Source organism: Silene latifolia, chromosome 6, assembly GCF_048544455.1.
Source record: "Silene latifolia isolate original U9 population chromosome 6, ASM4854445v1, whole genome shotgun sequence".
NCBI classification, from domain to species: Eukaryota; Viridiplantae; Streptophyta; class Magnoliopsida; order Caryophyllales; family Caryophyllaceae; genus Silene; species Silene latifolia.
The window spans coordinates 43,978,880-44,050,968 of record NC_133531.1 but is presented as its reverse complement, the minus strand read 5'-3'; the positions used below and the strand labels follow the sequence as shown (position 1 = coordinate 44,050,968).

Below are 72,089 nucleotides of genomic sequence, written 5' to 3'. Positions count from 1 at the left end.
CAAATTTTTCTAATAAATACAGTAACTAATATTAAAATTAATCAAAAGAATTGAATTATTCCATGAATTGTGTTTTTATGAAAATATTTTAACTACATCAAATTATTTTTAAAAAATTCTTTTTTCGTCACGAAGTTAATAAGAGGAGATACAGTTTTTATGTATAGATTATTTTAAATGGAAAATTAGTATAATAAATGAAAATCTAATTTGTTTCTATACATAAGTTGGAGCACTTTGGAGGAAAAACTTTAGAGAAGTTGTATTATCTTAGTATATAGAAGGGTATATATACTTTTTAAATTTGCACCTCATTAATATTTATCAGTTCACTCAATTTTATTTTGATATGAAACAAAAAAAAAATGAAATGGAAAACTAATAAAAAAAATTATTTAAGTTGTTAATTTTTTTTAGTAAATGTTTTTTGTCACGAAACTAATAATAAGCATGTGTCAAGTTATTCTCTACAGTAATAATTATTGCATTACATATTATATAGTTTAATATCATTTTTATTTTATTTTATTTTAATGAAAAAAGAGTTTATTTATAAGAATATATTCATTGAAAAGATAATAATGTAATGAAAGAAAATTTTATTTATTACCTTATTTAGCTAGATGTTTTTTGGAGGGAAAACTAAGAGAATTTTTATTCTCTTAGTAGTAGGGGGATTTGATTACATGACTTGCAAATGCGAATGTTTTCGTTATTGAATATGACGTAATATTTTGGGACATTATTTATTATTGGAGGAATTTGGTTAAAGCTTATATAAAATTCGCAAAGTTTTGTATATGATTGATCGCTTGTGGAATTAGTATTATTAAACAATCTAATTTGAAAATTAAAAAAAGTCTTTTTTTGCTTAGTGATCAATACACTTTCTAATGATTCTTCATTTTTTTTCGGTAATATTTTATAACTAAACGAACCATTTAATAGAAACTTGTCAAAAATACGCTTTTATATGGAGAAACTTAGCAAACCTTTATTCATAAATTAACGTAATTGCTAAATTCCGCACGTCATATTTTACTAAATCCTACACAAATTTACGACTTATTCCAATTCTGACCCTCTCATTTCACCTACACAATAACAAAATTAAACCTAATTAATCCCCTCACTCTTCTTTCTTTCTCCTCTCCCAACTGTCTACCTTCCTCTGCCGCCTCAAACGCCGTCCTTGGCCACCGACCGACGGCTAGCCGACATTAATTAAGTCAATTATGGGTTCACCAGTCGTCACTTTTCAACACCAATATCTCATTCGTCGAAACCATTAATACGCCGCCGCCGCCGCCTTTTGTAAAATTCTAACGACGATGTTGTGTGCTGAAATCAACTCCACCTCCTTCGGTAATGGGACGGATGATTGGTCGGACTATCGTTTTCGGTTACTTGTCGTTAGGAGCACCTAGACCAAAATAATATTTATAACTTCACAAACTACTCTACTATTAGTAAAGAGGTAAGTAAAGGTCGGATTCCAAGGGACGGGTACTGATGTAGGATTTTCGATTGCAAGTAGTGGTGTCTAAGGGTGTCACAATTTGGGTTGAGATAAGAAGATCACTAAACTAAATAACGATGTAAATAAACAAGCAAGATGATTAAAATGAGATGTAAACAATTGATTAAAAGCACTAGGGTGTCATGGGTTCATACGGGATTCATGGGAATTGATCATACAAACATATTCTCAAATTATAAGCAAGCAATTATTGTTGTGATAGGATCGAGTTGGTTTATATCTTACAATCCTAGGAAGGTTTGGGTCCCGGAGCCGAATCGATTAGATTGTACAACACCTATGATACCTGTCGAAGTGAGTACCAAAAATAATATTTATAAATTCCAAACTACTACTAGCAAGCGGTAGTAAGGGTCGATCCGCAGGGAGGTAGGGAGATAATAGTTGTTTCTAATTTTAGTCTAACGGTAACAATTGTGGGGGTTTTGATAAGAATTGAATCTAAATCTAATGACATAAATTAAATAAGCAAATAAAAGTTGCAAAAGATGTAAACTATGATAAAAGAAATGCTAAGACGGTCGGTTCACTATAGCTGCGATGGCACATAATCCTAGGTAACTTCGAAATACGGTCGCGAAGGATGGGGAAAACAAGTCCTCTCGGTCCATGTTAAATAGTAGCTACCTCTCGGCCTATGCTACTATTCCCTAAGTCTCATTAATACTAACTCTCGTTCTTGATTAATGATTCCTAATGCAAACTAAATCACGTTATCTCTCGATCTTAGCAATTTAGTCGTTTTAATTCGTTAATTATTGTCCATTCCTATCTCTCGATCTATGGGATGGTCAAGTTTAAGCATCTATCAAGTCTCCTCTCGGTCTCATTGAAAGATAAAGCACTTAACGAAACAAACAAAGCAAAACCAGACGCGAAGTCAGTCGATCGACCAGCTACCCCAGTCGATCGACCAACCGGCTCAGTCGATCGACTAGTTAAGCCAGTCGATCGACCAAGCCCTAATGCGGGGTTACCTATTCTACCGCCATCTACGCCATAGATCCCCTACATCTTAGCAAAGGGTGTTTAGCTACTCATAACGATGATAATAATAACAGCAAGATCAACAACTAAAGCAATTGATTTCATAATTAAATTAACTAAACAAATTACTAACATAAAACGAGAAATTGGCTTTGGGATTCTATCTAGCAAGAATTAATACTAAAGAAACGAAATAACAATACAGGAATTGAAAGATTAGAATTACCGAAGCAAAGGAACAAGAGGAATCCGAAAGCAAAGTACGAACTTTATTGAGAATTCTAAACTACGAAAATAGCTACTGTATTTTTGGAACTAGATGATCAAAACTGAATGCTTATTCTGAAAACTAAGGATACATTATATAGAAATAATCCTGCGTAACCTTTATTCCTAAAACTAATCACAATGGGCTTTGGAATTCTCGATCTTTTATTTTGCGTCAGACCCGTGGAGTGGTCGATCGACCATAGTACCCAGTCGATCGACCAAAGGTGCTGAACAGAATTGCATTCTGACGATTCCTGCAGCGCGCACCGATTTTAAAACAGATGCCATTTCTTCGTTACTTGGTCAAATCAGTCGTTCTACACGGCGTTGGAAAGCTAAGAGGATAAGCTTTCACCTCCAATTGGAATCACTCGATTATCTGGTCTAGAACTCGAGATATAGCCATCTGAAACAGGCTGCAATATCGAGAAGCACTTCTTCGCTTGTTAAACTCGTACGCACCCATGCTTTTGCTATCTTTAGGCTTTGAAACGCGCACCAAGCTCATTCCTCGAGTCAATACTTCATGTCAAATGCAATGCTAAGTACTTAGGGATGGATTCGGCTTATTTTCCACTGAAATCTTCATATTCCTACAAAAACACAAGAAAAGGAAGAAATACACGAAACAAGGGAAATAGTAACATAAACTACTCATTTGAGCTCTGAAATGCGTGTGAAATGAGGTGCAAAACATCATATATTAGACACGCATCAAACTTCCCCAAACCAAACCCTTGCTTGTCCCCAAGTAAGAACTAGACTCGATCCTAAAACCTAATGGAACGAGTTCAATCTCAGAGCGAATTGCAACAAGTAAAGCCCAAACCAATTTAATGCAATAACTAACAATCAATTAGCAATGTGAATCATGCAAACGAGTTATGAAGTCGTTAAAGATCGCTGAACCATCAACTGTAGAGACTTATCAAATTGGACTCTCACGGGCCGCTCAAAACACTCAAATAAGCACAAGGTGAATATATGTAAAGATAGAAAGAAGTAAATGTAAAGACTCTCACCTAACTACGACCTATAAGAACATGCCTGCAATCTAATATGAAAATAATCTCTACAACCGTACATATGCATTCCAACCAAACAGATGACCATGACACATGCCGAGGTAAATATGGATATGTGAGGTAATGGGTAAGAAGAGGCAAAACATTTATGGGAATGTGGAGGTATAGGTGATCAAGCTAGTACCTAAACAAAACCATATGACAACATCCAACTTCTTGCTCAAAATCAACAATCAAACCCGGTGCTAATTATCAAGCACAAATCTCGCAACTTCCATAAAAGTCAACTCCCCAAAGAATATAGATGATAACATGGGAGTGAAAATCACCAAATCATAATAATTGAAACATGTGATTTTTCCTTTCTTTTTCTCGGGCTGCAGTCGATCGACCAAAGGAAGCAGTCGATCGACCACCCTCTTCAGTACAGCACACTTTTGTTTTTCTTTTTCGAATCATTTTTTTTCTTTTTCTTTTCTTTTCTTTTTATTTTTCTTTCATTTTTCAATTCTTTTTCCTCCTTCATTCGTTTTCCAACATCATCTCAAGGAGAGCATATAACCAAACCGCAATAAACAAATTCCCAAAAACCAAGACTACTAGCTTGACAAAGGCAGGCTAAATATAGGATGTAGTTAAGGGACAAAAGGCTAAATTTGGCTATGAGAGGCTCATGGGTAAAATGAATAAAAGGGAAACCTCTACCACATGTGTCAACAAACCACAAACCGAATGCATACAGGTATTAAGCAGATTAAGTTCATATTTATGCATATTAATGTAACATGTCTCATAAGGAGTAACTACTCACATTCCTAAATAAACTGGTCATGAATGCCACCAGTTGTAAGCTCTAATCCTCAGAAAATGATGTAGTTTGCCAAAAATCAAAGTCAAGTCTCAAGTTCAGCAAAATAACTTAACGAAAACTCGTAGACTATGCATATATGATTCTACTAATAACATGTCAATTAAGCAAGGTTTAGGCAAAAACAGGTGCAAATGCAATATCATCATTGAAATACTACCGTTCCGACTCGACCTATATGCTAAAATAAACGTGCATTTTTTGAATTTTTATGAAATTTTTCAATTTTTTTGGAATTTTGTATATATAAATGTGAAATGAACAACAATGCAAGACAAAATGTAAACGTGAATGCAAGCAAATGAAATGCGACGCAAAACCCTTCCCCAAACCAAATCGCACAATGTCCCCATTGTGCAAAATCATGTAATGAAATAAAAAGAGAAACGGGAATTTGCGTTAAATTAAACAAACAAGACATGAAGTGGAAATCAGGTACTCACAAGACTTTAAGCGCAGCAAAAGGAAACCTCCCCAAACCAGCGTGAGCTAGGAGGTTTCAGTAGCCAGCAGTGCTACCAATTAGTACCTGAAAGACAAACAAATACCACGCATAAAACCGAGAAAACAATAGTGAAGCGGTATTATGTGCAAAGTAAAGAAAATGGAAGAAAAACAGAAATGAGTCGGAAAATAAAGTGGAGTAGAAAACTCCCTCAATTCCGCAAAACGACCAAACACAGCAGGGGAAAGGTCGTGAACAGGTACAGCAGCGACAACGGTCGATCGACCATAGCAGGCAGTCGATCGACCGGAATGAACAGGAACAGAAGCTCCTGGAAGTCGCACCTCAGTCGATCGACCAGGGTAGGCAGTCGATCGACTAGAAAACTCGCTGTAACTTTCTGATTTCTTCGAATTAGCTCGAGAACTTGAGCTAATATGGTCTATAAACCTGCAAACGCACAAAATACCGCGCCCAAAATTGCGCAAAACCCAAAGTAACAGTCTAAAGTTTATAGAAAATCCTAAACAAACCAAACTAAGCGAAGTTTCGCGCACACGAAAAACGATAAAAGGTCTAAAAGCAATAAAATAGATCAACGGAAACTGCGAAAAATCTCCGACCAAGGCTTCTGCCTACATGAAGTAGCTTCCGCAGTGCTCATCTTAGAAGCAGGACTCCACTTTACTCCGACTAGAATACTCAATGGGTCATCTCTAGCATCTTCCCAAGCATGGCCATCATCTTCTAGCTTCTCACACTCAAGATCGGACTCCGAAATTTTGACTGGCTCCTTCTTCTTGGGCTCCTCATCCGGCTCCTCGTCAGTTGCATAGCTCAGACATCCCAAACCGCCTCTCTGAACAATGGGCTCAACTGGAGTAACTGGAAGCTCATCCTTCCCCAAACTAGCTCCTACAATAGATGAAACAGACAAATCGTCCTCCAATTTGCTCCCAATCTGGGGCGGAGGTGTCATAACAGGAATAGGCACAGGTAATGAAGGAGGAGTGTTAGAAAGCACAAAATAAGATTTCTTTTCAGAAATCATATTACAGGTCATGGGCCACATGGGGTCTTTCTTCCTAGGGGACTGGGCAAACATAATAGAGTGCTTCCCTACCTTAAATCTCAAAGTTCTTTCCCCTACATCAATTATTGCACCAGCAGTGTGCAAAAACGGTCTTCCCAAAATAATTGGGGTGTTGACATCTTCAGGAATATCCAAAACAACAAAGTCAACAGGGAAAAAGAACTTTTCAATTTGAACAGCCACATTCTCTAAGACCCCTACCGGCCGAAGCTGAGAACGGTCACCATTTGCACTGATCATGTCAGTAATGGCAAATCTAGTCAATCCCAACTTCTTAGCCAGACTCAAAGGCATAACACTGACACTAGCCCCTAAATCACATAATGCCTTCTCAATTGAGAAGGTACCAATGCTACATGGGACAGAAAAACTACCTGGGTCAGACAGTTTATGAGTAGCAGTGTGAGTTAAGTACGAACTAGACTCTTCAGTTAAATGCACTGACTCCACAACATTCAAAGACCTCTTCTTAGCTAGCAACTGTTTCATGAACTTCGTATATGCAGGTATTTGATTAACTAGCTCTAAGAAAGGAATTTGCATGTTAAGACTACGCACGACATCTTTAAATTTATCGAATGTTACCTCATCTTTGAACGGCACTAGTCTTTCCGGATAAGGAGTCATAAGTAGCTTTGCCCTCTCCTCTAGGTCTCTCATACCGGCATCAATGGACTTAGGCTGAAAATCCACTACTTTGTTGTAACTTGACCCTTCCTCAGACCGTCTCAGATATGAACCATTAATCGACATCGGGTCATCCTTCGGAACCGGGACTGACCCATCAGCACTCGGGTCTTGCCTCAATAGTTTCGGAGTCGTCTCATCCCGAAACAAGTGGTCCCTCAAGTTGTCTGGCATCGGAGGACGAAAAGACTCACCTACGCGGCGTCGTCGCCGATCGACCATGAATGTCGATCGATCGACCGACATCTACAGTGAAAGAATGAAAGTTTGTGTCTTTGCGCGGACCGGTCGATCGATCGGGTATGTCGGTCGATCGATCGTGTTTTCTGGCGATCGTCTTTTTCTCCTCCTTTTTCTTCTTCCCCTTTTCAAAGAACTTTCTCGGGTCCATGGAGAGCGGACCGCTCCTCGGCGTCATTGCATGTACGGTCTCAATACGCTGATTCGGAGAGTGAAATTGACTCGGTATCTCATCTTTGCATTCTTGTCTAATGTAGCAATTTGAGATATCGCCGCGATTAAGGCCCGATTCGCCGCATTGCTTTTCTCGTACCTCCACCATAAGAAGTCGCACTAGACTCGTCAACTCGCAACTTCGTTTTTCAACTCTTCTTTGTGACGGAGTGGATGGTGGTGGGGCTTCATAAGGAGGCTCATATGGTTGATACGGTGAAGTAGGAGCGTAGTTATACGAATTGTCGAAGTGAAGTTGATGAAAAGCAAACATCTTCTCCGTAGGGTGCCCGCATGCTTCAGATGTGTGTCCCACTCCGCCACATCTCCCACAAAACAAAGACCACGTTTCCGAGAATGGAACATGAGTGGACTCTCTGAAAGTACGCAAATAAACAACACTAAAGAAGAAGATAAGAAGCGCCTCAAGGTACTCGGTCTTCCCTTGAGGCGAAAAAAGACTCAAATGAAAAACAACTAAAACTAGCGCGCCTCCCCAAGAACGGCGCCAAAATTTGATACCTGTCGAAGTGAGTACCAAAAATAATATTTATAAATTCCAAACTACTACTAGCAAGCGGTAGTAAGGGTCGATCCGCAGGGAGGTAGGGAGATAATAGTTGTTTCTAATTTTAGTCTAACGGTAACAATTGTGGGGGTTTTGATAAGAATTGAATCTAAATCTAATGACATAAATTAAATAAGCAAATAAAAGTTGCAAAAGATGTAAACTATGATAAAAGAAATGTTAAGACGGTCGGTTCACTATAGCTGCGATGGCACATAATCCTAGGTAACTTCGAAATACGGTCGCGAAGGATGGGGAAAACAAGTCCTCTCGGTCCATGTTAAATAGTAGCTACCTCTCGGCCTATGCTACTATTCCCTAAGTCTCATTAATACTAACTCTCGTTCTTGATTAATGATTCCTAATGCAAACTAAATCACGTTATCTCTCGATCTTAGCAATTTAGTCGTTTTAATTCGTTAATTATTGTCCATTCCTATCTCTCGATCTATGGGATGGTCAAGTTTAAGCATCTATCAAGTCTCCTCTCGGTCTCATTGAAAGATAAAGCACTTAACGAAACAAACAAAGCAAAACCAGACGCTGAAGTCGATCGATCGACCAGCTACCCCTGATCGATCGACCACCATTTCGATCGATCGACTAGTTAAGCGGTCGATCGACCAAGCCCTAATGCGGGGTTACCTATTCTACCGCCATCTACGCCATAGATCCCCTACATCTTAGCAAAGGGTGTTTAGCTACTCATAACGATGATAATAATAACAGCAAGATCAACAACTAAAGCAATTGATTTCATAATTAAATTAACTAAACAAATTACTAACATAAAACGAGAAATTGGCTTTGGGATTCTATCTAGCAAGAATTAATACTAAAGAAACGAAATAACAATACAGGAATTGAAAGATTAGAATTACCGAAGCAAAGGAACAAGAGGAATCCGAAAGCAAAGTACGAACTTTATTGAGAATTCTAAACTACGAAAATAGCTACTGTATTTTTGGAACTAGATGATCAAAACTGAATGCTTATTCTGAAAACTAAGGATACATTATATAGAAATAATCCTGCGTAACCTTTATTCCTAAAACTAATCACAATGGGCTTTGGAATTCTCGATCTTTTATTTTGCGTCAGACCCGTGGAGTGGTCGATCGACCATAGTACCCAGTCGATCGACCAAAGGTGCTGAACAGAATTGCATTCTGACGATTCCTGCAGCGCGCACCGATTTTAAAACAGATGCCATTTCTTCGTTACTTGGTCAAATCAGTCGTTCTACACGGCGTTGGAAAGCTAAGAGGATAAGCTTTCACCTCCAATTGGAATCACTCGATTATCTGGTCTAGAACTCGAGATATAGCCATCTGAAACAGGCTGCAATATCGAGAAGCACTTCTTCGCTTGTTAAACTCGTACGCACCCATGCTTTTGCTATCTTTAGGCTTTGAAACGCGCACCAAGCTCATTCCTCGAGTCAATACTTCATGTCAAATGCAATGCTAAGTACTTAGGGACGGATTCGGCTTATTTTCCACTGAAATCTTCATATTCCTACAAAAACACAAGAAAAGGAAGAAATACACGAAACAAGGGAAATAGTAACATAAACTACTCATTTGAGCTCTGAAATGCGTGTGAAATGAGGTGCAAAACATCATATATTAGACACGCATCAAACTTCCCCAAACCAAACCCTTGCTTGTCCCCAAGTAAGAACTAGACTCGATCCTAAAACCTAATGGAACGAGTTCAATCTCAGAGCGAATTGCAACAAGTAAAGCCCAAACCAATTTAATGCAATAACTGATACGGTCGTTCTGTACCAAAAATAAATACCTAAGTTACTACTAACAGAAGTCAGCGGTAAGTAGGGTCGATCTCCACAGGGAGGCTAAGTTGCTATCTATCTGTTTAATTCGGTCTGTCAGGGTGTCACAGTGTGGGGGTTTGAATTGATATTCTAAACTAAAGACTAAGGCGAGGGAAATAAATAAGAGAAATTAACAATAGGAGAAGGGTAGTATGCTAAGAGTCGGTCCACCGTGGCAGCTATCAGATCTTATACTATCGGGAATATTAAGGCGATTAGACTATTGATAAGAAGAGCTATGGTCGTCACCTTTCGGTCCTTAAACCGCCCTAGAGCGTAAAAACGACTTAACTTTCGCCCTCACTGCAATACCCTATTGTAATTAAGCAAGCCTTCCCTTCCAATCTTTCGATCTAGGTCGGGGTTAACTAAAATTATTGGTCTCCTGCATGCATTCATTCGACCTGATAAAAATTAAATTGCCTAATACAATTCTATCGCAAGACTAATCTATTTAATACAATTAAAGCATTGCTACCACGGCTTCCCTAATCCTAACATACTAAGGGATTTAGCTAGACATGGAGATGGGGGGAACAAGAATAAAATAAATAATAACGATAAACATTAAAAAGAAAGAGAAAAAGGGAAGAAGGAATTACTAGATTAAAGGATCCGGAAATGAAGAAGTAAAAAGTAACAGTAGCAAAAGTACAGTAACCGAGTCAGTCAGAAGAGAAGAGAGAAAAAGAGAGAAGATAACGTGCTAACTCCTTCAATTTATTTATAGCCTCAAAAGAAGTAAAACCTAATCTAAGCTTAACGTGAATGGAGGCCCAGTAGCTTGTAATTGCTCGATCGAGCAGTTAAGTCACTCGATCGAACAGTTCCTGCGTCTGTTTACTCGATCGACCAAAGATAAGGCTCGATCGAACAGTTGGCCACTCGATCGAACAGTTCTTCCGTCTGTTCACTCGATCGACCAAGAGAAACTGCTCGATCGAGTGGTTCCTGGTTCCAGCTCGTGTTGGTCTTGTAGTTTGGTCTTTGACTTGTCCTTTTAGCTCCCGAAACACCATCACGCATCCCAAGACAGCAATATTTCCCACTCCAAATTATCTCTTCCTCCAAATGCATGCAAAACGGACGGTAAATGACTTGATTTGACTACTTTATGGCTCATTCCTGCAAATAAGACAAGAACTTCCAAAGTATGCAATTCGGGGCATATTCGTAGCAAATAACTACTAAAATAGCATAAAGATGCGTGCAAGAATGGACTAGAAAGACTATATAAAATGCACGTATCAATAACTAACAATCAATTAGCAATGTGAATCATGCAAACGAGTTATGAAGTCGTTAAAGATCGCTGAACCATCAACTGTAGAGACTTATCAAATTGGACTCTCACGGGCCGCTCAAAACACTCAAATAAGCACAAGGTGAATATATGTAAAGATAGAAAGAAGTAAATGTAAAGACTCTCACCTAACTACGACCTATAAGAACATGCCTGCAATCTAATATGAAAATAATCTCTACAACCGTACATATGCATTCCAACCAAACAGATGACCATGACACATGCCGAGGTAAATATGGATATGTGAGGTAATGGGTAAGAAGAGGCAAAACATTTATGGGAATGTGGAGGTATAGGTGATCAAGCTAGTACCTAAACAAAACCATATGACAACATCCAACTTCTTGCTCAAAATCAACAATCAAACCCGGTGCTAATTATCAAGCACAAATCTCGCAACTTCCATAAAAGTCAACTCCCCAAAGAATATAGATGATAACATGGGAGTGAAAATCACCAAATCATAATAATTGAAACATGTGATTTTTCCTTTCTTTTTCTCGGGCTGCAGTCGATCGACCAAAGGAAGCGATCGATCGACCACCCTCTTGATCAAAGACACACTTTTTTTCTTTTTCGAATCATTTTTTTTCTTTTTCTTTTCTTTTCTTTTTATTTTTCTTTCATTTTTCAATTCTTTTTCCTCCTTCATTCGTTTTCCAACATCATCTCAAGGAGAGCATATAACCAAACCACAATAAACAAATTCCCAAAAACCAAGACTACTAGCTTGACAAAGGCAGGCTAAATATAGGATGTAGTTAAGGGACAAAAGGCTAAATTTGGCTATGAGAGGCTCATGGGTAAAATGAATAAAAGGGAAACCTCTACCACATGTGTCAACAAACCACAAACCGAATGCATACAGTATTAAGTGATTAAGTTCATATTTATGCATATTAATGTAACATGTCTCATAAGGAGTAACTACTCACATTCCTAAATAAACTGGTCATGAATGCCACCAGTTGTAAGCTCTAATCCTCAGAAAATGATGTAGTTTGCCAAAAATCAAAGTCAAGTCTCAAGTTCAGCAAAATAACTTAACGAAAACTCGTAGACTATGCATATATGATTCTACTAATAACATGTCAATTAAGCAAGGTTTAGGCAAAAACAGGTGCAAATGCAATATCATCATTGAAATACTACCGTTCCGACTCGACCTATATGCTAAAATAAACGTGCATTTTTTGAATTTTTATGAAATTTTTCAATTTTTTTGGAATTTTGTATATATAAATGTGAAATGAACAACAATGCAAGACAAAATGTAAACGTGAATGCAAGCAAATGAAATGCGACGCAAAACCCTTCCCCAAACCAAATCGCACAATGTCCCCATTGTGCAAAATCATGTAATGAAATAAAAGAGAAACGGAATTTGCGTTAAATTAAACAAACAAGACATGAAGTGGAAATCGGTACTCACAAGACTTTAAGCGCAAAGAAAAAGGAAACCTCCCCAAACCCGGCGTGAGCTAGGAGGTTTCAATGAGAGCAGATGCTACCAATTAGTACCTGAAAGACAAACAAATACCACGCATAAAACCGAGAAAACAATAGTGAAGCGGTATTATGTGCAAAGTAAAGAAAATGGAAGAAAAACAGAAATGAGTCGGAAAATAAAGTGGAGTAGAAAACTCCCTCAATTCCGCAAAACGACCAAACACAGCAGGGGAAAGGTCGTGAACAGGTACAGCAGCGACAACGGTCGATCGACCATAGCAGGCAGTCGATCGACCGGAATGAACAGGAACAGAAGCTCCTGGAAGTCGCACCTCAGTCGATCGACCAGGGTAGGCAGTCGATCGACTAGAAAACTCGCTGTAACTTTCTGATTTCTTCGAATTAGCTCGAGAACTTGAGCTAATATGGTCTATAAACCTGCAAACGCACAAAATACCGCGCCCAAAATTGCGCAAAACCCAAAGTAACAGTCTAAAGTTTATAGAAAATCCTAAACAAACCAAACTAAGCGAAGTTTCGCGCACACGAAAAACGATAAAAGGTCTAAAAGCAATAAAATAGATCAACGGAAATCGCGAAAAATCTCCGACCAAGGCTTCGCCTACATGAAGTAGCTTCCAGCAGTGCTCATCTTAGAAGCAGGACTCCACTTTACTCCGACTAGAATACTCAATGGGTCATCTCTAGCATCTTCCCAAGCATGGCCATCATCTTCTAGCTTCTCACACTCAAGATCGGACTCCGAAATTTTGACTGGCTCCTTCTTCTTGGGCTCCTCATCCGGCTCCTCGTCAGTTGCATAGCTCAGACATCCCAAACCGCCTCTCTGAACAATGGGCTCAACTGGAGTAACTGGAAGCTCATCCTTCCCCAAACTAGCTCCTACAATAGATGAAACAGACAAATCGTCCTCCAATTTGCTCCCAATCTGGGGCGGAGGTGTCATAACAGGAATAGGCACAGGTAATGAAGGAGGAGTGTTAGAAAGCACAAAATAAGATTTCTTTTCAGAAATCATATTACAGGTCATGGGCCACATGGGGTCTTTCTTCCTAGGGGACTGGGCAAACATAATAGAGTGCTTCCCTACCTTAAATCTCAAAGTTCTTTCCCCTACATCAATTATTGCACCAGCAGTGTGCAAAAACGGTCTTCCCAAAATAATTGGGGTGTTGACATCTTCAGGAATATCCAAAACAACAAAGTCAACAGGAAAAAAGAACTTTTCAATTTGAACAGGCACATTCTCTAAGACCCCTTGGTCGAATCGCAGAACGGTCAGCCATTTGCACAGTCATGTCAGTAATGGCAAATCTAGTCAATCCCAACTTCTTAGCCAGACTCAAAGGCATAACACTGACACTAGCCCCTAAATCACATAATGCCTTCTCAATTGAGAAGGTACCAATGCTACATGGGACGAGAAAAACTACCCGGGTGGGGACGGTTTATGAGTAGCGTGTGTGAGTTAAGTACGAACTAGACTCTTCAGTTAAATGCACTGACTCCACAACATTCAAAGACCTCTTCTTAGCTAGCAACTGTTTCATGAACTTCGTATATGCAGGTATTTGATTAACTAGCTCTAAGAAAGGAATTTGCACGTTAAGACTACGCACGACATCTTTAAATTTATCGAATGTTACCTCATCTTTGGACGGCACTAGTCTTTCTGGATAAGGAGCTGTCATAAGTAGCTTTGCCCTCTCCTCTAGGTCTCTCATACCGGCATCAATGGACTTAGGCTGAAAATCCACTACTTTGTTGTAACTTGACCCTTCCTCAGACCGTCTCAGATATGAACCATTAATCGACATCGGGTCATCCTTCGGAACCGGGACTGACCCATCAGCACTCGGGTCTTGCCTCAATAGTTTCGGAGTCGTCTCATCCCGAAACAAGTGGTCCCTCAAGTTGTCTGGCATCGGAGGACGAAAAGACTCACCTACAGCAGCGTCGTCAGTCGATCGACCATGAATGTCAGTCGATCGACTGACATCTACAGAAAGTCTGTGTCTTTGCGCGGACTGGTCGATCGACTGGGTATGTCAGTCGATCGACTGTGTTTACTGCTGATCGTCTTTTTCTCCTCCTTTTTCTTCTTCCCCTTTTCAGCAACTTTCTCGGGTCCATGGAGAGCAGACCCGCTCCTCAGCGTCATTGCATGTACGGTCTCAATACGCTGATTCAGAGAGTGAAATTGACTCGGTATCTCAGCTGCATTCTTGTCTAATGTAGCAATTTGAGATATCAGCTTCGCGATTAAGGCCTGATTCGCCGCATTGCTTTTCTGTACCTCCACCATAAGAAGCTGCACTAGACTCGTCAACTCTGCAACTTCGTTTTTCAACTCTTGCTGTGACGGAGTGGATGGTGGTGGGGCTTCATAAGGAGGCTCATATGGTTGATACGGTGAAGTAGGAGCGTAGTTATACGAATTGTCGAGCTGAAGTTGATGAAAAGCAAACATCTTCTCCGTAGGGTGCCCGCATGCTTCAGATGTGTGTCCCACTCCGCCGCATCTCCCACAAAACAAAGACTGCCTTTCGAGAATGGAACATGAGTGGACTCTCCTGAAGTATCGCAAATAAACAACACTAAAGAAGAAGATAAGAACGCCTCAAGGTACTCGGTCTTCCTTGAGGCGAAAAAGACTCAAATGAAAAACAACTAAAACTAGCGCTGCCTCCCCGGCAACGGCGCCAAAATTTGATACTGTCAAGTGAGTACCAAAAATAATATTTATAAATTCCAAACTACTACTAGCCAGCGGTAGTAAGGGTCGATCCATGAGGAGGTAGGGAGATAATAGTTGTTTCTAATTTTAGTCTAACGGTAACAATTGTGGGGGTTTTGATAAGAATTGAATCTAAATCTAATGACATAAATTAAATAAGCAAATAAAAGTTGCAAAAGATGTAAACTATGATAAAAGAAATGCTAAGACGGTCGGTTCACTATAGCTGCGATGGCACATAATCCTAGGTAACTTCGAAATACGGTCGCGAAGGATGGGGAAAACAAGTCCTCTCGGTCCATGTTAAATAGTAGCTACCTCTCGGCCTATGCTACTATTCCCTAAGTCTCATTAATACTAACTCTCGTTCTTGATTAATGATTCCTAATGCAAACTAAATCACGTTATCTCTCGATCTTAGCAATTTAGTCGTTTTAATTCGTTAATTATTGTCCATTCCTATCTCTCGATCTATGGGATGGTCAAGTTTAAGCATCTATCAAGTCTCCTCTCGGTCTCATTGAAAGATAAAGCACTTAACGAAACAAACAAAGCAAAACCAGACGCGAAAGTCGATCGATCGACCAGCCTACCCCGATTGATCGACCACGGCAGCTCGATCGATCGACTAGTTAAGCGATCGATCGACCAAGCCCTAATGCGGGGTTACCTATTCTACCGCCATCTACGCCATAGATCCCCTACATCTTAGCAAAGGGTGTTTAGCTACTCATAACGATGATAATAATAACAAAGAAGATCAACAACTAAAGCAATTGATTTCATAATTAAATTAACTAAACAAATTACTAACATAAAACGAGAAATTGGCTTTGGGATTCTATCTAGCAAGAATTAATACTAAAGAAACGAAATAACAATACAGGAATTGAAAGATTAGAATTACCGAAGCAAAGGAACAAGAGGAATCCGAAAGCAAAGTATGAACTTTATTGAGAATTCTAAACTACGAAAATAGCTCGTATTTTTGGAACTAGATGATCAAAACTGAATGCTTATTCTGAAAACTAAGGATACATTATATAGAAATAATCCTGCGTAACCTTTATTCCTAAACCTAATCACAATGGGCTTTGGAATTCTCGATCTTTTATTTTGCATCAGACCCGTGGAGTGGTCGATCGACCATAGTACCCAGTTGATCGACCAAAGGTTTGAAGCAGTGCGTTCGACGATTCTGCGCAGCGCACCGATCTTAAAACAGATGCCATTTCTTCGTTACTTGGTCAAATCAGTCGTTCTACACGGCGTTGGAAAGCTAAGAGGATAAGCTTTCACCTCCAATTGGAATCACTCGATTATCTGGTCTAGAACTCGAGATATAGCCATCTGAAACAGGCTGCAATATCGAGAAGCACTTCTTCGCTTGTTAAACTCGTACGCACCCATGCTTTTGCTATCTTTAGGCTTTGAAACGCGCACCAAGCTCATTCCTCGAGTCAATACTTCATGTCAAATGCAATGCTAAGTACTTAGGGATGGATTCGGCTTATTTTCCACTGAAATCTTCATATTCCTACAAAAACACAAGAAAAGGAAGAAATACACGAAACAAGGGAAATAGTAACATAAACTACTCATTTGAGCTCTGAAATGCGTGTGAAATGAGGTGCAAAACATCATATATTAGACACGCATCAACCTACAAGTCGACTTAATCCTCCCTACTCAACTATATTCATGGTCTCATTTACCAAAAAAAAAAAAAAACTATATTCATGGTCTAATGAGACTCGAGTTGGTTTATGTCTTACAAGTCTCATTGAAAAGGTAAGTGATGGGTAAAAAAATGCTAGGGTTCATAGGCTCGCATTTCATCAAACATAACATGTGCATAAATTGAGATCACAACAAGCAAGCAAATAAATTATATGAACATATTAGATTAAGCATGAATCATCCCCCATGTTGGTTTCCCCTAATTCCCCATTAACCCTAGTTAAGAAGACTAATCACTCATTATCAAGTTTAATATGCTAACAAGATTGTCAATCATACTAGCAAGACAAAAGATGATGAATAAATAAAGATGATTAACAATAATTAAAAAGGGATTAAGAGAATTATACCTAATGATGATTCCAAAATAACAAGCAAAGAATAATAGAAGTACTTGATGAATGATTGGAAGGTTATCAATCCTCCAAATAAACCCCAAATAATCTTCAATTACCCAAAATAAATGATGAACAATAGAGAAATTAAGGAAATGAGATTTGTATTAATGCTTAATTAAAAGTTAATTACAAGATTAAAATGAGACTAAGATTGCATAAGAAGAACATGATAATCTAATTAGTACAATGGGGTATTTATACTAAGGATTAGGTACATAAATTAGGGTTACTAAGGGCTTAAATGACGATTAAGACCCTTAAGAAAAGTTGAGGAAGTGCTCCTCTCAAAGGAGATGTTCATCTCCGCTTCGCTAGTCTTCAAGGAATATGCGCATCCCGAGTGGACTGAGGAGGAGACGGCTTGCACTGGGAAGGAATCCGAGCGGCCTGAGGCATGAGACGCTCGGATTGTAGAGGGCTAGGACGAGCGGATTGGCTACGGGACGCTCGGATTGTAGCCAGCCAGGACGCTCGTCCCGTGGCCAAGACGCCCGGATAGTAGCTCAGCAAGCTTCTTCTTCTTTTCTTCTTCCAACAATCCTCAAGGATCTTGTTGGGGATGCAAGGATCTTCTCATCATTGCCCATCTACTACATTATTTATATAGGCCTTCTAGTCTGGTCTTCACTTTGATGCTTGGTCATTAGATTTGATCAATTTAGCTCCATTTTGCCATGAAAATGCAAGGTTTGCACTCCTCTCCTACCAAGGAAACAAAACCTCAAAGAATATGCAAAACGAAAGACTAAAGATAGTAAATGACCCAATTATGTACTAAAAAGTATAGGAACAAGGCTAATTCGGGGACTAAATATGCTCAAATATTGGTCACATCAAATATCCCCAAACCGAACCTTTGCTCGTCCCGAGTAAAGAGGTGACAATACTAGGACCCTTATTTAAACTAACCTACTAATATAGCCGATATGAGATAATTAGCGGGTCTCACTCCGCCCTTTCAACTCACAACAAGACAACCACGAGGTAGGATGCCTTCTTGCAAGGCAAGGTGGGTCTTGCCAAAATGGTGACACGTCCAATCATTAAAGCACGTAAAATCAAGTAATGGATGCATCTACAAAAGTGAATAGCCACTTTCCTCATCTAAGTGGCGGAAATTATCTAAAGGGGAAACAATTCAAGGGTACACATTCCATTATAGATATGGTTTCTTCAAACTACTAAGCCTAGAAGGATACCAATAAATCACCTCCAAGTTGTGTCAAGCTAGGGTACCTTTGTCCTCAATCGTTAAATGCTTTCGTCAAGAGTAGACTCCCTATGGTGTTAGAAACACTGGAGGATCGCGGAATTCCCCTTCTTGCCTAGACAAGAAGAAGGGTCGTCCCTTCTCTACCATGCACAAAAGTGGATACGATGGAAAATGGATCAATAGAACTTGAGTTTCATGTGGGAGTTTGCTTTTATTGTTGTTTTTCCCCCCAATTTCTTGTGGCATTTGACATTTTGAGAACATTTCTTTTTGCCATTTCTTTGATGTTTGGCATTTTCAACACTTGACAATTTTCAACTTTTCTTTGCATTTCTTTTGAACATTTTCAAAGTCACCCCATTTGTAGTGAGGGTGCTTATTTTTGAAGCATAGGAGTCTATTTTTTCTCCTCTTTTCTTTTGATGCAATTGCAAACTTTTTCGACTTTTCATTTCATTTCTTGAACTCAAATTTGAACAATTTTTGTGTCCATTCCCTTTGATGACAAAATGTGGTAGAACATGGATGATGGTTGCATGGTTTCAAGGGTCACTTTGGAATAAATGTTTGCCAAGCATTTATCACACCACAAGGTACTCTTGACTAGGCCTTAATTCATGGGTCAAAGGATACTAGCATGACACATCCTAGGGTGTTTTACAAGTATTCTAACAAGCAAAGTCTCAAGAAGAAAAAGTATCTACAAGGGCCTTATATACACTTATCAAGCTTCCCAAATAGACGGTTTTACAAATTTTTTCCTAAATGCAACTATATGCCATGATGCAACTAACATATATACACCCTAATGCATATGCTTCTACCAACTAGTATGCCAAATAATCTAAATGCAATCATAAATTCACATTGTTTTTACCGCATCAATTAATATAAAACTACATAGTCATTAACATAAAGAGGAAAAAGGAGATTGGAAAGATCATACCATGCGGTCTTCAATATCCTCATGTCTCGGATGTGGCATAGTCGATCAATGTGAAAAAGGATGAACAAACACAATATATACAAGACTACACTACAAAGGAAATGAACATGTTTTTGGTTTTTTGAATTTTTCAATTTTTTTTTGTATTTTGTTTTAATGAAATTAAAGGACATATTTTTGTATTTTTCAAAAAATTTCAATTTTTATCATTTTTGTTTTAAAAAGGTCAAGTTAGAATTTCCCATCCCCACACTAGTATGGGCATTGTCTTCAATGACCAATACGATAGGAAATTATGCAATTTATATGAAAATGCATGATTTCTAAGCTAAATGCAAACTAAACTAAACTATACTACATGATGCATGTGTTTTTGTTATGGTGGAGAGCATAATTTAGATTAGCTCCCAATGCATATGCATAAACTTTCCCAAACTAAAATAGACACTATTTCTAATGTCAAAAATTGGGGGAGTTCATGCATAAAAAATGCAATGCATGAAACTAAAATTTGTCATTTTGGATTTTGAAAGTGGGAACAATAAAAATGAACACCTTAATGGAACCAAGGTGTTAGTCCTCCAATGTTGCTAGGACTCCACAAAATGATCAAGATAAAATAAAAACAAGAGAAGTAGACAAACCATAAAGGAGGTGTATGCATGTAGGATCCTCCAAGTGTTTGCTAATCCTCACCCATCGTGTCATCATCATCATTAACTTCTTCACTTGAGGCATCATCAACCTCCATGGATGTGGAGTCATTTCCACTCTCACTTTCACTTTCTTGTTCATCCTCACTTTCCTCTTCTTCTTGAACTTCTTCATCTTCACCTTCTTGCTTATCACTCTCATCAACAACCATATCCTCTTCACCCGGTCTACCACCTCTAGAAGTGATAGGAAAGAATACCTCCTTATCCGCCCAACTAGGCAAAGGATAAGATGGATCGAGAAGTCCTTGCCTAGCAAGATGTAGGAGGGGCGGATATTGTGCTTTGTAAGCATCAACTCTATCATTATAAGCTTGTTTATGCATTTCCCTCATCAATAGAGTCAAGTAATCGTTTCCCGCCTTGGCATTTTCGGGGTTGACCTCGTGGTAGACAAATGGATAAGGTGGGGTGATAATGGAGGAAGAGCGCTCGGCAACTTCTTCCCCTTGGTGTTGAATGATGTATTCGGATTCTTCGGAGAGTGGGAGAAGGTAATTCGGTCTATGAACATTCAAGCGGCAAATCTTGCTAGGCAATGTGAAGGATTTAGCTTCATTTGTGAACCACCCAAATTTGTTATCAAGAGTATCATTCTTGACCCGTTTGAAATTTAGAATCATGGTGGCTAGATGTAACACCCCTCATTTTCGGCTAATTAAAAATTTATAATTATAAACAATACTGAGCCAAAATAGAGAGGTATTATAATCAATATACAAAGTCCGTCTTACAAATTACAAATTCTTTATACAGAATCAAATAAAACTTTTAGAAATCTTTAGATAAAATCTTGTCTTGAAATAAAATCCTTTTGAATAGCCAGCGGAAGCAACCTGAAAATTAACCGTCACCATGACAGGTAGCCCAAATTGGACAAACACGAGCTGAATAACAAACACTACAAAATGGACAATACCTTATGGCAATTTAAATATTAGAACTAAAGTAAAAGAAAATGAGAATTCTATAGTTTAGTATTTCCAATGATAAAACAAATAAGCTAACTTCGTTTCTACAAAATGAATGGTCAGAAGAAATTCAAGTACTGGCACATAAGAGCCTTCTACTTCCTCGAGACTAAGAGGATTTTTCTGTATGCCCGGCTCGGAACTGCTGGTTTTGAGCCAAACTATAATTCTCGGCATTTTTATATGCTCTGCTTGCCACTGCGGGTTATGAGCCAAACTATAATCCTCGGCATTTTTATATGCCCGACTCGCCACTGCGGGTTATGAGCCAAACTATAATCCTCAAAGTCTTGAAATTTTGATATGCAAGTAGATAACCTCTATATGAAAAACTGCCTTTAGGAGAAGTTATGCATTTGAAGCCTTTGGACTTGAATTTTTCTTAGATTAACTATACTAACTTCATGTGAAAGTGAAATAATGACCCATATCCCTTCTTACAATAATATCTCTTGAACCACAAATCCCCTATAAACATTCCTTACCATTCTGGAAACTAGACTCGATTTGGAACAAATAAGTCCGAATGAAAATTCCCCGAAAATGACTTCTTCTTACCAAACATTTACATTCAAACAAACTCTGTTTCTTGTGTGCATTCCAAACCAAGTTTACCAAATAAATCATAACTCCTATTCTACAAATCGTATGAATATGATCTTTATATATTTGGAAAGCTAAGATCAAGATTTAAACTCTTATTCACAAAGTTTTCCCAAAATAATTCGTTTTCAATAGTTTATTGTATGATATTTACAACCCTTTTAGTTTTACAACCCTGCAAAAACAGTTTTGAGTCATCTGAGCAAAACAATCATAACTCTTAACCTACTTGGAGTTGGATTCTCTAATTGGTCTTTCTGGAAAGCTAAGACAAAGATCTAAATTATTGTCCGTTAGAAACTTTCCCCAATTCTCAGTGTTTCAGGCCGAAAAACTGGGTTTAATACAGATAAAGTTTCTGGGCAAATCAGTAAGCTCAGTTTTGATAAATTCATAGTCCAAACTTGTTTAAAACATGATTATCATCCTAAATCTTTACCTTAATTCACTTGAATATGTTAATTAAGTCCTTAAATATACAAAATCAGAAACTCATCATACCCAAACAACTTTCATCTACTCAAACATAAACAAAATTAACCCTTGAATGAATTTGTAATTAATTTGTTAAGACCGTCTTACACCTTTGACTAATCCTTCCTTCTTAGGTTAAATCCACCTTCTTTTAACATAATAAGCTATAATTACTAAGGATTAATCTAAATTATTAAGATTAGATTGAAAGTTTGATGGTTTACTTACCAAACATTAGAGAACAAGCTAATTAATTAGGGTGATTAGCTTGTTGTTGCTCTTCTGCTTCTTCATTTCTTCACCTCCCGGTACTCTTGCCTTCTACACTCTTCTTGCCCCTTTTTTTTCTTTTATTTTTTTCTTATCATTTCCGTATGTAGAATATTGTAGAATGGCTAACTAGCTAAGGTTATGTATTAGGTTGGTTTTAATTGTATTTAGTCAGTTTTCGTTACGATACGATACGATACTTATTAACTTGCCAACATTCTGTTATGTAACTTACTCTCGAGTAGTACTTCACTTTGAAGTAACGTTTTATTATACATGTTAGTATGCTTTCTTAAGTATAGTTATCACTAGTCCTTTCTTTTCGTTCCCTTTTCGATTTAAGTTATTATATTATTGGTTTTTTTTATTCGATTTCCAAATCGATGTATGATTTCCTTTACCATTCAAATTTGAATTTTGCATTACAAATATTCTATTTTTTTTTTCTAAAATCTTATTTTAGCGGAAATATTTTCCACGTATTTCTAAGCTGAGTCAAATTTTCGGGGTGTTACAGTCACTCCTCCTAAAAAGAAGTTTCGTCCTCGAAACTTGAAAATACGAAATAATGAAGTTCCAAGGAAAAAAAATCAGCTTTCACAACCAACAATTACAAATATAAGTGAAAATCCTTTAAATTACGTTTTTCCAAAGAGTGCAAAGCTTCATAAGTGGAACGGAAGGGTTCCTGTTGTAGATTAACGTTCACTAACAATTCAATATTATTATTAGCAAATGGGTGAATCCCTTACCATAATTCTATCTTTTATAAACTCTGCGTCAATAATGTTATGGTTATTCTTTCATTAGCCGCTAATCAATACTTTACACATTCATCATCACATCTTGACAAGAAAAAAAAAATTAACTAAAAGGAAGAGTACTACCGCTAACTAAACTCCCAAAAACAAATCAATTGAGTATATGATTTCATCTCAATTTACCTCACATCCATTACCTACGATCAAGGAAAAAAACTCAACTTAATCATCATAAGTGGGTTTATATAGACCAAAACCATGGAGGTAAACAAAAATACCAAGTATCCAATCTAACTGACTTAAGATTGCTACACTTTCATCCAACAAGACGATTTACCAACAAACCCCAACATATGATACTCATCATTTAAACAATAACCTTATCTTTTAATGATTCATATTATCTAAATTAAATCACTAATTATAAACCCTCAAATTTTGAGGTCGGCTTGCCAAACAAGCAACTCCACTTAAACCATGACACGGAACATAACCACCATAACTCTAGTTTACTTTAATTCTTTCATGCTATAAAACAAGGCTACAAGAACTGTAATCATATACTACTCCACGTCCTACCTATATCTCCTGCATAGAACAACTCAAGCCGACATAATCGACACAATTACTCACTATCCAACCCGCTCAAGCCACTCTAGACACCACCGCGACAAGCACCAACCTCCAGAGCACAACTTTTGTCCTCATTCCACATTACCTTATGTCCACAACATGAGGTACATCGCCCTGATCCGACGTCGTCTAAATGACCGGTAAAACTACCCATGTATTCCTTACAACCATACTAAGACATGGAGCATGAATCGGAACCCGGCCCCGCCTATAGAACTTGTAAAAACAACCGCAAAACTTTGCCACAACGGCGCTATTAAAGGAGAGTAACCGAACTGCAAACTAAAACAAGCATTGGATTGTACAGCTCAAACGACGACCTCAAAGCGGTCCATAAACGACCGATCTCAATCTCACTAGCATGCGTCAAAGCCATATGAGGACTTTCTAATAAAAAAAAATATCAATAACTAATAGCACGGCCTTATTCGAGATAATACCAATGTCCATTTTATTACTGACCAAAGGTGAGTGAGTATTCACTCACAAGTCAATAAATAAACTCACCCCATTATGCCCCAAATTGTAATAGCACAACATGTTTCCTGGCTACACAAAATTTCAACTCCAACACTATTCAACCTTAGTAACCTTGTTGCCGACCCAACTCGCAAACAAGATACGAGTACGATATTACTGTATACTCCGTACACGGTAATATCCACCATAACACATCACCTGGAATAAATTTAAGCACGTAAAATGCAACAATCAACAACAATTATCAGTCTTTTATACAAACCCGAGCAATAATAATAGTAATATTAGGGACGGTCGTATTACCTTTGATTTGAAATACTTGTATAGTTCCTCCTCCACAAAACGAATTGGAAGTGAACTAAAAGAAGATTGGTAATATAAAGCCATGGATGGGCAACTTGACAACCGGATATAGAATAAGAATCATGCTAGATAACACGTAAGAGAGGCAACAAAGCGATGAATTAAAGTAAAACTATAAGGAGGCAGCCAAGGGTTTGATCTATATTCGGACTAGGATAACCAAGTGATAACTATTAAGTGTGCTATATTAAAAAAATAAAAAAAAAAATAAACTGCTATAAAACTGATGGCCTGTGGTTAAGTTCCCAATTTCATTTTTTTTGTAATTAAAATAAGTTTAAAAAAAAATTGAGATATTATAATCTTATAAACACGTCCCTTAAAAAGAACTTCAACCCTGAAGTTCGAATTCGGAAAACATTAAATAATTCCCTTGTTAAAATGTGTGCTATTACAGTCGACCATTCTCAAAATAAATTTGAGGGCAATTGTCAAAAAAATAACAAGTCAAAAATTAAAGAAACATTTTTAAATAAAATCGGCGGTGCTAAGATATGACGATCTCAACACCTAATCAAGAAAGAAAACCGCTCTGATACCAATTGTAACACCCCTCATTTTCGGCTAATTAAAAATTTATAATTATAAACAATACTGAGCCAAAATAGAGAGGTATTATAATCAATATACAAAGTCCGTCTTACAAATTACAAATTCTTTATACAGAATGAAATAAAACTTTTAGAAATCTTTAGATAAAATCTTGTCTTGAAATAAAATCCTTTTGAATAGCCAGCGGAAGCAACCTGAAAATTAACCGTCACATGACAGGTAGCCCAATTGGACAAACACGAGCTGAATAACAAACACTACAAAATGGACAATACCTTATGACAATTTAAATATTAGAACTAAAGGAAAAGAAAATGAGAATTCTATAGTTTAGTATTTCCAATGATAAAACAAATAAGCTAACTTCGTTTCTACAAAATGATTGGTCAGAAGAAATTCAAGTACTAGCACATAAGAGCCTTCTACTTCCTCGAGACTAAGAGGATTTTTCTGTATGCCCGGCTAAGAGCCTTCTAATTCCTTGAGACTAAGAGGATTTTTCTGTATGCTCGGCTCGCCACTGCTGGTTTTGAGCCAAACTATAATTCTCGGCATTTTTATATGCCCGGCTCGCCACTGCGGGTTATGAGCCAAACTATAATCCTCGGCATTTTGATATGCCCGGCTCGCCACTGCGGGTTATGAGCCAAACTATAATCCTCAAAGTCTTGAAATTTTGATATGCAAGTAGATAACCTCTATATGAAAAACTGCCTTTAGGAGAAGTTATGCATTTGAAGCCTTTGGACTTAAATTTTTCTTAGATTAACTATACTAACTTCATGTGAAAGTGAAATAATGACCCATATCCCTTCTTACAATAATATCTCTTGAACCACAAATCCCCTATAAACATTCCTTACCATTCTGGAAACTAGACTCGATTTGGAACAAATAAGTCTGAATGAAAATTCCCCGAAAATGACTTCTTCTTACCAAACATTTACATTCAAACAAACTCTGTTTCTTGTGTGCATTCCAAACCAAGTTTACCAAATAAATCATAACTCCTATTCTACAAATCGTATGAATATGATCTTTATATATTTGGAAAGCTAAGATCAAGATTTAAACTCTTATTCACAAAGTTTTCCCAAAATAATTCGTTTTCAATAGTTTATTGTATGATATTTACAACCCTTTTAGTTTTACAACCCTGCAAAAACAGTTTTGAGTCATCTGAGCAAAACAATCATAACTCTTAAACTACTTGGAGTTGGATTCTCTAATTGGTCTTTCTGGAAAGCTAAGACAAAGATCTAAATTATTGTCCATTAGAAACTTTTCACAATTCTCAGTGTTTCAGGCCGAAAAACTGGGTTTAATACAGATAAAGTTTCTGGGCAAATCAGTAAGCTCAGTTTTGATAAATTCATAGTCCAAACTTGTTTAAAACATGATTATCATCCTAAATCTTTATCTTAATTCACTTGAATATGTTAATTAAGTCCTTAAATATAAAAAATCAGAAACTCATCATACCCAAACAACTTTCATCTACTCAAACATAAACAAAATTAACCCTTGAATGAATTTGTAATTACTTTGTTAAGACCGTCTTACACCTTTGACTAATCCTTCCTTCTTAGGTTAAATCCACCTTCTTTTAACATAATAAGCTATAATTACTAAGGATTAATCTAAATTATTAAGATTAGATTGAAAGTTTGATGGTCTATTTACCAAACATTAGAGAACAAGCTAATTAATTAGGGTGATTGGCTTGTTGTTGCTCTTCTGCTTCTTCCTTTCTTCACCTCTCGGTACTCTTGCCTTCTACACTCTTCTTGCCCCTTTTTTTTCTTTTATTTTTTTTTCTTATCATTTCCGTATGTAGAATATTGTAGAATGGATAACTAGCTAAGGTTATATATTAGGTTGGTTTTAATTGTATTTAGTCAGTTTCCGTTACGATACGATACGATACTTATTAACTTGCCAACATTCTGTTATGTAACTTACTCTCGAGTAGTACTTCACTTTGAAGTAACGTTTTATTATACATGTTAGTATGCGTTCTTAAGTATAGTTATCACTAGTCCTTTCTTTTAGTTCCATTTCCGATTTAAGTTATTATATTATTGGTTTTTTTTATTCGATTTCCAAATCGATGTATGATTTCCTTTACTATTCAAATTTGAATTTTGCATTACAAATATTCTATTTTTTTTCCTAAAATCTTGTTTTAGCGGAAATATTTTCCACGTATTTCTAAGCTGAGTCAAATTTTAGGGGTGTTACACTAGATCAATGATATGGCCTCGCTTTACCGGTGTATAAGTGTCATTCTTGTTGAAATCCCGGTTAAAGTGCTTAGCCAAATAAGTCACTAATCCTCCATTGACAATAAAGGCCGTGCCTTCTTTGCCACAATCAACATTAAGCCATCTATCAATTAAAAGTCGTAAAGCATTGTATGGCTTTGTGAACTCTCTCCCAATGTTCAAAGCCGACTCAAGAAGAACAAAATCAAGTTCGGTAAGATGATTTGTACCTTTCCTAGCTATCAAGGTATGCCCAACAACCTTATGCCATACTCTTATGCCCGGATGATGGACTAAGAGAGCACGACAATCATGATAAGATGTGAATTTCTTTCCGAAAATGGCCTTCCATAGAGGAGCAGGGTCATACTTGGTAGGCTTCTTTGTAAAACTCGGGTTATCACTAAGGCCAAATATCTTACCAATTTCGTCATAAGATAAGCATCTATCCACATTCTCAAGACGAAACTCAATAGTGGTTCGGGTCTCCACCTTTGTGACTTTCAAAGAGCTCAAAAACTCTAAGGTGAGGGAGGAGTAGGTTAATTCTTGCATTTCAAACAATTTACTCAATCACATAAACTCGAAAAAGGTCTTTGTTTGTTCAAGAACACCCAATTTTGACAATGTATCTTGACAAATGAACTTGGTAGGCATGATGGTTTTCTTAGCAAAGAGAATAAATTTCTTCCTATATGGGAGTCGGAAGTGAAAATTACCTCCGGATAATCGGCTAATTGTTCAATGACCGGAGTAGTAGAAGTAGTAGCTTCCATAGGAGGATTTTGTTCTTGAATCTCCAACCTTGCATTACCAATGCTTTGATGCTTGTTTGTCTTGAAGAGCTTGTTGTCTCTTAGAAAGGTTCTTCTTTTGGGGTGCCTTGCTTCCACCTTTTGTTCTTGCCATACTCCTTTGCTTAGTAACACCAAAGAAAGCTTGAAATCTTCAATTTCTAGTAATACCCAAATCGATTTAGGATAGATGAATGTTGCCTTGTATCCCAAAAATTGAATCAAAACTTGAAGATTTTGGTGTTTTAATCACTTGTTGTTGCTAAAGGAGTGATTTAATTAAGGAAGTTTGGATTTGATTTGGTTGATTTTGGTTGAGAAATTTTATTTTTGTTGATGGAGAGGATGAGAGTTTTGGGTAGTGTTTGTGTTTGAAATAATGAAAATGAATTGGGAAGGAGGGGTTTAAAGACCCGTTAGATTTTTAAAAGCAGAGGGAGACGAGCGGATTCAGCCTCGGACGCTCGGATTCTTCATTTCGGGGTTCAGGAAAAACGCCTGGGGACGAGCGTCTCAAAGGTAAGACGAGCGGATTCTTGAGCTGGGACGAGCGTCTTCTGCTTGAGACGCTCGGATTCCTTTCCAGGGAGAAATCCCAAAAATTGACAGTGTAAAAACGAGCGTCTTTTCCTCTGGGACGACCGTCCTGGCTGAGACGAGCGGATTCCTTGCTGGGACGCTCAGATTTTTAGTCAGACCCAAAAATTAATTCTGCAGCTTCACAAGACGAGCATCTTATGCACTGGACGCTCGGGATCATTTTAAGACGAGCGGATTCGCCTCGGGCCGCTCGGATTCTGCCTCTTCCACACGGATTCAGGTCCATCCGTGGGTGCTTCGTAACCCGTGTCATTTCATTCTTCAATTCTTGTGTTCTTCATTGTGGGGGCACTACAAAGGCGTGGATAGCCTAGACAATTGCTATCCCCACACTAAGGCAAAACACTACACATTAATAAACTCATAAGTCCCTCCCTCACTTCTCTCAAAATGATGAAAATCTTGATCAAGGCATAGAAATGTAAATTCAAAAATGACAAAAATGCAATATGATAATTAAAATGCAAGATAGGGAGTTAGAATATTTACAAATAGTGGTTTATAGAGGACTCCACCAAACTCTCATCCAATAATGAGATGTTAAGGGGGCATGTTCAAGGTGTTGTTGATGTTACTCAACACCTTGAAGAAGTAATCGAAAGCTTGTTCGTTGTCATGATAAAGATCTTCAATAGACCTTTGCATTTGTTGTTCTCCATGATGGTCTTGGGCCATAGCATTACCGATATAGGGATTGAATATCCCTTCAAACTCATCATCCCAAAGACCGTATACTTCGTCCACTTGATCACTAAAAATGTCTTGAGTTGATGAAGACAACTCTCCTTCTTTCTTTTCTTGGCCAATGAGGCCTTCTTCTTCACTTGTCATGGGTGAGCTTTTCAAGCTCTAATTGTTGCAATTTCCTTGCTCTTTTGATGGAGCATCATCCACTTTCTTCTTCCATTGAAATGTCAACTTCTTCCCATCATCTTTCCGGCTATAGTGATCAACCATAAAACATGGCTCATGTAATCGTGGAGCTCTCATAGTTTTGTCAAGATTGAAAGTGATGGTTTCATCTCCCACTTCAAGGGTGAGCTCTCCATGTTTCACATCGATCACCGCTCCCGCGGTGTGTAAGAAAGGTCTTCCTAAAATAATAGGAATGTTGGAGTCTTCTTCCATGTCAACAATAACGAAATCCACCGGGATGAAGAATTTGCCAATTCTTACGGGAACATCTTCCCATACCCCTAAAGGTGTCTTTGTTGATCTATCCGACATTTGAAGCATGATATTGGTGCATTTGAGTTCTGCCATTCCTAGCCTCTTGCTTATCGAATATGGCATGACACTAACACTTGCCCCAAGGTCACATAAAGCTTTGTTGATTGTAGTGTCACCAATAGTGCATGGAATGGAGAAACTTCCTGGATCCTTGAGCTTTGGAGGTGAACTTCCTTGTAGGATGGCACTACTCACTTTAGTGAAAGCAATAGTCTCAAGCTTCCGGATTGATTTCTTCTTCGTAAGGATATCTTTCATATACTTTGCATAGGCCGGAACATGATTGATCAATTCCGTAAATGGAATTGAGACTTCTAAATTCTTCACAATCTCCATGAATTTTCCAAGTTGGTCATCAAACTTAGGCTTAGCTTGACGACTCGGGAATGGAAGTCTAATCACAACAGGCTCCTTTTCTTTGGCCTTTTCTTCATTCTTCTTTGAAACTTCTTGAATGGTGGGTTCTTCTTCTTTAGAGTTTTCAACAACTCTTTCCTTGTCACTAGCATTCACAATATCTTTATCAACGGGCTTCTTCGGCCTTTCATACCTTGTACCACTCCTCAAATGGATGGCACTCACCGATTCTTGTCTTGGGGGATTACCTTGAGTTGGTAATTGCCCCTTTTGTCTTTGTGAACTTGAAGATACTAATTGAGACATTTGGGTCTCCAACATCTTTGTGTGAGCTAGTATGTTGTTAATGGTGATGTCTTTTGCTTGGCTATCCTTTTGCATTTGAGTGAAAAACTCTTATTGGTTCTTTTGCATTTGGAGGACCGCTTTTTGAACATCAAAACCTTGGTCATTTGATTGAGTGTATGGAGTTTGATTTTGATAACCTTGGTTTTGGTTGTAAAAGGGTCTTTGATTTTGGTTTCTCATTGGAGGTGGGGTGTATGTTGGTTGAGGGTTTTGAACATTTTGGCTTTTGTATGAGAGATTTGGATGGAATTTGGTGTTTTCATTGTAATAGTTGGAATATGGGGTACCATTCTTGTATGCTTGAAAAGCATTCACTTGCTCACTTGTTCCCCTATATTCACTTTGGTCATGTCCCAAAGTTCCACAATTCACACATATTCCACTTGGAATTGATGAAGATGCCACCATGGCATTAACATGTTGCTTAGGTGATTTGAAGGCTTATTCAAGTTTAGCCATAGCCTTCTCAAACTTCAAGTTTTTGGTATCAATATGAGCACTAAGTTGAGCACCCAATTGAGTAATAAAGTCCACTTCATGCTTTCCTCCTCTAGTAGCCTTCCGAGGTCTACTATATTATGAGTTATGGACCGCCATTTCCTCAATCTTGTTCCATGTTTGATTATCGTCAATTTCAGTGAACATACCATTTGATCCCATGTTGATAATGTTTCGGGAGTCTTCATAAAGACCATTCCAAAATTGTTGTACCAAGAACCACTTGTTAAGTCCATGATGAGGACATGAGTGACAAGTTCCTTTGAATCGCTCCCAAGCTTCATACAAAGATTCTTCGTCCCTTTGTTTGAACCCCGTGATTTGGGCTCTTAGCATGTTAGTCTTTTCCGGAGGGTAGAACTTTTTGTAGAAAGCAAGAGCCAATTTCTTCCAAGAGTCAATTCCAAGAGTAGCCTTATCAAGGCTCTTTAACCATTGTTTCGCGGTTCCAATCAAATAAAAAGGAAATAAGACCCATCGAATTTGGTCTTGAGTCACTCCGGTTTGTGAAATCGCATCACAATAGTCACAAAAAGTCTCCATATGAGAATGAGGGTCTTCACTAGGCATCCCCCCCAAATTGGCTTCTTTCGACTAATTGGATAAATGCGGATTTAGCAATGAAATTACCGGTCAAATGTTGTGGTGTGGGAGTACCATTTGGTAGGTTCTCCTCGGTTGGTACGGTATGCGATGAAAATTTAGGCATTGTGGGTTGATTTTGTGGTGGGTTTTGTGTTGGGTTATCCTCTCCTTCTCTTGAAAAAGGGTTGATGAACTCAATATTGTTTGGATGAATGTCTACAACCTCACCAATACCTCTCAAAGTATTTCTAGCAAGTCTTCTATTGTTTGTCAAAGTTTTTTCAATTTCGTGATCAATGGGTAACAAGTTACCTTGTGATCTTCTAGACATGCAAAATATCAAACAACTCGAAAATAATTAGAAAAAACCTTGAGGAGTTTTACTTCCACAAGGCAAAGAAAGACACAACTAATAACAATCAAATAAAATCAAATCAAGTTAACACCGTCCCCGGCAACGACGCCATTTTTGGTCGGACTATCGTTTTCGGTTACTTGTCGTTAGGAGCACCTAGACCAAAACAATATTTATAACTTCACAAACTACTCTACTATTAGTAAAGAGGTGAGTAAAGGTCGGATCCCAAGGGACGGGTATTGATGTAGGATTTTCGATTGCAAGTAGTGGTGTCTAAGGGTGTCACAATTTGGGTTGAGATAAGAAGATCACTAAACTAAATAACGATGTAAATAAACAAGCAAGATGATTAAAATGAGATGTAAGCAATTGATTAAAAGCACTAGGGTGTCATGGGTTCATAGGGGATTCATGGGAATTGATCATACAAACATATTCTCAAATTATAAGCAAGCAATTATTGTTGTGATAGGATCGAGTTGGTTTATATCTTACAATCCTAGGAAGGTTTGGGTCTCGGAGCCGAATCGATTAGATTGTACAACACCTACAAGTCGACTTAATCCTCCCTACTCAACTATATGCATGGTCTAATGAGACTCGATTTGGTTTATGTCTTAAAAGTCTCATTGAAAAGGTAAGTGATGGGTAAAAAAATGCAAGGATTCATAGGCTCGCATTTCATCAAACATAACATGTGCATAAGTTGAGATCACAACAAGCAAGCAAATAAATTATGTGAACATATTAGATTAAGCATGAATCATCCCTCATGTTGGTTTCCCCTAATTCCCCATTAACCCTAGTTAAGAAGACTAATCACTCATTATCAAGTTTAATATGCTAACAAGATTGTCAATCATACTAGCAAGACAAAAGATGATGAATAAATAAAGATGATTAACAATAATTAAAAAGGGATTAAGAGAATTATACCTAATGCTGATTCCAAAATAACAAGCAAAGAATAATAGAAGTACTTGATGAATGATTGGAAGGTTGTCAATCCTCCAAATAAACCCCAAATAATCTTCAATTACCCAAAATAAATGATGAACAATAGAGAAATTAAGAAAATGAGATTTGTATTAATGCTTAATTAAAAGTTGATTACAAGATTAAAATGAGATTAAGATTGCATAAGAAGAACATGATAATCTAATTAGTACAATGGAGTATTTATACTAAGGATTAGGTACATAAATTAGGGTTACTAAGGGCTTAAATGACGATTAAGACCCTTAAGGAAAGTTGAGGAAGTGCTCCTCTCAATGGAGATGCTCATCTCCGCTTCGCTAGTCTTCAAGGAATATGCGCATCCCGAGTGGACTGAGGAGGAGACGGCTTGCACTGGGAAGGAATCCGAGCGGCCTGAGGCATGAGACGCTCGGATTGTAGAGGGCTAGGACGAGCGGACTGGCTACAGGATGCTCGGATTGTAGCCAGCCAGGACGCTCGTCCCATGGCCAAGACGCCCGGATGGTAGCTCAGCAAGCTTCTTGTTCTTTTCTTCTTTTCTTCTTCCAACAATCCTCAAGGATCTTGTTGGGGATGCAAGGATCTTCTCATCATTGCCCATCTACTACATTATTTACATAGGCCTTCTGGTCTTGTCTTCACTTTGATGCTTGGTCATTAGATTTGATCAATTTAGCTCCATTTTGCCATGAAAATGCAAGGTTTGCATTCCTCTCCTACCAAGGAAACAAAACCTCAAAGAATATGCAAAACGAAAGACTAAAGATAGTAAATGACCCAATTATGTACTAAAAACATAGGAACAAGGCTAATTCGGGGACTAAATATGCTCAAATATTGGTCACATCAATGATGTCGTTCCGTTAACGGCGTCGATATTGAGTAGTGTCCCTATGATTTTGATTTTAAATTGAAGTGTAATGTGATTTTAGCAAATTCCTGGTTTAATTAATTATATTGAAATGAATTTCAATTAAGCAAATTATTACGTTTAAAACTAATAATTTGAGGTGATGTACTGCTATGTATACAATTGGCGTCGTTTGAGGCGGCGGAGGAAGGGGAGTCAATTGGGAGAGGAGAGAGAAAGATAAAGAGATGGATTGGGTTAATTTTTTCAATCGTGTATGTGAAATGGGAGGGGCAAATTTGAAATGACGGTCAATTTTGTGTAGGAATAAGTAAAATGGTGTGCGGCATTTAGCACATCCCTAAATTAATTATGCACTAGAAGAGTTCAAATTCTCTATCTTGTCTCTCATTGCCTCTCCATTTGGCACATAAGCATTAACCATATAAAATAATTGTATAAATATCATAAGATGATTATGTGTCAGAAGATAAGGGTGGTAGGTAGGACACGAAAATGGGACAGAAGATCTTATCTCGCACTAGCAATAAGTGTGTGATACGTTAGTAGTCAGTTATTAGTCAATACCTTACTTTATCCTTTCTCTTTTGAATGCTCTAAGTAGTTAATCCAATTTATTGGTTTCCTTTGATAAACAAACCCGACACCCACTAACAAACGTCATCTCCCACAATTCCACCAATACCAACTAAAACAACTCTTCGTTTCTACTATCACTTGCGTGCAAAACTCCTCTGATGCGTTAGTTTAGAAACTAAACTAACATTCATTACCAGATTACCTATATATATTTCTTACCATTTTTTTTAATTTCCAATGTATTTCCCACCTTCAAATCTCCGTAGCGTACTAATTCCGAACTAGATATGGCTATATTTTTCTTTATTTCATGCCACATTACCTCGTGGCATCGTACTTTGCTAGTTTATGCTGGGATATGGATTACCCTGCTATGCATGACGGTAGCAATAGCGGCGTTGTCCCCTGAGGTATCGTTCATATGGGCGATTACTCCGACATCATCATTCTCCAGGGCGTGCGGTCCAGAGAGTAGCAGCTCTTTTCTAAGAGTTCCGATGGATCTTCCTTTGGACGTCGTATGCTTGCCAGCTATGTTATTCCAGCGTTCTAATATTGATATGGTTGTTCCTCCCATATTTGCTTCCCTTGTGGTTGCTACCTCTGCTTGTGTTGTTCGATTTGTCGGCCTTTGAGTTTTAGATTTTCAACTCTGTAAATAGCTTCAACATTTGATGTACTAGTATTGCCTGCCATATAAAATGAGTGCCTACTAACTAGTGATATGATACGTAGGAGCGCCAAACATTTGATGACGAGGGATACAGGATTACCTCAACTATGAAAACTTAACTCCGCCGGTAGAGAGTAGACTCGGCAGGCGCGTAAGTCGACTCAGGTTTGGGTTAGGCCAATTAACCATGTAAGTTTGTGCGTGTCACATATAATTAAGTTTCAACCATTTTAGACAGGGCCGGCTAAGGGCAGGTTCAACCGGTACAAATGAACAGGGCCTCCAAATTTTTGGGGCCCCATACAAATATAAAAGAAGAGATAAGTATATAATAGGGTACATAATTACACATTAGTCTGTGTTGGCTGAATTGGCTTTTTGCTACTCACTTAACAACCACTTGGACTCCTGGAGGGGTGTGTTCGATTCGCAGGAGCAACAAGATTGAAAATAGCAGGCTAGAGCAACGTTAGTTACATACGGAGTATTTTCTTTTCATGAGAATATGAGATACAACTAAGTATCTTTTGTTAAAATTTGGAAATAATTTATACCCCGTATATGTAGTTGTGTTTTGTTAAAATTGTAAATACATATTTAACTTTATATTATTAAAGTTTGTCAATAAAATACGAGAAATGCATAGTTGGACCTGGGGTTTAGAAAAATAAAGCATTGGTCAATTGTTTAAAAAGTAAAATTTGATACAAATGTAATAAGGCAAATGTTACAAATTGACCTTTATTTTTCCGTAAAATTAAAACATTAGGTATCTTAATAAATGAAAAATGACATACGGAGTATAAAATAGCAACGGAGTCTTAATAAATAGGGCCCGCATGACACATTTCGAACAGGGCCCCCGAAATCTCGGAGACGGCCCTGATTTTAGATCTATCAAATGAGGTCATTTTGGAACAGTTCATTGATTAAGAGATGCTCTCTTTAAATTGTATGATTGCCTTTTGTATTGCGTGTTGCTTTGCTTGAGGACAAGCAAAGATATGGTTTTGAGGAGTTTGATGAGTCCTAATTATATACATATTTATGCCCCCCCTTAATTACTTTTGATACGGTTTTCGTGCCAGTTTGTATCATTTACATGTCTTTTATGTTAGAATGTCGATACTTCCGCCTTTTGATATTTAATGCAGAAATGATGTATTTGAGGATCAAAGGAATGAAATGGGCATCGCGGAGTGGATATGAAGGGATACATGAAGCATGGTACGAGAATCCATAAAAATGAAGGAAGAGAAGTTAAGAAGAAAACACGAAGAAAAGAGCTTCTTATTACAAGTGCCTACTTTGAAGAGCCATATCTCGAGTTATACAACTTATTTTCAAGTGATTCCAACTGGAGGTAAAAGCTTATCTTCTTAGCTTTCCAACGCCGTGAAAATCGCTTGTTTCTGACTAGTAACGAAGAAATGACGGCCGTTTGAAGTTCAGTGCGCGAAGCAGGAAATTGGTGCCTCGATCGAGTACAGTGAGGCTCGATCGAGGAACTTCATGCTCGATCGAGTACACCTTGGGCTCGATCGAGGAACCAACCTAATCAATAAACTTTGCAATGTCAAGAGTTGGGGTATCTGGGAATTGGTTCCTCGATCGAGTGCACCTAGGCTCGATCGAGGAACCACTTGTTTTCATAATATTCCGCAAATTTCCTTAAGTTGGTTACGACTACTATAAATACCAAAACTCGTACTCTAGGTTATTTTATGCTTTATTTTCAGTAGGTTTAATATAGCTACCTTATAAAACTCTCTCAAATACTTAGTTTAGTTTATTTATTGTTCGGATCTATTGCCTTTAATTACGGTATTGTTATAATCTTTCTTCAATTACTTGTTCATCTTTTATGTTCTTAATTATGCTTTCTTATATCGTTATTGTTGTTATTGTTATTAGTATGAGTAGCTAAGCCTTTAATCTAGGGTGAAAGGGGATCTAGGTTGTTAGAAAAGGGATTATTATGAATTGATTGTTAAATTGCTCTTAATTGTTGTTTGATTATCGTATTACTTCTAATTAGTTAATTACTGATCAGAATTGATTAATTAGTCTTGCATAAAATAGGATTATCATCGACCGGGTTAAGACTAGTATAGGCCACGATAATTGAATAGAGATAATTTAATGATAGCGACCGCATGTTAAATTAGATCTAAAAGAAATATTGAATCGACTGGTCATATGACTTTCAACAATATAAATTGCTCAATCAATGAATTAAATTCTACCCTTTGATGACGACCTAGTGAACCCGATCCCTAGACTCTTTAATATTATTGTTATTCGTCTTTATTTATTTGCAATTAGTTGATTAGCATACAAACAATCAAAGCCCCACAATTGGTTACTTTAAGACATATTTAAATATAAACAAACTAGATAATCACCGCCTCCCTGTGGATTCGACCCTGACTTACCGCTAGCTATTTTGTTAGTACTAAGCTAGGATTTATTTTGATTAAGGCAAACGATTGAAAACAACCTTATCAAATTTGGCGTCGTTGCCGGGGAGGCAACAATTGTTCTGTTTGTTTCTGTTTATTTTTGTCTTTTGTTTCAGGGAACTTCAGTTCCTTAAGACAGTTTTATCTTTTCTTGTTGTTTTCGTGTATGTCCAGGTCTAACAGGTTAGAGATCCTACCGTTTGATCCCGAGCCAGAAAAGACTTTTCGCTACAAACGAAAATTTCAAAGAGAAGTAAGTTAAGTGGAAGACTTGAGTACACTTGACTACGAGCGGTATACTTTTGCAGAAGATCCGTCCTTTGAAGAGGACACTCTTATTTCTGCAACTGTGACTTCTACAATGCCAAAGATGCCTACATTAGCAAGTCACTCCGAACCCACGGTCGCTTCAATTCCTAAAGGCTTCAAGCTCCCTACCGCTGATAAGGGAGCTTTTGAGATCAAGCCTTCTTACATAAGCTTGATAGAGAGGAATTTATTTGGAGGAAAACCAGGAGAGGACCCCGCAAAGCATATGGAGAAATTCATTACATATTGCTGTTCTATTCCTTTGAAAGCTGGGGTGTCTCAAGATCAGGTCAAGCAAACTTTATTCCCTTTCTCTTTGAGAGATGATGCAGCTGAGTGGTTAAGGGACTTAGACATGGAGACCGACGCTATTACCAACTGGACTTCTCTAGCTCTTACATTCTACAAGAGGTATTTTCCACCACAGAAAACTAATGTATTGAGAAGTCAGATTACAACTTTTAAACAGGGTCCTACTGAGGATTTTAATGAAGCTTGGATCCATTTCAAAAGACTAGTTTGCTCCGTCCCTCATCATGGTTTTGAGATTTGGTTCCTTTGCAACCAGTTTTACAACGGGTTGTATGATGATCATAGAGCTCTACTTGATTCAGCTGCTAATGGGAGATTACAAGATAACACTAATGACAGTAATGCTTGGAAGTTGATTGATCAAATAGCTACTCACACAGCTGAGTATGGTAACCCCAGAAGAAGTAAGAGAGGAAGTGGCTCAGAGAGTGCGGTTGCGGCACAGTTGGAGACTATATTGGCTCAAATAGCTGAATTGAAGACTACTCAGTCTTTGGATAAGCAAGAGACGGTTCATATGGTTCAACAAGAAGTGTCATGCGAGAGATGTGGGATAGATGGCCACACTGCGGCCAAGTATATGAGTACCATTGAGCAAGTTCATGCCTTCCAATCTTTCAAGCAAGGTACTCCATATTCTAACTTCTTCCCTGAAAGAAGTCAGAATGCTTATGCTCAAGTCTCGCTGCAAAGTACTTATGTAATTCCTCCAAATCGTGGTAACCAACCACAAGGTGGTTATCAAAGGCCAAATCAAGGAGGTTTTCAACAATTTCAACCTCCTCCTCAAGTTCCAAGTAATGAGGTATCGGAGTTAAAAGCTCTCTTGCAACAAACCTTGATAATGCAACAAAATCAAACGGCTCAAATCTCCAAACTTATGGCTCATAATAAGATGTTGGATACTCAAGTTGCTCAAATGACGGCTCAAAATCCATCAAAACAGTCCGGTCTTCCTCCTCAAGGTAAACAAGCTCATGAGCAAGTTAATGCAATTTCTTTGAGGAGCGGTACTTCTTATAACGGTCCGGACATGCCCACTAATGAAGATGAGGTTCCCTACATGCATCCTAAGGGATTGAGAAATTTGGAACTAAGTGATGATGAAAAAGAAGTTGATAAAGTTGAAACACGAGCTGAGAATAAAAGCGAGAAAAATCAAAATAGCGAATCTGCCAAGGTTCCTCGATCGAGTAGCATTAGGCTCGATCGAGGAACTTCAGTACTCGATCGAGTGTCATCCGGGCTCGATCGAGGAACCTCCCTGGTCGATGACGGTGTTTCAAAAGTTGATTCTAAAGCAAAGGAAGCCGAGCCGATTATTATTGCACTACCTTTTCCGCTTCGTCAACAAAAGTCTAAGCTGGACAAGCAGTTTGGAAGGTTCATGGAGGTAGTAAAGAATCTTCAAGTGACAGTGCCATTTACTGAATTGGTAACTCAAGTGCCGGCTTATGTTAAGTTCTTAAAGGAAATTTTGTCAAAGAAGCGGTCTTTTGATGAAGTGGAGACTGTCGCGTTCACTCATGAATGTTACGCCGCGTTATAAGCCAATTCTCCACCTAAGCTTAAGGATTCAGGGAGTTTTTCTATTCCTTGTACTATAGGCCGTTTAAATATTGACAATGCTTTATGTGATTTAGGAGCGAGCGTTAGTGTCATGCCGTATAAAATTTGCAATCAATTAAACATGACTAATCTTAAATGTACTAACATGACTATTCAACTGGTTGATAGGTCTATTAAGCATCCTATGGGTATTTTAGAGGATGTGCCAGTGAAGATAGGGAAATTTTTTATTCCAGTCGACTTTGTAGTGATAAATATAGATGAGGATTCGCGTGTTCCTATTATTCTAGGACGACCATTCTTGCATACTGCAGGAGCGGTTATAGATGTTAGACATGGGAGTCTTACGTTCAATATTGGAGAAAATACTATCACTTTTGGTCTTGACAAAGCATCACGTCCTCCTGATTTAAAAGCTTCTTGTCATATGATTAATGCTCTTGATCCTACTTTTGATGATTGTCTTGCTTGGTGTTTTTATAGGAATCCACCTGACGCGCCTGCTGCTGCGTGATATCCATGGAGCAAGGAAGTGGATGAGATAGAGAAGCTTAGTTATGGAGATGATCCTCCTCCTGAGATGATTTACAGCTGTGATGAGAATGTTGATATAGAAGCTGAGTTGGATGCTTTGGAAGCTGAAATTTTCAGAGAGGGGCCAGTTAGTGTTTTTTATGAAGCTTCTATGACAGACGAAGTGCCTTATCTCCTTCCTAAAGAGGATGACCTGAAGAACGATGAACATTGCTCTTATTTTACATTAGACTTTGAGTTTGATGAGCCAAGACATTTTTCATTGTTTTTATTCTTTGCTGAGACTATTTATTGGTGCTACTTATGCTTGTGTGTAGCACATCGCTACTTTTTGATTTATTGTTACGAGCTTTAACTTGTATTGATTTTGATTTGTGTGCGCATTTATTTTAAATGCAGGAAATCTGCTCAACAGAATGGATCCTCGATCGAGTGTCATGGGGCTCGATCGAGTACTCATCTTTTGGTTTGAAAACATAACCTGAAGATGATAGGATTTGCGCGGATGATTATTTTCCCCTGTTTTGCAGCTGGTTTGGGGGAATCATAAGCTCTTTACCCGGTATTCTCTTCCCTTGTATCTGCTTTTATTGTATTATCTAGTTATTTCTCATTCCTTTTGTTAGTAGTGTCCTCTAGGTTGTTGGATTTGTATGTGATTGCTATGCTGTAGGCGTCACAATGAGGACACTGTGGCATTTAGGTTTGGGGGAAGAGTCTTTATATCTGTTGTGTGATTTACTTATTGTTGTGTGCTTTTATATCAAAAATCCATAAAAATTAAAAAATTTCAAAATACAAAAACATGTTTTTACCTTTGTTTTAGGTCGAGTCTTGGTGAATTAGATAACTATGATGTTAAATTGTATTGTTTTTGCATTTGAATCCCAAATAGTTGTCCATGTACATTGTTTTGACTCGTTAGCCATGAAAACAAAGCTCATAATTCAAGTATTAACCTTATTGACATGCCTTATATTGATTAGATTTGACACAATTATGTTGGTAAACTACTTAAATTCTGAGGTCTATAAAGCTTCCTAGGCCAGGAACATCAATAAACTGGTCTCATTGTCAATTAGGCTTGAGTGTGGTTTCTCCTTGTGAAATATGTAATATCAAATTGCATAAGTGTGACATTGATTTCTTGATACTTTTATTGCTTTCATTTGACTAAGTACATGTGGATATTCGGTTCTTATCGTTCAAATAAGCCTTACAATTAACCTTTTGTTAGCCCGTTTGAACCCTTGTACTTAAATTACATCATATGAGCTACAATCCAAGAATTTGCCTACCTTTTCGGGACAGTCGCAGTTACTTATTTATCATGTTTATTTTACTACTATAGTTGGGATGGGACTATTATTGTCAGTTGTGGGTGTAGTAGAATTATTTAGCAATTGTGTTGTATCCTTGTGTTGGAAAAAGAAAAATATGAAGCAAAAGAAAAAAAATCGAAGAAAAAAATAGAAAAACAGAAAAGAAAAGAAAAGAAATTGATTGCTTCATTTGGTTTTTGTCAAAGATCAAAAGGATGGTTGTTAGAGTCTAATGCATAATTGGAGAGTAGTTTGTTAACTCTCATACGTTGTAAAGTTGAGATCATTTCTCTAAGTTGGGTTCATCTGTTATTTTAAAATTTGGTTTTGGTTAGCGCTGCGACTACCGTCTTAGCTCCACATATCCATAACGTGCTTTGGCACAAACCATTTCTATCCCTTTAACCCATTTGCCACCCTTATTGTCCTTGATACATGTACTTTTGTCTGCATATGATGATTGAAGATTAGTTGGGGAAATCCCTATCACATTAGATGACATGCATGTTTCATAAGTTGAGTGAGTGTTTCTACTTATTTCTATCTTCACATATAACTCACCCTATATACTTATGAGTGCATGAGTGAAATCCGCGAGAATCCAACTAATTTGTCTTGCAAGATCGAAAGGTATTTGGCATTTGTCTATAGTATGGTGACTTGAGACTTGAGCTATGTTTTCTATTTCTCATACCTTTGAATTTGTTTTATTGGTACACTTTGGTCATTACTTTGTTACAGATATGGATAGCTTGGGATTTGTATGTGCATTAAACATTAGCTCTGAGTTGTTTATTCGTCATTTGTATGATTGCCTTTTGTATTGTGTGTTGCTTTGCTTGAGGACAAGCAAAGAGATGGTTTGGGGGAGTTTGATGAGTCATAATTATATACATATTTATGCCTCCCCTTAATTACTTTTGATACGGTTTTCGTGCCAGTTTATATCATTTACATGCCTTTTATGTTAGAATGTCGATACTTCCGCCTTTTGATGTTTAATGCAGGAATGATGTATTTGAGGAGCAAAGGAATGCAATGGGCATCGCGGAGTGGACATGAAGGGATACACGAAGTATGGTACGAGAATCCATAAGAATGAAGGAAGAGAAGTTAAGAAGAAAACACGAAGAAAAGAGCTTCTTATTACAAGTGCCTACTTTGAAGAGCCATATCTCGAGTTATACAACTTATTTTCAAGTGATTCTAATTGGAGGTGAAAGCTTATCTTCTTAGCTTTCCAACGCCGTGAAAATTGCTTGTTTCTGACAAGTAACGAAGAAATGACGGCCGTTTGAAGTTCAGTGCGCGAAGCAGGAAATTGGTGCCTCGATCGAGTACAGTGAGGCTCGATCGAGGAACTTCATGCTCGATCGAGTACACCTTGGGCTCGATCGAGGAACCAACCTAATCAATAAACTTTGCAATGTCGAGAGTTGGGGTATCTGGGAATTGGTTCCTCGATCGAGTGCACCTAGGCTCGATCGAGGAACCACTTGTTTTCATAATATTCTGCAACTTTCCTTAAGTTGGTTATGACTACTATAAATACCAAAACTCGTACTCTAGGTTATTTTATGCTTTATTTTCACTAGGTTTAATATAGCTACCTTAGAAAACTCTCTCAAATACTTAGTTTAGTTTATTTATTGTTCGGATCTATTGCCTTTAATTACGGTATTGTTATAATCTTTCTTCAATTACTTGTTCATCTTTTATGTTCTTAATTATGCTTTCTTATATCGTTATTGTTGTTATTGTTATTAGTATGAGTAGCTAAGCCTTTAATCTAGGGTGAAAGGGGATCTAGGTTGTTAGAAAAGGGATTATTATGAATTGATTGTTAAATTGCTCTTAATTGTTGTTTGATTATCGTATTACTTCTAATTAGTTAATTACTGATCAGAATTGATTAATTAGTCTTGCATAAACTAGGATTATCACCGACCGGGTTAAGACTAGTATAGGCCACGATAATTGAATAGAGATAATTTAATGATAGCGATCGCATGTTAAATTAGATCTAAAAGAAATATTGAATCGACTGATCATATAACTTTCAACAATATAAATTGCTCAATCAATGAATTAAATTCTACCCTTTGATGACGACCTAGTGAACCCGATCCCTAGACTCTTTAATATTATTGTTATTCGTCCTTATTTATTTACAATTAGTTGATTAGCATAGAAACAATCAAAGCCCCACAATTGGTTACTTTAAGACAGATTTAAATATAAACAAACTAGATAATCACCGCCTCCCTGTGGATTCAACCCTGACTTACCGCTAGCTATTTTGTTAGTACTAAGCTAGGATTTATTTTGATTAAGGCAAACGACTGAAAACAACCTTATCAAAAGAGAAATCAAAAAGAAGAAAGTGAGGTAGCACAACATAAAAATTTCACAAGTTTAGCCAAAAATGAGCATATATTGCATCTTTAGCCATAAAACTAAAAGTCGTGAACCCAAACACTTGAAACTGAAGTAACACAAATAACATTGATCCATCTTAACTTCATAAAATTTGGAAGAATATTCAAACCATAATGGATATTGTGGGTGGACTAAATTACCGAGTCAAATTAATTATAGTTGAAAGACTTGTTGATATGCAGCAAATAAATTAAACAATTCTATAATATTCCAAAGACAAAATATTCTGAGTCTTGCGAATCCTTAGCCATTAAAAACTTTGCACTATATGTAAACTATATATGAACAACATACTTTCTAGTGAAAAAAAGTAGTGATAATTACCAAACGAAGTGGCTTTCGTCCTGCTTTGTCAGTTAGAGTTGCTCCAGAGAGTTGATTACTACCGCAGGATCAATTTCTCTAAAGAAGAGGTCAATTTAAGATGTTAACCTGAATAAGAGCATATATTACAATCCCAATGCTAAGTAATACCATTTGAAATGGGGAAAATGAAGAGGTCACAAAGTTAGTATCTTCGTGAAAAGGAAGGAATACATACCATTTCACGCACCTCTGAAATTAATCATCTATAATCGAACAATAGTATACAAAGAAGCATCATGTCCACCAAACAATATGATCATTAAATAAGGAGTCCATATATTGAGCGAGATTACCTGACAAGAAAGACGGTAAAAGACTACAATGTACAAACTTCCACCATGTTTGACCTTCTAAATCAGCTGAGCATATTAGCATACTACCTCCAAGACTCCAAGACGACAATGTAAAAATTTCCAAGTATAAGAATAATGCGAGACGGTAAAAAAAGTACAAATATCAAACGAAATCTAAAATTCAACAAGGCACCAGAGATTTTAAAATCAAAATAGGCGAAGCAATTATGGTTAAAAAGAATACTTCTAGATCTGAATCCCTTCATGGATACTCTGAAAGATGAGATCCTTATGAAATCAAACAAAACCCTAAAATTTAATAGGGTAATTGATAGTGTAAAATGAATAATTGATAAAGGGGAGAGTGATGTCGATGGTGAGATAAAGAAGGGTTTGTCAAACAACAGTAAAATGGGAAATAAAATAAATGTGCAATTATTAAGATTTTGTGTTGACAAATAAATCGAGTAGGCTAGTATTTCATACCTAACAATCGAAGTAATAAGGCGAAAATCAAACCAAAAAATCAATTTCTTGCTCTCGTATTTTTAAAACCCTAGGTTTCTAAAAGTCGATTTTGAGTGATTTTGGTAGTTTTGAAGGTTGGAAAATGGGTTATAAGTATGTAAATTGAGTTAGGGAGAATTTTTGAGTGTTTTGGGGGTGATTTGGTGGGTTTTGAGTGAGTATTGTGTGAGAGGTTTTGTTTATGAGTGTGAGAGAGATGAAGATGCGAAGGTTGAAGATGAATAAAGAATAGAAAGGGAAAGAGACATAAGGGATCCAGTTTGTCCCACAATGAAAATATTTTGGTGGGAAGGTAATAACAAGGGTTATATGTAAAAAAACCGTTGTTAAAAGTAATAACAACGGTTATATGTAAAAAAACCGTTGTTAAAAGTAATAACAAGGGTTATATGTAAAAAACCATTGTTAAAAGTAATAACAACGGTTATATGTAAAAAACCGTTGTTAAAAGTAATAACAACGGTTATATGCAAAAAAAACCGTTGTTAAAAGTAATAACAAGGGTTTTAAATAAATAACTGTTGTTATAACTTTTCAACTATTAACAACGGTTCTAAAATGAGACCCGTTGTGATTACTAATAATAACGGTTTTAAAGAAATAACCGTTGTTATTACTTTTCATAGAATTGCGCCAAAATATACTAACCTGATTAACAACGGTATTACATATAATGCGTTAATATGCGTTGTTAATGGGGCATTGTTATTGCCTATATTTGTAGTAGTGTATACTCTTCATAATGGAATAATAGATGGTTTTGTCTCTTTCTTCTTCTCTGTGCATCCTCTCTATAATTATCTCTTGTCTTTGGATAAATTCACATGGTGCCCATGAGGTTTTGCTTAATTCACGTGGTACCTCTGCGTTTAAGTTTGTGCACATGGTACCCCTCAACTTTCAGTTTAGTGCACGAACTACCCTTACTTTTCTTTCCGTTATAACGGTGTCATCTCCCTCAACTACTTAACTCAACCTAGCTCATTTCCTCCCTTTTTTCCCCTCAACCTAACTTCTTTTCCCCCCATTTCACTCATAAACAAATTACAAAAAAGGACAACTCTCTCACTTCCCTATAACATTACACGATTATCCTCCACACACCTCAACAATCAATCACATCAACCCGAAAAACCCCAAATCAGCTCTTATTTTTCATCAATCTTCTTCATTTTGATCACATCTTCATCATCTTCGTCGTTGCTATTGTATTCCAGGTAACCATCTTCATCTTTATTCCTTTTGTTGTTTTTTTTGGTTAAAATTAGTTTGTTTGTATCTTTTTCTTTTTGGTTTGTGATTAACTCATACCTAAATGAGCTTTTTTGTAAACGGTTTTATTTGCATGTAGATAATTGTTGTTTTGTGAATTTTAATTAGGCATTTTGATGTGGTTTTATGAATATTCCAATTCAATAGATAAGGTATTTGTTTGTTTTTCTGATTTTGTTATCCCTTTCCATTTTGGACTGATTTTGTCAATTATTAATTTTTTTTGAAATAATTAGGGTTAGGGTTTTACTTGACTGTATTTAAGTAATGCTTGGTTTAAAATGGTAGGATGGAAGCTGCGTTTTGGTTGCAATGTCACTACCAAGGGAAAAAAATTGATTATGCTATTTATGATGTGAATTTTATACAATTACTAGATGTAATTGCTGATCTTGGGGTTGTTGCTGAGAAACAACAAGTTTTATTGCCCCATGTCTATGCTATGTATTATTAAGGAAGGAATGATGCTAAGATAAACATTAAGGATGATGGGGATTTACTGAAGATGTTTTGGGATTATGAAAGCTATGAGACAATTGACGTGTGGATTGAGGACACAAATAAGCCAATTAAAGAGTTTGGGTTAGTGGCTGAAATAAAAAAAGGCAAGAATGATGGAAGAACAGAGGAAGGAAATGTAGAAGGAGAAGGAAAAGGAAAGGATAGAGAAAAATAGAGTGGAGAGTGAAGGTTTGTTAGTTGAACCTTTGGCAATTGAAGTACCTACTATGGATGTGGAGACAAATGAGACTGTTTATACTAGAGTCTATGAGTCTCAAGAGTTGGCTGATCTAGCAAAACAAAAAACCAACCCTGAACCTCAAAGAAACACCAACCTTGAACCTCAAAAAAAGACCAATCCTGAACCTCAAAAAAAGACTAACCCTGAACCTCGGAAAAAGACTAACCCTGAACCTCAAAAAAAGACTAACCCTGAACCTCAAACAAACAGCAAACTTAACTTCTCATGAAACTACTCATAAAAGTCCAACCACCACCATACCTGAAACTGTCCCTGAAACTCAAACAAACACTACACCAAGTCAATTTACCCAAAATTGTCCAACTGCTAATAGATTTAGCAGAGAAAATCAAAGTGCCCCTGAAAGTACCCCAAACTTGTCTCAATTGTTTAAAAAAAGGCGGAAAATTCCTAGATCAACTGCTAAGAGAAAAGGTATTTATACTCCAAAATCTAAGTCAAGTGCTCCTGAAAGTGATGCTGAGGCAACTGAGATAAGGACATGAAGGGGTAAGAAAAGGGGCGAGTCAATAAATTTGGGCTTGGATGAGGATGAAGGTGAAGAGAGAGAGGAATTTGATGAAGACTACTCTGCCTCTGATGAAGAGAGTGAAGTGAAGATGGTACTGAGGATGAGCAATCATCTAAGTGTAGCAGGGATCCATTTGATAAAACAGTGGAAGGGGATAAAATGCATCCATTTGATAAGACAGTTAATGAAGCAAAGGAAGGGGATGAGGCAGTTACTTTGGATAAGGCATACAAGAATGGTAAGATGTATGTACCTGAAAGGTGGGGTGAGATTAAGTTGAGGCCCTGGTTACTGTTCCAAACCAAGGGTGACTTTGTGTCAGTGCTCTCTGATTACTGCATTCAAGAAGGATTCAATGTTATAGTCAGCAAATCTGATAAGGTGAGGTACACAGCTGAATATAGTGGAGAACATTGTACTTGGAAGATACCTGTGTCCATAATCCCTGATAAATTAACTTGGGTAATCAAGACAATTACTGGTGAACATATCCAATGCCATTTTCTAAAGTGCAATCCTATGGCAACAACTGAATGAATGGCTTCTAAATTAGAAGATGAATTGACTGCAAATCCTGGTATGCCAGTTCAGGGCATAACAGACTTGTTAATGGGTAATTAGTTTCCTATGATCCAGCCACCACTACAATAAAGATCAGCAGGAAGGCCAGCTAGACAAAGAAAGAGGAAGCCTGATAAGAAAAAGAGAAAGAGAGGCAGCAAGTCCACCATCATCAGATGTTCTATTTGCAAGACAATAGGCCACAATGCAAGATCATGCCAAGGTGGTCCAACAACAAAGAAGAGAAGGACTAATGGTGCTTCAACTTCAACAAATCAACCTCCAATATGATTTAGAAGTTAATGTGGTAACATTTTATTTTAGTTGCTGAAAACTTTGGATTTAACTTGACTTTTTATAGGAGTTGTAATTGACATTATAACTGTGTTTGTAATGTCAATTCCAACTTCTAACTATTCATTTTTGGGGTTAGATAAATGGTGAATAGAAGAACTGGTACCTTTGTTTAGAAGAACTGGTAACTCTGTTTAGATCAGTCATCTTGTGCAGTATTTATTCAGTAAGTTGGCTGTTAGTTGTTGAACTAGATGAGTCATGTAAGTTTTTGGGTTAAACTCTTGGATGCTTGGATTCCAATGATGTTATATAATGCATGGAATTTGTTTTAAGTTTCTAAAATCTTCTTTTTTGATATCAGAAACACTTACTTCATTATAATATGGACTAAAAACATATACATTATTATCCCTATTTTCAAACTAAATTGAAACTTTTTAGATAAATCTAAAATTTCTCTTTTTAAGTCACAAATGCTAGTTGTTTGTTCCTTCAATTTCTTCTTAAACTCATGTATAGCATTAACATCATGAAATTGTGCAGCATTTTCACCAACCAACTCATTCATGTCTTCATTTTTTGGTTTGAACCATTGAAAGCATTCACATTCATCACATTTGTAGTACAATCTTGATGGGTTTGCTGCCAAAAGTCCAGATGACCTTATGTTGAATCTCTTCTTACATTTAGGGCAATTTTTGTTATCAATTTACACCCCTTTTGAATTAGTTCTTGAATTGATGATGATTTCAATATTATAGTAGGAATGTGTTTGTAGTAGTGTTTTAAGTCACTGCTCTAAATTTTAACATCATCTCTCTTTATATGCAATAACTACAGTCCAACGCCTACTTTTCTAGCCGTTACAGGTCATTTCTGGTAACAGGGGTATTTGGTGCACAATTCTCAAACCTCAGGGGTATTTGGTGCACAAATCTCAAACTTCAGGGGTATTTGGTGAAAGTCATATTAGTTAGTTGTAGTTAGTTACAAATTTTAGTTAGTTGGATATTCAAAAGTTGTTGGGTTTCAACAAACTTTCCCCCCAAAATAGGTCAACAAGTCAATAAACCTGCTGCCGTTTACTATTTGACAACGTTAATGAAAAAGGGTAGATGGTGCACTAAAATGAAAGTTGAGGGGTACCATGTGCACAAACTTAAACGCAGGGGTACCACGTGAATTAAGCCAAACCTCAGGGGCACCACGTGAATTCCCCTTGTCTTTATTTCATAATAATTTTAAACTAATTAGTGAAAATAACTATCTCTTGTCTTTATTTCATAACAATTTTAAACTAATTAGTGAAAAAGGGTATTTTAGGAACTGCAAATTGCATAATTAATTTTAATCGTAACAATAATGAATAGTAAATAAAAAAATCAGTAGAATTTTCCATCGTTTTTGCCACGTTTTGAGGAGGAAGAATAACGAACAGTATGCAAGCTGCCGAAGCTGGTATTATAGTAAAGATGGAATGCATTTTGTTGTTCTTCCACGATAAACAAATAATGGTGTCATGTACATCGGATAGCATATTTGTGAAGTGGTATTTGATTCATAGCAAAAGGTAGTGGTCTAGTGGATAGTGAATAGTGGATACAACGTTACTACTCATATGTACTAGAGTTCGATACACAGTAAAATTGTTAATAGTAGTGTCTTCCTCATTGATGAATCATATTGAATTTGTTTTTTCGTAGGCTTGTAGATGAAGAACGAAGTAGATGAAGATACATATTCATGGATGAAGATGGTTTAGGGTAAATTAGATTAATATAATATTGAATAAATTGTCAAGTGTAAAATGCTATAGATAAATTTAGTTTGAATAGATCCAAAATTACATACCTATCCTTATAACTTTGGCGCAAAACGAAAATTAACATTTTATTTTATTTTATTTTTTCCTATAGTTATGGTGACGCCGAAATCCGGCACCACCGGTGGCGCCCTATCGCTATTTGACAAGCAATTGTGTTTTTCGGATCTACCTATTGATTTATTTATTTTTTAATTTTTTTAATGTAATAATATAAAGTGTAATTGATATTTATTTATTTTCAAAATCTTGGATTGATTCAAGATATTTCTTGTTAAGTTAATACCGAAGTCGGGTGATTTTAGAACAGTTAGCTACGAGTCAGCAAAGCTCGGATCAGGTCTAAACAATTAGGAAAACCCTCATTGAGGTTCTACAATTTGAAAAATTTCGGGTCTTCGGTAAACCTTTCAATCGGGTCGAGTTGATTTTGTAGGATTGTATTATTGGTAGTTTGGTTGTATCTGATTATTGTAAATGTTCAAGAATGTTGAGGTAGGTATGGAAAGCCGCCTCATTAAGATATGAAGCCGATGTGGGAAGTCGACTCCGGGTCTAGTTGATCGGAAATCCGCCTCTTAGTACTTATCTTGAGAGACAATCTCAAATGGGTGTGCAAACTCGGAACATGGGATAATAATTGGATATTGAGTTTAGATTCTGTCAGTTTGGTTATTGTCAGTGAGTAATTTATATAGGTTAAGTCGGTGGGATCATGTGACATGTTTATCATTTATAAATGTTAGTTTGATTTTGCCTTTACTCGATCTTGTGGTTGGCAAATGCTGCTTTTGTCCTTGTCGTATTTCAACATCATTTACATTTACAATCATTGAAAAACTAATATTAAGTGTCTCTATATATAAGATGAAAGGATATTATACCCTCTAATTAAACTCATTTAATTTTAGATCTAAAACTCTTTTAATTAGATGTTGATCTTATGCATGCATAACATAAAGAAAATTAGAAGTAAGAATAAAATTCCTTATAATATGGAAAACGGATTTTAAGGGCACAAGTAAGGACACCTTTCTTACTTGTTCTTGAGCTTAAATATTGGATGATTCCTTTTGTCCCAAATGTATGAGAACCTCCTATCAATTGCACCAAGACAACCCCCTTAAAACTACTAATTAATTGACTAGATTATATTAGTAGTTAACCTTAAAATATGATCTAATATTATTTCTTATTACTACTATAGTAATCTAAAATTAGATCTTTGAACAATATTTTCTCAAACTTAATTTTTAGCGAAAAAGGGGAGAAGAGTAAGAAGTGTCAAATGTAAGAATGAATGATAAGATCAATAAGAACAATCCTTAGAGCACCCACATTGAAGAGGATGGGCCATCCTCTTAGATGAGAGAGAGTGCTAAGAGGATGTCCTCTTCAATGTGGGTACATACTCTTAGCATCCTCTTTGAAGAGGAAGAGGATGACATCCTCTATAAATAGAGGATGTTCTTGTCTTGGCCCTTGTGCCAAATAAGAGATAAAATTATACTTAAATGGTGAAAGAGGAGAGGAAGGTAGCATCCTCTTTGATGTGGACACAAAGAGAGAAAGAGGAAGGAGATAGTGGAAAGTGATGTAAATGAAGGAGAGTATGATGTGTCAAAAATATAGAATGAAAGAGAAAAAATAAGAGGATGAAACCATACTCTTCAATGTACATGCTCTTATTCTCCTTATAGGAGGAGAAAACCGTTGGGGAGGGAGGCCATAGAGTCAATGCATGCCCTTTACTTTTTCTTTTGTTCTTCTCAAAACAAAGCTAGGGTGTAGGCTAGTCTTTAAAGTTTAATCATTGTGCTGTCTCTAATTAAAAACAATTAACCATATAACCTTACACACCCATAAAAACCGGTGCCCCATATGTAATATGAAGTCCATTTTATTTTTGTTAATTTGTAATTTTGTCATATAATGTGTGACATGTTATTAATAATATTAATGCATATTTAACAATTAAATATCATTACATATATTAATTTAATTATATACAACAATTGACTAGTAATTCACAATTACAAGTAAATAAAATGGTTCATGTTAATATAATCTACAATACATTGCAATTATAATTAACCGTTCATTCTTAATTTAATTGTTTCATAAAAAAAATTTTAGTAATATAACATCTTAATTACTGAAACGAATCTCATTTAATCGAATTACAATAAAATTCATATTCTTACTCACATACGTGAATTGTTCAAATTTTAAGGAATTAATTAATTTGTATCAATATACAATTAATTAATTTTATCTATTAAGGGGATCGTCACTCAAGTGTGACCTTTAGGGATCAACTGATCATCACCGTATAAACGACAGCAATGTCAAACTCTAGTCAGCCAATCATTACCGATTAATGTTGACCAGTTGACTTATAAAATGAATCATCCCTTTATGTATTCTTATTATGAGTTTCAATAATGTGATCGCACTATTGTTGAGGACACATACTCCAACAAAAGAAGCATATGATTATATAAAAGCCCCAACAAAGTCCAAAATACCTTTTAAAATTACTCTCTCCTTCCCACATGAATGAAATGGGTTGGAATTGTTGGGGTTTGACGGTTCAATGAATGAAGGGGGTTGGAATTGTTGTTGTTGATGGGGAGGTAGGTATAACGTGGAATTCCGCAAAAAAATAATAATATTAAATTAATATTGAAGTTAGTAAACTACAAAATATTAATGGAGGGATCTTTGATCTAGGGTCGTGTTGTAGAGGTTTTTAATGTCAATGGAACGCAAGAACTCGGAATACCGAGTTGAGCATGAAATTTTAAAGAAAAAGAATATGAAATGCTTATTGAGGGAGAGTGAGAAACTCTAAAGTATTATTGCTATTGTGGTTATAAGTGGAGCATGTGATGCCCTCAACTGTCCCATAACCCACGACGAACGACATTATCGGTATCCGTGTGCGCTTGTCAGTTGTCACCCATCAAATCAACACAAATTCTCATTTCTGACGACACTATTTCGTTAGAAGTCTGTGATCCGTTCCAAGAAATAAGTAGAAGAGGAAGTGAGAGAAAGGTTGTGAGAAGTACCTAGCCCAACTAAAACAAAGTGCGGAATTAGCAAAATTATTCTTTTATGTAATAATAGCATCAAGATTTGGAATGAGACTAGACATAAGGATCTTAACAATCCTGATAAAGACGTGTCAGTTAGAAATACTGCTAGAAAGGAAGAAATTTGGTGGGAGAAACCTAAAAATGGGTTTCTAAAGCTAAATTTTGACGAATCAAAAATATATGGTAATAAAGCTGCTCTAGGATATTCTATAAGAGATCATAATGGAAAAGTCGTTTTGCTAGGAGCAAAAAAGTGCGGATCTAATAGTATTCTTGTTGCTGAAGCTCTCACTTTAAAAGAAGGCATTTTAGCAGCTAAATACTTAGGAATCTCGAAGTTAATTGTAGAAGGTGATAATTTATGTGTTATCAACTCAATACGTAGTACTTAGCAAATTTCTTGGGAATTTTCTAGTATTATCAAGGATGTAAAATTAGATCTTCAGTTCTTTGATGAAGTGATAATTAAACATTGCTTTCGTGAAGTTAACAAAGTTGCCGACTTTATGGCTTCTATTGGACGCTCATGTCCAAACCTCTCGAGGTGGTTTGAAAGCCGGTGGCTTCAACTTACCTCTATCATTCGAAAGGATGAGATAAGTTGGTCATTTTCTAGAGGATCAATCTAGTTTTATTACTAATCAAAAAAAAAGAAAAAAAAAAGTGCGGAATGGGATCACCAAAATTTGCTCAAGTGACCTTGTATTGGCGACTTAGATTTTTTTTTTTTTTGATTAGGTAAGAAAATTAGGTTGATCCTCTAGGGTAGGACCAACCTATCTCATCCTTTCGAATGAGGGAGGTAAGTTGAAGCCACCGGCTATCAAACCACCTCGAAAGAGTTGGACATGAATGTCCAACTGAAGCCATGAAGTCAGCAACCTTGTTGGCTTCACGAAAGCAATGTTTAATTATCACTTCATCGAAAAAATGAAGGTCTAATTTCACATCCTTGATAATACTAGAAATTTCCCACGGAATTTGCCAAGTACCTCGAATCGAGTTAATAACACATAAGTTATCACCCTCCGCAATTAACTTTGAGATTCCTAAGTATTTAGCTGCTAAAATACCTTCTTTTAAAGCAAGTGCTTCCGCAACAAGGATACTATTGGATCCGCACATTTTTGCTCCCAACAAAACGACTTTACCATTATGATCTCTTAAAGAATATCCTAAAGCGGCTTTATTACCTTCTATTCTCGATCCGTCAAAATTTAGCTTTAGGAAACCGTTTGTAGGTTTTTCCCACCAAATCTCTTCCTTACTAGAATTGTTTCTAGCTGACTCTTCTACCTCGGGATTGTTGAGATCCTTAAATCTAGTCACATTCCATGTCTTAGTGTTATTATTACATAAAGTAATAAGTTTGCTGATACTTAAATTAACATTATTAAAGATAATATCATTTCTATGGAACCATGCATTCCACCAAATAAAGATAATCTTTATAAAGTCATCTTTTGAAATTAAATCCTTGAGATAATTAAGTTTCGTTAGAAAACTTTGACTTATAATAGTATCATAATTTAACAAAAACTCGTTGAAACTAATAATGTTCAGGTCTTGGATGACAGACCTAATCAAGGGACATTCGTAAAAGAAATGATCTTTGTTTTCAATAGGGTTGTTGCACAGAACACAATGAGGTGGGACATCAATATGACTCTTGAGAAGTCTACTTTTCATTGGAAGGTCATCAACACAAGCTTTCCAAAGAAAAAATTTCAATTTAGGAGGAATATTCAATTTCCAAATCCACTAAAATTCACATTTGCCAAGAGCTTGATCGAACAAACCTTGCACTAACCAAGTTGCTGTTTTGGTAGAGAAATTTCCATCTACGGACAACCCCCAAATTAGGGTATCTGGAATATCATTATGTGGCACTGGAATGTTAGTAATCTGATTAACAATATCGTTATTCACTAAACTGGATAATTTACAAACATCCCATTGCTTGTCTGAGGTTATGAAATCTTTAACCAAAAGATTAAGATCACGGTTACTATCATCATCAACCATACTGCTTGTAAGTGGGTGTGAAAAAACCCAATTATCAGACCAAAACTTAATGTTGCTACCATTACCTACCTGCCATCTGATACGTTAGCGGAAGCATTAAATATTTTATGGTTTCCACAAAGTGGAAATATATAAATAAAGCACTTTTTTTGTGGGTTTTATATTTATAATTAAATAGAAAAAAAATTAAAGATATGATTGCACAAATTCGACCTTGAATTTATACAAAATGGGGTGCTTAATATTAGACGACCTTGCCTAATAATTAAACGATTGATTTCACCAACCGCAGCTAGAAAACCAAAATAGAATTGAATTACTTCTCAACTCTTGTATTAAAATTCAACGAGAACTTCAATGTGTAATTTGTATTAAAAATTTGATGATTATAATCAATTACAACATCACTTATTTATAGTGATTTAAGAAATGAATGTACGTAAACATGAAAACGTACAACACTTATTACATTTAACATATGTAATTTATTTATCTCAAATAAACTTGCGAGATTACTAAAACTTCATGAGTTACCACAATTAACTCAATTGAATAAGCCTTCTGTTTTCATCCAACTTGTAATGCGTTGCATTGAGATAACTCTGCATTTTAAGTTTTGTAAACTCCCATACTTAAATTACTAAAGAAACTCCCTACTTTATTTAATATGTCAACAATATGTTGAGAAGATAAGGAGTTTTTCAATCACTTTCATTAAGCGATTGGTCCATTAAAATAATCTTCATTAATCAAGGCAATATGACTTAGACTTGAATTCACCCCAAATGAATAAGTCCAATTTGTAGTACTTAAAAGAACTTCTTTGTCATTTACGTCAAATAATAATTGATCACTTACTCCCATATCATCCTCTCCCTCTTGAAAAGGAATTGACCTCAATTCTGCAAGACCGTCATCATCTAAGTAAGGAGATAAATCACCAACATTGAATGTAGCATGAACACCGTAATCACCTGGTAACTCTAACTTGTAAGCATTATCATTCACACGCTTAATAATTTTATATGGACCTTCTGCTCGAGGCATTTTCTTGTTTTTCCTTTTACTTGGAAATCTTTCTTTTCTAAGATGTAACCAAACCAAATCACCATTATCGAACACTTTGGGCTTTCGGTGCTTGTTAGATTTTCTCTTGTATGTTTCATTAACAACCTCAATTCTCTTGCGGACTTGTTCATGTAACTCCATCATAGAATTTAGTTTTGCCTCAGCATCCTTGTGCATTATTTCATCTTTTGGCAAAGGAATTAAATCAAGTGGTAAATATGGATTAATACCATAAACAACTTCAAATGGAGAATGCTTAGTAGCAAATGTAGGTGACCTGTTATAAGCAAATTAAACTCAGCATGAGCTAACTTTAAATCCCAATCCCTTTGTGTTTTACTCACCAAACCTCGAAGCAAAGTACCCAAAATTCGGTTAGTAACTTCAGTTTGCCCATCCGTTTGCGGGTGGTGTGAAGTACTAAATAATAACTTGGCACCCAACTTTCTCCATAGAGTATTCCAGAAATAGCTCAAAAACTTAGAGTCTCGATCAGAAACAATGGTTTTAGGTATCCCATGTAAACGAACTATCTCGCGAAAATACAAATCAGCAACATGTGAGGCATCATCAGTTTTATGGCAAGCAATGAAATGAGCCATTTTAGAAAATCGATCGACAACCACCATAATTGCATCCTTCCCTCTTGGTGTCCTAGGGAGAGCAACAATGAAATCCATCGAAATATCTTCCCATGGATGCTTGGGAATAGGCAATGGCAAATACTCTCCAGGTGTGAATTTGCTCTTAGCCATTTGACATGTAACACACTTAGCAATTAAACTTTGAACATCTCCCTGCATCTTCGGCCAATAAAAATGTTCATGTAAAATATCAAGTGTTTTAGAAACACCAAAGTGACTTGCAACACCTCCTCCATGAGCTTCTCGTACTAATAACTCACGAACTGGACATTTAGGAACACACAAGCGATTCCTTTTAAAAAGAAAATCATCTTGTAGTGAGTAGTCTTTCAGAACACCATGTTTACATGTAGAAACAATATCAGCAAAATCCACGTCGTTCTTGTAGTAAGCTTTTAACATCTCAAATCCAAGAAGTCTCACATTAAGTGTAGTTAGGAGCGTATAACGCCTAGACAATGCATCAGCGACGACATTACTTTTACCATCCTTATATTTTGATGAAAAATTAAAGGACTGCAAAAATTCAACCCACTTAGCATGGCGTGAGTTAAGTTTGTGTTGGCCATTTATATGTTTCAATGCTTCATGATCAGAATATAACAAAAAATGATTAGGCCTCAAATAATGACTCCAATGATCAAGAGCTCTCACAATTGAATAAAATTCCTTATCATACGTCGAATAATTGCATCTTGCTCCACCAAGTTTTTCAGAAAAGTAAGCAATTGGGCGCCCACCTTGAAGCAAACAGCTCCAATACCTACTCCACTAGCGTCACATTGAACTTCAAATGGATTAGAAAAATCAGGTAATGCTAGGATAGGTGTTTCACATAACTTTCGCTTTACCTCATCAAATGCGCGTTGAGCTTGGTCGTTCCATTCAAATGATCCTTTCTTTAAACATTCAGTTATAGGACTCATAATAGTGCTGAAATTGCGAATAAATCGACGATAAAAAGAAGCTAAACCATGAAATGATCTTACTTCTGTCACATTTGTTGGTGTAGGCCATGAACGAATAGCTTCAACTTTTGATTGGTCAACGGCAACTCCATCTTTAGATACCACATATCCAAGAAACACAACACTAGGCACCATAAAACTACATTTCTCCAACTTGGCATATAATTTTTGCTTCCTTAAGACTTCAAACACTTGCTGCAAATGGTTCAAGTGTTCTTCCGTATTTTTGCTGTACACAAGGATATCATCAAGGTAAACCACAACAAATTTACCAATGAAAGATCTCAATACCTCATTCATCAATCACATAAATGTGCTAGGTGCGTTAGTAAGCCCAAATGGCATAACCAACCACTCATATAAACCATGCTTTGTCTTAAATGCGGTTTTCCATTCGTCTCCTTCACGCATTCTGATTTGGTGATAGCCACTACGCAAATCAATCTTGGAAAATATAACTGACCCATGTAATTCATCAAGCATATCATCCAAACGAGGAATAGGAAAACGATATTTGATAGTAATATTGTTGACAGCTCTACTATCAATACACATACGCCACGTACCGTCTTTCTTTGGAACAAGAAGTGCAGGTACTGCACACGGACTTAAACTTTCTCGCACATAACCACGCTCTATAAGTTCCTCAATTTGCCTTTGTAACTCCTTTGTCTCATCAGGATTGCATCTATAAGGTGCTTTGTTAGGTAATGCAGCACCGGGAATCAAATCAATTTGATGCTCAATTCCTCTCATTGGTGGAAGGCCTGGTGGTAGATCCTCCGGAAATACATCATGAAATTTCTCCATCAGGGGTTGGAGTAAAGGTTGAACCTCCAAAGAACTATTTTTTTCATTTTCTCCCTCTTTGACAAAAATAGAGAAAACTTGACCTCCTTTATTCAATTCCCTGTCAAAATCTTTAGCACTTGCAATTGTTATTAAGCCTGGTTTTTTACTCTTACTCATAGTGGTTCTTATGTCCTTAGGAGACATAGGTTTCAATTCGATTTTCTTACCACCAACCAATAAGGAATACACATTAGAGCGTCCCCTGTGAGTGACATTACGGTCAGATTGCCAAGGACGACCTAATAAGAGATGACAAGCATCCATAGGCACCACATCACACAATATTTCATCTTCGTAAGAACCCATAGCAAAATTCACAAGAGTTTGTTTTGTTACTTTTACCTCATTACCATCATTCAACCAATGAAGTTTATAAGGTTTAGGATGATTATGAGTGTTCAAAGACAGCTTGTTCACCATTTCAGTTGAAGCAACATTTGTGCAGCTTCCCCCATCAATTATCACATTACACCATTTACCTTTTACAAGACATCGAGTGTGAAAAAGTTGTTCTCTTTGTTCAGTATCAATAGGTTCAAGTTTGGCATGTAAAGAGCGTCGAATTACCAAAGACTCCCCTCCAATAGGAGCCTCAAATCCCTCAGTTTCAATTTCCTCATCTGTTTCAACTTCTTCTTCCTTTTCTTCTAATTCTTCATATATCTCATCCCTTATTTCAATTGCATCACGTAAAGTAACAATACGTTTGTTTGGGCACTCGCTTTGATAGTGACCAAAGCCTTGACATTTAAAACAACGAATTTTACTCAAGTCACGCTCTTTACCTTTTGCATGTGAACTACCAGCTTCTGGTTTGGGTGGTAATTGAGGTTTAGAACTCGAGCCAGAACCTCCAAATTTTGACGTACCTTCATTCTTACTCCAAGTTGTGCTTTTAGTACCAAATGAAGCGGTACGAGCAGTCTTTTGTTGTTTCTCAACTTTAAGAGATAATGAACATAGATCATCAAAAGAAACATATGGATACATATCGACTACATTTGCAATAGGTCGATTTAAGCCTCTCATAAATCGTGCCATCTTTTGTTCTTCTAGTCCATTCACATCACACATCATAGTAACTTTCTCAAATTCAGAAATGTATTCATGCACACTTAAAGATCCTTGAACCAAATCAGCGGCCCTTCGATAAAGATCTTGTTTGTAATTTTTTGGAACATACCTTTTACGCAATTTGCGTTTCAAGGTCTCCCAAGAATTTATCTTTTCTTTGTTTTCACGTGCTCTTTGAATTTTTAAATTCTCATACCAAAGTGATGCATTTCTCACAAGCTTTAAGATAGCATACTTGCAGCATTTTTCATCGCTGAGATCTTTAAATTCAAACATACGTTCAATCTTACGTTCCCACTCCAAATAATTTTCCGGATCTGTTCCTCCATTAACTTCTGGCAATTCATTTACTTTGAGATCATCGACATTGCGCCTTGGTTCTTCGTAATGTCGCGGAGGTGATCTACTACTACGATCCTTGAGGACCAAGTCTCGTAATTCTTCTAAAATTGTAGCTTGCGAATGGAAGTTTTCAAGAAGGACAGCAATCTCCCTATTACGCCTTGCATTTGCATCTTCGTCACCGTTCACCATTATCACTTGGTTAGGAAATCAAGAGCCGAAGCTCTGATACCAGATGATACGTTAGCGGAAGCGTTAAATATTTTATGGTTTCCACAAAGTGGAAATATATAAATAAAGCACTTTTTTTGTGGGTTTTATATTTATAATTAAATAGAAAATAAAAATTAAAGATATGATTGCACAAATTCGACCTTGAATTTATACAAAATGGGGTGCTTAATATTAGACGACCTTGCCTAATAATTAAACGATTGATTTCACCAACCGCAGCTAGAAAACCAAAATAGAATTGAATTACTTCTCAACTCTTGTATTAAAATTCAACGAGAACTTCAATGTGTAATTTGTATTAAAAATTTGATGATTATAATCAATTACAACATCACTTATTTATAGTGATTTAAGAAATGAATGTACGTAAACATAAAAACGTACAACACTTATTACATTTAACATATGTAATTTATTTATCTCAAATAAACTTGCGAGATTACTAAAACTTCATGAGTTACCACAATTAACTCAATTGAATAAGCCTTCTGTTTTCATCCAACTTGTAATGCGTTGCATTGAGATAACTCTGCATTTTAAGTTTTGTAAACTCCCATACTTAAATTACTAAAGAAACTCCCTACTTTATTTAATATGTCAACAATATGTTGAGAAGATAAGGAGTTTTTCAATCACTTCCATTAAGCGATTGGTCCATTAAAATAATCTTCATTAATCAAGGCAATATGACTTAGACTTGAATTCACCCCAAATGAATAAGTCCAATTTGTAGTACTTAAAAGAACTTCTTCGTCATTTACGTCAAATAATAATTGATCACTTACTCCCGTATCACCATCTCAGTCCTTTTCTAAATAGAGTCCGAAGACTCATTAGTTTACGCCATTGCCAAGAAGAGGCTGAATTAGGCTTATGATCAAATAGTGAACAATTTCTCAAGTATTTTTTAGATACCACTTTGACCCATATACTTTCCTTATACATAAGAATTTTCCATAAAAGTTTCATTTGAAGAGCTTTATTAGCTGCTTCAGAAGATTTAATTCCTAAACCACCAACCGACTTTGGTAAACAAACTTTATGCCAACCAACCAAAATAGGAGAACGTTGGGAAGGATTCTTATTCCAAAGAAAGTCTCTATTAATCTTATCTAATCTATTATGGATCGATGAAGGGAGGAGGAAGCTTTGCATCTGAAAAGTTCCCTTTGCGGCTAAATTAGCATTGACAAGAACTAGTCTACCTGCTTGAGATAGAGAATTCGCTTTCCATTTCGATAATTGAGTGAAAGAAGATTGAATAATGTTCTCGAAAGTATTTTTAGTCACTCTGCTATCAATTATAGGACATCCTAAATACTTACCCAAATGAGCTTCCTCGTTCATATGAAAAATGCCTCTAAAGGATTCACGAAGAGAACGCTCAATATTTCTAGTGCATTGAAAAGTGGATTTGGATGGTCTCTAGTCTCTACGGTAATCGGATTATTCAAAAGAGTAAATTATCAATTACACCCACGTCAAATACACATTTTTACATTTACTCCCACGTCAAATTTTTTTATTAAATTACACTCAAGTTAATAGCTCAGTTTACAAATTGCACCCAATATCGGAATCCGGCCACTTTTCCGTCAAAATTCAAATTTTCTGGGTAGAAAATTGATTTTAGGACATTTTTGCCCTCCCTTCCTTCTTCTTACTTGTCAGTTTGTTTTTTCCCCTTCATACTCATCTTCCCCAATTTAATTTCGCTCTCATCTTCCCCAAATCCCCAATTTAATTTATATCAATTCGAAATAGAGAAAGTCCCCAAATCCCCAATTTAATTTATCCCTCATCAATTCGAAATAGAGGAAGTATACACAAAGGAAGATTTATGTGAGCAATGTGTTGGCGAAATTGGACCCGAAGAAGTTTTGGTGCGGAGCAATTTCAGTTTGAAAGTCGGCGGTGGTCAAACTGTCATTTGTCGTGGGAGTTTCGAGGTCGGGAAAGAGCACTATAATATCTCTTATACAAAGGTTTTATGACCCGATTGTTTGGTCAAGTTTTCCTGGATGGAAGAGATCTAAAGCAATTCAACTTGAGATGGCTTAGAAGCCATCTCGGGTTAGTTCAAGCAGAACCGGTGATCTTCTCAACTACAATAAGAGAAAATATCATATATGCAAGGCACAATGCTAGTGAAGTCGAAATGAAAGAGGCGGCTAGGATTGCAAATGCTCATCACTTCATCGCAGACTTACCTCATGGCTATGACACTCATGTTGGTATGAGGGGTGTAGATTTGACACTGGACAAAAACAAATAATTGCTATAGCTAGAGTGGTATTAAAAAATGCACCCATTTTGTTGTTAGATGAGGCAAGCTCGGCCATAGAATCGAGAATCTAGTAGAGTGGTTCAGAAGCTCGGATACATTAATAATGGGAAATAAAACAACAATTCTCATAGCCCACGAGTCGCGATGATGAGACACGTAGACAATATTGTCGTACTTAATGGGGGTAGGATAGTCGAGGAAGGAACCCATGACACTTTGGCCGCCAAAAACGGATTGTATGTTAGGTTGATGCGACCTCATTTTGCAAAGGGTTTACGTCAAGATCGGGCCGATTTGAGTAGAACTTTGTTATCGGGTTTTTGTTGATTGCCCTTTGTGCCATATGAATTATATTGATTATCTTAACCTAAGCTCATGTTGACCGCTTAGGCGTCACTGGACGGTTAGCGATGGTGAATACGAGATCATATTATGCGATTGAATGTCTGCTAGCCTTTGGAGCGTGCTCTCGATCAAAGACGATTTTAGGACGCAAAGACAAAGGTGACGGTATATCCGGGTTGATGTCTCCGTTAAAAGATTAATTGACATTGATCAATTTGAGTTGGGGAAAGCGTAATATTCTTGGGTGGGTTTTCGCCAACTATTTTTTAAATATTGGGTTTAAGAATTTGTTTGATGTAGAAACTGTTGCATAGAAATTTGTTTGATGTAGAGGGAGCAATGAAATGATGGTTATTGAGAAGATGAAAGAGAAGCATGAATGAAGAAGAAAATAAATGCAGGGGCAAAATCGTCATTTTATTAATTTTTTCACCTGAAAATGGCCTTGGGTGCAAATTATAACCTGAGCTATTAACTTGGGTGTAATTTAATAAAAAAAATTGACGTGAGAGTAAATGTAAAAATGTGTATTTGACGTGGGTGTAATTGATAATTTACTCTATTCAAAATTGGGCGACTAAATTTGGGTTGACAACATCAATCAATCAAGTTAGAAGAGGGGAAATAAGAAAAAAAGAAAAAAATACAGTAAAAAGAAAAAAAAAAAAAACGGCAAGGAAGAAAATCAAGTAGAGCCAGGCAGGCAGCCTAATTCCCCCAAAACGACAGCAATAATAGAAAAGAAAAGCACATGTACCTCCAATTTATACAGCGACAACAACCCTGTCGGTGATCTCATATCATCTTCCTCCTCAGATCTCCCTGCACCAACCCTCGTACGATCGCAGCCATGGCAGGGGCATCAAGGAGGCTCCGTGACTTACAATCTCAACCAGGCAACAAAACCTGCGTAGACTGTCCTCAAAAGAACCCTCAATGGGCTTCCGTCTCATACGGAATTTTCATGTGTCTCGAATGTTCCGGTAAACATCGCGGTCTCGGTGTCCACATCAGTTTCGTCAGATCGGTTACCATGGATTCCTGGTCTGAGATCCAACTTAAGAAGATGGAGTCTGGCGGTAATGACTCCCTCAACGCCTTCCTTGCTCGATATGGTATCTCTAAGGATACCGATATCGTCGCCAAGTACAATTCCAATGCTGCGTCGGTCTATCGTGATCGTATTTCCGCTCTTGCTGATGGCCGCCCCTGGCGCGATCCCCCTGTCGTCAAGGAGACCTCCAAGAAGCTGCCGATTAGTGGCGGTGGCGGATGGGATAGCTGGGATGCCGAGGATTCGTTTCGATCGTCCAGTAGCGGGGATCATATCAGGAAGAATCAGAGTGTTGGGGAGTTTAGACATAATGCTGTTTCTGGTAATAATAATTATAATTATGGGAATGGTAGTAGTAGTAATAATAATGGTCCCACCAAATCGAGGTCGTCAGGGGATATATATACCAGAGCGCAATTGGAGGCGTCCGCTGCGGATAAGGATACTTTTTTCGCTAGGAAGTTGGCCGAGAATGAGACGCGGCCGGAGGGATTGCCGCCGTCTCAGGGTGGAAAATATGTTGGCTTTGGATCAAACCCTGCTCCTACTTCTAGGATTAATAATAACCCTCAGGGTGATGTTTTTTCTGTTGTTTCTCAGGTGCTTTTTTTTTTTTTTTTTATAATTTTAAAATTTCATTTGTTTATTCGTCAATTTTGTTCAGTAGTGATTTCTGTTCATGATTTGAGTTTGGTTTTTGTGTTTGATGCCTATTTGATTAGGGGATTGGGAAATTGTCGTTGGTGGCGCAGTCTGCTGCTAGTGTTGTGCACGCAGGCACAAAGGAGATCACTTCCAAGGTATACTTAGTTATTATTACTTCCACACCAAATACTTTCGTTGATTATCGATGGTAAATCTGATCATCAGTTGTGCTGTTCTCCTATTCCCTATTACTTGTTTATTTCTATGAATTTGAAAGACTGCATTCTATAAGCCTTACTTCTCTACACCTCTGATTTGGTTTGTGTATTCTCTTTCAAGTTATTCTGATTTACCCTTTTTTTGGATAAAGAGAATTAGAGGGAAGGGAAGGATGGGGAATAGGAGGGACACAATTTCCCTGGTTTCGTTAGCAAATTTGGGTTGGAAGGATTTGGGTAGGGAAACTCTCACCATCCATTTTGATATACGTAGGGCTTATCGGTGTGTTTGGACTGCAAAAGTGGTTGGAAAGGAAGGGATGGGTAGGGGAGGGGAAAGGAGGTTTCGCTCCAAATCTCTTATTTGTTGGAGGGATTTTGATTAGTCTTGGAGGAGGGAAAATGGATCTCTCCAAATCCCCCGCTCTTCATTTACCTCTTACCCCATTTGTTATCCAAACAAGGGATTTTGGAACTAAGAGAGAAAAGGAGGAGAGGGGGTAGGAGGGAAGGAGAGGCAGAATGGAGGAGCTGTTTTTCCCTCCCAAGTCTTTCCTTTGTTGAAGTGGAAATAATTTTGGTTTGGAGGAGCCCTCCCCACTAAATCCCTCCACCTCCATTTTGCTAACTATACAAAGGATTTCTCATCCCCCCCTCCAAATCCCCCAAGCCAAACACACCCAAGGTTTGAAATTGTTGTTAATTGAGATTGGTGATGTTTTTTTTATTAAAACTAATGTTTGTTAATTTCCCTTGCAAGTTACACCTATATGAATTTTTATCTCCATTGTGCAAACTTTTTCCAGCTAATACTCATCTTCTGATTTGGTTCTTATGATAAATCTATCCACATTTACCTCTTATTTGCTTGTGAACTATGTGGCCTGGTCGTTTTTGTTGAGCTTTCATTTATGGATTCATGTCATTATGGCGTAATTCCAAGTTACATTGTTTAACCTGAATAAAAGAGTATTAAAAGAAGTTGCTCTACCATGTACCAGACTGAATATATTAGGGACTTCATCTCTGCTGTTTGTTTAATGTATGACACTCAAATGATAATATCGACAACATTGATCCTTGTTATTTCTGTAACTTTCTTTAATGAGAGTAGAAGCATTATCTATAACCACTGCTGCAGCTATCTGCATAAATGTTGACCATCATCATGCAAGCAATTTAAGTTAAGCGGGCATGGACAAAATGTTCTCTGGGCACTAATTCCGTGAATTGGTATTTCATGCTAAACCACGAGAGATTGTATTTCTTGAAGGCTGGATTTTAAATTGTTGATCAAGCTTGTGGGTGTTTTTGCCCTGTAGTTAAGTTTCTCAAGAGTAATCAGATTTAAAAAGATAATTTAGTTATAGCTGATTGTTCCACGTGGTGACAGTGATGCAATGCTACCCAATGGGATTTCTGAAAAAGATTGAGGTGTTAATTATTCGTTTGGTGGCAATGTTTCATCTTCGTTTCGTACTTTCACATTAAGCCAGAGTGACGTGAGGCTTGTAGTTGGTTTTCACTAGTCTTATTCAGTCAGTGGTGTGCTGCTTCATAGATTCACTTGAGTGGAAAAGATGCCATAATCATTACTTTGTTTGCTCATTGAAATAAATGGGGGATGGTAGCTAGCATTTCTGCATGTCTGTGACTATTTGTGCATTGGTATTGGGGGAATGCTGAAATTGTGATTAGCTGTCAAAGCGTTCTACCGAGTCGGTGCTATTGGAGATGATAAACATATTTAACCATTTCAGTTAAATCAATTTTGTTGTATTTTTCCTCTATCTATTGGTTTCGAAAAAAGTTTTCTTACTACTCTAGAGAAGGTTTGGGGATTTTCATATTAAGACAGTATGAGTGCTGCATTCTTTCCTGAGAGTTACTCGGCAGTAGGTATGAAACTGAGAAATAGATGTTCCTTCGGACTGCTAGAGAAGTTACTGTTTTACCCTAAAGAACTTTCTTTTATCCGATCTAATTATTAGATCTTCTGATGTCCAAGCACTTTGACATAGCTGAAATATGCTCTTGTATAAAAATTTTGGAAGGTGCCATTTGACTTGCATACATAGTGGAAACCCATTCTTTAGTATGGATAACCGATCCAACAGATTTTTCAATACTACATAGGTTACTGGAATTTACTTTTTACTCTACTATTCCATTTTTCTTTTTTATTTTGTACTTTTATATTAGAAATTTTGTTGTTGTGGTTGTGGTCGTCGTCATACTTTTATGATTTTTCAAATCTATTTAAATCTCCGTATTTTATTGAGCCCTTTTGGACGCCTTTGAGGGTTTCAAATGATAAAGTCATGTAGGCCGACCCCAAACTGTTTTGGGACTAAGGCTCTTATGTTGTTTTTGTTGTTGTGGTTGTCTTTGAAGTGTGACTGCATTATAGTTTATAATGTTCCCTCCATTCAAGTCCATACATCTTGGTCCAACCATTTGCGTGAGAGAGATTTTGAATTTTTCGGATATATGGATTTGAAGAGAGGAAGTATATCTTAGGCCTTCCGCTAGCTGTGCCCCACTGTGCTTTTAGCTCAGAATCAAACTTAGGTGCCTCGGCTGTTATTACCTCATACTCCCTCCATTCATATCCAAACACACTATTCACCTTTTTGACACTATTCACAAGCAAAGAGAATCTTCGATATTACTTCCAATATATAAGGGAAAAAATAGTCTTGAGGGATCTTGTTTGATTTACCTTTGTAAAAACAATAAGAATATCAAACATTTGTATTTTTGTACAATGTAAAATTAAAGATATTTATGTTACAATTTGTGCATTGACTAACGTGTAAAAGGGAAATGGTATTTGGATATGAATAGAGGGAGTATGAAAGAAGGAAAGAGAGAGAACATCATGTTAAAGTCTTATGCTGCAGTTAATTCCTTTTGTTAGATGCCGTTTAGCTTTATTTGCTTTGTAAGTAGCAACTATTTGAGAATGATGTCTTTTGCCTTTACATATCTTTTCCGAATTGCCAGAACATCTTGCTTTTTCGATGCTCTCACATATCCTCCTACAAGTGCGTGATTTGCATTGCTTGTTCTTGTATCAAAGACTCATGTTAATGTCCCCACAACCGTTAATGGGTTATTGGCTGGACTCTGCAGAAATGATTGGTAATTTGATTGTCATTGCCTACAGTATACTGCTTGCGATACTGGTTTTTCCCCTCACTTGTAACACACAACAAGTTTCCCTTAAAATTATGGTGGGAGGAAGTTTTGAGATATACAAAGGAATGCCCTTTCTACAAGGGTGAAAGAGATGAATTCTCTCATCAGTGGTATCACGTTACAGACGAAATAACTAAACTGTAATTTGGATCATTCTTGGTCATTAGCTCGGAAGTTTCCCTGTTTGATCACTAGAGGAAACGATTTTGTATAAGACGATGCATTTTAAAACCCAATCACTAGTCTCTCATAATTTGTTGGTTATTTTAAAACACAATCATGTAAGATCAATTATTTAATAAATAATATGCTTCTGACAGGTTCGAGACGGTGGGTACGAGTACAAGGTCAACGAAACAGTTAATGTCGTCACTGCAAAGACTTCAGAGATCGGCCAGAAGACGTGGGGTATTATGAGAGGAGTTATGGCAATGGCTACTCAGAAGGTTGAAGAAATTACCAAGGAGACTGGAGTCAACTGGAAACCTGAGAACCCCCATCAGACAGAAAATGAAAGAAATGGATACTACCAGGAGTTCAGACAGGAATCCAAGGGATCAGGAGGCGCACAATCTTCTTCTGTTAACTCGGCGTCATGGGATGACTGGGACCAAAAAGATACCAAGGAAGGTTCCGGAAAGGGTGGAGCATCCAATAGTAATGATGACTGGGCGGGCTGGGACGACCCAAAAGATGACGGGTTGGATAATTTCTACCAGAGCTCAAAACCTTCTGGTCACAATGCGAAATCAGATGGTGCATGGGGTGAGGGTGGCTTCTTCTGATGTCACAATGTGAATTTATGATTCTTCACTTTGGTTTTCTTAAAACCCACATTATGTTTGTTAATCAGAGTATTTGTACAATTGTCACAGTTCTTGGAAGAAAGAACTTTGATTTATTACTCTAGTCTTAGCCACATCAAATGAGTCGGCTATATCTCTGAAACTATTTGTCCTTCTCGACTACTGAGACTTCTATTAACAGGTTTTGTCTGGGTTTCATTCTCTTCTCTTGTATTATGATATACAGAGTTTTACCTTAAACGGCTTTTAAGCGTCAGTCCATTTGATTGTTCTCTGGAGTTATATTTTGTTTTCTTGTTTATAATCGGTACCATTTCGTCATGTAGTCTGTATAATGTTTTCCCATTTAGAAGCCGAAAAGCACAGTTCTCCGGTGTTTTGGAATATGAATGAGACAAAATGACTGGTCAAATGTCCAGTCGTCTTTTTCCAAATGCAATAGCAGCCTGTAATGATACTCTTGATGCCACATATATTATGTGCAATCAGAATACAGACTTGTATAGTTGTATTCAGTCATAAGTGAAGGTTGGGCATATATTCAAATATTTCTTTACATATTACTACTGTAGAGGTTACTATATCTAACCCACCATTCCCTTCCATAACCATCTTTGGAGCTGGAGTAGTCCCATTGTTGACGACGGTAAGTACTGAAGAAGCGCCTTGAGTCTCTATTGTTTGAGGCTAGTGCATCTCCAATCGATGGGTCCCAACTCCCAACTATGCATTTTGTGTACACAAATTCTTGTTTAAGACTGGGTACTATTCATCTTAAGCTTAAGACGGATCAAATATGTATCCATGTGAGATGAAGAGGTAAAAGGTTTGTCTTATATACTCATGTGGGGTGATATTTGACTCATCTTAAGCTTAAGACGAATAGTGTCCGTTATAAGCATGACTAGTGTTGCACTGTCAAACCCCAGGCTTGATACAAAGACTGAGACTTTGAATTTGACTAACTGTTCTGGTGTTTTCAGGATGCAATGAACTTTCAGAATTGGATTAATAATACCAAATGGACTGCTAAAATCATGAAATTTGTTGAGAAATTAGTTGAAGGATTAAACTAACTCTGATTAAAATTTCAAGAATTTTGATGCACTCTAAGTATTTTTGGACAGTTAAATAAGGTTGCCTGACAGAAGGAATCAGACAATTTGACACAGGGACAAAGTTTGAGACTGAACAAGGACTAAGGGATATAATTATCAACTCAAATCCCACAAAATACTCACATGGAAGCAAGCTAACAATTTAGACAACTTAAACTGGAATTTTATCACAGCTAGGCACAGATAAATACCAACTCAAGCTAACAGCAAGACCAAACAACCCACAGTCTGAGCACAGGATTGAATGAACCTCACTAACAGACTTTGTTCAACACCTACAGTCTAAGCACAAGATGTTAACAGACCTGGATCTTAACTACAGACTAAGTATAAGTTATAGAGATTTAAAATTGAGAGAAAACTCAGGTTTAATATTCATCCAAAAGCTGCTTCAATGCACTGGGGGGGGGGGGGGGGGGGGGTCTCCTTATATAGGCCTCCCTCTTGGAAATCCGTTACAAATTTTAACCTAGAAATCTCATCCAAGGGCCAGGATTAATTCTTAGGACATAAATAAAGTGCTGGAAATATATTACAATGATGACAAAATGATTTAAAGGAATGCTGCAATAAAACAACAGAAATTCTACACTGATAGTGACATTCTGCTTCTTGGCTGTTGTGTTGCTTTGGCTGGGAGTATAAGGATGAATGAGTGCAATAGGGGCCTTGACTTTGGCTCTTAGGTAGTATCTGAAATATGGAGAGACAAGTTAAAGCATCCCAGCAACAACTCCTTCTTTGTTTAACCAGAAATGGCAATGTGCTTTATGCTTTATGTCCCTTTCAACAGCTTGACTTTCAGTTTGATTTTCTTTTGATTGCAGTGTGAATTTGGCCTGGCTCCTTAGGACTTTTCTTAACTTAGTTGATCAAGGTTTCAGCTGCCCAAGGTGGCAGTTGTTGATTGAGCTTGAACTGTACTTGTGACCTCCCAAAGCAGGCCTCGTAGTGGTTGTTAACAGGGTAGTGTGACTGGGATTGTTGCCTGCTCCCTGATCAGTGTTGCCCTGCTCCCTGGCTTCTACTACAGCCTCCCCTGGTTGAACAGGGCTTGTCCTCAATCCTGTAGCCTCCTCATCATCTGAGTCTGTGACACCCCCATATACCAAGGAGCCTTAAGAAGACCTTCCCTAGCATATAAGGGCATCACCATCCCGGTTGCCCGAGGTAAGTAATCATCAAAAGTCGATAAAAGAACAATTACAC

At 37.0% G+C, this 72,089-nt stretch overlaps 1 protein-coding gene, 1 non-coding gene and 1 pseudogene across 2 annotated transcripts; 2 read left to right on the top strand and 1 right to left on the bottom strand.

Moving 5' to 3' along the window:
- The first annotated feature begins 31,723 nt into the window (after window positions 1-31,723).
- LOC141589285 (small nucleolar RNA R71) lies at window positions 31,724-31,830 on the top strand. The gene has a single exon (XR_012520231.1). It is a non-coding gene; the product is annotated as a small nucleolar RNA R71 (small nucleolar RNA).
- Window positions 31,831-56,738: 24,908 nt separating this feature from the next.
- LOC141588026 (uncharacterized) lies at window positions 56,739-61,164 on the bottom strand (annotated as a pseudogene).
- A 3,286-nt stretch (window positions 61,165-64,450) lies between these two features.
- LOC141586772 (putative ADP-ribosylation factor GTPase-activating protein AGD6) lies at window positions 64,451-70,044 on the top strand. The gene is made up of 3 exons (XM_074408100.1): window positions 64,451-65,492; window positions 65,615-65,692; window positions 69,277-70,044. The coding sequence occupies exons 1-3, from the start codon at window positions 64,689-64,691 to the stop codon at window positions 69,739-69,741; spliced, it is 1,347 nt and encodes a 448-aa protein (XP_074264201.1). The 5' UTR covers window positions 64,451-64,688; the 3' UTR covers window positions 69,742-70,044.
- Window positions 70,045-72,089: the final 2,045 nt, after the last annotated feature.

What these genes read in the sequence shown, in the direction of transcription:
- LOC141586772 (XM_074408100.1), top strand. Translation starts at nt 64,689, where the DNA reads ATGGCAGGGGCATCAAGGAGGCTCCGTGACTTACAATCTCAACCAGGC. An exon ending in TTTTTTCTGTTGTTTCTCAG is followed by an intron (nt 65,493 to 65,614) that starts GTGCTTTTTTTT and finishes CTATTTGATTAG; the next exon opens with GGGATTGGGAAATTGTCGTT. An exon ending in CAAAGGAGATCACTTCCAAG is followed by an intron (nt 65,693 to 69,276) that starts GTATACTTAGTT and finishes TGCTTCTGACAG; the next exon opens with GTTCGAGACGGTGGGTACGA.